General features: G+C 36.0%; 1 pseudogene; it reads right to left on the bottom strand.

Moving 5' to 3' along the window:
* Positions 1-25,754: 25,754 nt before the first annotated feature.
* LOC101445366 (ubiquitin-conjugating enzyme E2 variant 2 pseudogene) lies at positions 25,755-26,811 on the bottom strand (annotated as a pseudogene).
* Between the last annotated feature and the right edge of the window lie 45,278 nt (positions 26,812-72,089).

Raw genomic sequence — 72,089 nt, 5'->3', positions numbered from 1 at the left:
GAATGAAGCTACCAGAACCGTGGTCCATGTCAAGGAAATGATGGGAGATGGCGAGGCACCCAGAAATTCATAAAGTAGGAAGCTGCTATTATCTTGAGATCTAAAATGGAGGAAAAGTGTTAAAAGAACTAGGACCTGGGGCCATGGAAGAAAGCCCCATGGTACGAGCTATAGCTGGAGATGAACCACAAAATTTTACAATTTTATAGAAGCAGGAAGAATCAGAGAGACAGGAATATCCAAACACTTTCTTTAACCACTAGTGTCTTCTAATGGGACACAAAGGGAAGTCTATTGTGTTATGTGGACTCTGAAGTTCACCTTCCAGGGGCACAGAGCAAGGCAGAGGAGGAGTGGGAATGGATCCAGATGGCCAATGGAGAATAATGAGCACAGTCTTCTTTATTTAAAAAAAAAAAAAATATATATATATATATATATATGTATATTTGAATCATGTTGTATTATTTCAGACGCTCTCTACTGTAATTAAAATCATTTAAATAAGTAGGAAAAATTGACCATTGAGATAGGGAAGTAATTGTGGAATCCAAAATCAGGAATAAGAAATACTAATAAATCCCAGGCAACTACTAGAACCAAGAGATAGAGAGCTTTTTGTCCCTACTCCATTCTTTGATTGCTCTTCTCTGTTACTCTCTGAATATCTGATTCACCCTCCTTTCTCCACAAACCCTCTTTTGTGCATCATCAGCACAGTACACCCTAGCTTACATATTATGGAAAGATAATCACACAATATGTCTCAATCTCAACTCCAAATTGCTAGAGAAATGGTTCTGATTAATTCATCTTGGTCCATGAATCATCTTCTCCAAATATCTCTTGCTAGAGTTCCAGAGCCACATTATTCAATATGACTGATAATCCATCTTTTTTACCAGGTTAATTGGAGAAAATTCAAGAAGACGACATGTCATGAATTGGGCAGATCTTCTACCTACACAGTAAGCACTTAAATTTTTATTGTGGGCTTCATAAAAGAGACAGAATTAGTATGTGTCTAAAACCATGGTAAGATCCCTCTAGGGAAATAAGTGATGTAAATGACTTGAAATTCATAAACATGTTTTTATATAATTAGATTACATATACACATACTAACTGGTACGTAAATATATGATGAATGGTGAATCAGGTCATAACATAGAGACTGGTTGAGATTGGAGAATTGGTAAAAATGATCCTGAGTTTATTTTCATTTTTATTTCAAAACTGCAAATATATCACATGAGGGATTTATACACAGGATGCATGGTGGTGGTGAACAACATCCTCCAGTGGCACAGTTGCTTTTCTCAAAGTTGCATTGGCCACAACAGCACAGATCTGCAGGCTTTCTCCATTTTACATGACTTCATATATTGTTTGTTTTGGGGGGAGCGTAGGAAGAGTCTATCTCATTACTATAAAGAGGAGAGTCTTGCTGATCCACTATTACATACTTCTGCATTTTATTTCTTGGTGCACCATTTGGCATATATAAATGATAAGGTACAGAAAAAAGTTCTCCCCCTTATTGCCTATAATGTCAATGCCCCCATCTTTCCTGACCCTAGACATTTGTTTTATTCCTCTACTGCTAACGTTTGGTCTTCAAGACTCAGTAAAATTACCAATCTTTCAGGAAACCTTTCTTGTCCTTTTCCCTATTCTCCCATCAAAACCTTTCAATATATAACAGATCATGACACATGACAGTATATATATATTTTAAAGATTTATTTATTTACTTTTTAAATTTATCCCCTCCCCCCAGATTGTTCTCTCATCTGTCTGCTCATTGGCTGCTCACCTTCTCTAGGAGGCACTAGGAAATGAACCTGGGACTTTCCACATGAGAGGGCAGAACCCAATGGCCTGAGCCACAACAGTTCCCTGTTCCCTGTGGGCTGAGGGGTCTGCTGGCTTGTGATGTCTAGCCTGGCATCTGCTTGTCTTCTTTTAGGAGGCACCAGAACAGGAACCCAGGGCCTCCCATGTTGTAGATGGGTGCCCAACTGCTTGAACCACAGCTGCATCCCATCACAGTATATTTTAATTATCAGTTTTCTTCTCTGGAGGTAGAGGTGTTGGATATTGAGTCAAAAGATAGGCCAGATATAGGCCATGAAAAAAGGAACAAAAGAAGAACAAATTCAGTTCATGGGATTGTCAAGTATTCCATGAGAAGATTAAACAACTCAGAAATATAATCAGGAAAATCTATGAAAACCTTCCTGCTGTAAAGATTATGACAACTGGATTTCAATGATTTTTTTCTGCAAGACAAAAGGGATAATGCATTCATGTTGGAAGAAACCATACATAAAAACCCATGAAGACTTGGAATTCCTGGTATACAGAGGATATAAGCTTTTTTGTGCTGGAAGAGTTTTTTTTCATTATTAAATAGTCAATCAATAAGCACAACAACAACAAATATGGGGGCAGCCTTCAGACATGTTTGTTGGACTTCCAGCCAAGAAATTTTCAAGTTTCATTTTAATCACATCAGCTATTCTGTAATGCTCATTATACTTTAATTTAAACTATTTGTTAAACAAAATCTTTTAAGACATCTGATGCCATCTTTAAGTAAAAGACTTAAAGAATCTCTGATTTGTGCACATGCCATTAGACTACTAATTTCTTTTTATATAGTATACCACTTGATAATAAGAAAGATTGTACTCAATCTTTAATATACATACATTGGAATTTGTATTCTAGAGTAATTTCTGCAAAAAGAATACAGATCTCCAATAAATATTAAGAACTATAACTGGTTTTTGAAAAGATTATTTTTTAGGGTCAAAAGGATAATTCCATCAGAGTTAGCCTCAGTTTTTTCCCCTCATTTTAGGAATTATGACGATCACTGAAGACTGCCCTGAATTAAGAACAAAGTCTTGTTGACAAAAGTTTAATCATTTTAATTCACTGTAGTACAAACATCTCAAGCTGAAAAATATATTAAAAGCTCAACAATTCATTAATTCTAATTATCTGAATATTTCTGAATAAAATTTAATAATTCATCCTGTATGAAAATTTCTGGATTATATATTAATAAAACACTAATTATACTATATTTAAATAATTTTTGCAAGTTAAAATAAAAAGGCAAACCAAAAGGAAAATTTCTGACACTGTTTTTTTTAATTTGCCAAACGGTAGACCTCAGATCAGTTCAAACAATAATACTGTGATTACTTTGCAGTGATTCTGCTCAATATGTCAATGAGCAAATTGAGTAAGTTCAATAGTCTTCAAACTATCCTGTCTACAATATATTTTATTGTCACAAAAGCCTCCATGGCCATGATTACATGTGATTTCATAAAAAATACAGACCTAGTGTTTTGACAAATAAATGTGGTCATTACAAATGCCCAGGACTAAAAAACTGGAACTGTAGGCAATTTTTAGTTAAAACAAGTATCATAAAAGAGAGCACCAGCATAGGAGAGATTGACCACTGAAGGATTAAAACCTGATCAAAATGTTCAGGTTGTATTGCATGTTGGACATTATTGTGCGGTGATGGGAAGTTGGGAGTTTGTTGAGCGTGGACTCCAGCATTAGCCCAGTCTCTGTTTCATTCTTGGCTCGCAACAATGGAAATCCTACTTAACCTGAGTGTTTCTCAGTATGTCCCTTTGCAAATGTATTTATGGAAGGTCCCTGTCTCATAGTCTTGCTTGTAAATACATTACATATGGGATATGCTTAACACAGAGATAGGGACATAAGAAGACAAAGGAAATGTTAACTATACTAATAATTAGTTTTTTATTTGATTTCTATAATTTCATATAGGTGCCACAAATGGCAAATGATGGATAATTTGAGCTTAAAATCTATGGTTCTTAGGCACATGTCACTGACTAGATAATGAGAAAACTGGTATAGAGTTGTGAGTGGATACTTAACAATCTTAAGGTGTCTATGATTTAGGACAGATAGTTTGTCATTTTTTAAAGGAGATGAATTAGACTTTGGATCTTTCTATCAGGAACTGCTCTTGAAGCTTATCAAGATAAGTAGTTCTGCAAGGAATTAAAGTTAGAGCCTGAATTATAGTGATTTTGCCACCAATACTATATTTTCTGAAAACTTTTCACTGCTCAGGACGTATAATTAAATTCTCATTATATGTTCTTTTCCCCTACGAGTTGTAAAAGTGTACTACAGAAGAGGTATAGGATCAATAAATAGTAATACCATATCATTCCCACATCAGGGACTGTGTAGAATGCACAGGTTGTTATGGAAGTTAAAATCATGATTTTACATATTTGTGTATTAACTGACAAATTGAATTTTATTGCATTTGTATAATAACTATATCAAAATATTTTTAAAACTTTTAATCTTCTCCAAATATTACTTTTATGAAATTAATTTTTTTAAACAACTTCAATTGTCTTTTCATTAGACCATCATAATAACTGAGTTAATACCCAATTACAGCCTAAATGGCAGTGTTTACAACACTTCCCCTTCCAACTAAGAAATTATATACAAGACAATACAACACAACAGAGGAAATGACAGGAACTAGTGCTGCCTTCAATGTCCTAGGGAGACAGGGATATTACTTATTATATATGCTTGCTAGTCAATGGCATGAAACATAAAACATACCCAACAAAGTACCTGGAACATAGTAAGACTAAATAAATGTTAAATATATTAGTATCTTTTCCTACTTGATGTCTCTAATTTTATAAAATTAGAATGGTTATATTTATATTCCAATAGTGCCAATAAATTCACTGCAACATCAAACATTCTCCAAGCTGGCAGTGAACTAAGCCAAACACAATCCAGCTATAGTTTCAATGTAGATGCTACGCCACATATAATGTCTTTATTAGTGCAAATTAGCATGGTATCAAGTATATGTTATGCATCCATCTCCACAACTCTAGCCTCTGCAGATTTGTAGGACCAGGATCCCAATGGTTATAGATCCTCCACTAGCATATAGAAAGAATACCATGAACTATAAGTTAAAAACTGCAAATTCAGGATCTCCTTATCCCTGTCCTCTACTATCCAGTCAAGTTTCCTCATACTCTTAATAAACACCACTGCTAGTCTCAGTGGCTTAAATGGTGATGTGACCCTTAACCTCATACCAAGTCATTCTCAGGCCAGAATTACTGCAACTGTTCTTTCACTGTTAAACTGGGCAACTGAGTATCAAGAAATGTCCACGTGGATCAGATGGGAGCCAAACCTTTTCTCCCTGCCCTCAACATGTAATGGCATCCCTCCCTCTAATTGATCATCAAAATCAGTTAACCCTCCCACGATGATTCCATACTTTCCTATCTGCTTGTCCCTTGGTATGAGTCAATCAAAGTGTCCAGAAGGCATCTGTATCTTTTGGTGAAATGGGGCAACTTCAGATGCTTTGCGTTAAGAACTCTTTTGTGTCTTCACTTGCCTTGTAATGTCTTCACCATTGGTGCTAAGAGTTTTCCACAGGAGAAGCTGCTCTAACCCATGTCTGAGCTCTAGATTAAATATACTTGGAATAAACCTAAACTCAGGGAAAAGTCAAGTCCCATTGGATCCGTAGCTCAAAGCAGGGCCTCCAAACTGAGCTGAGCCTAAATCATCTGATTCCAGTCACCCCAGAGTCATGCTGTGTGAATTACTAAAACTGGCTTTAAAGCCATAGAATTTTAGGATGGCTCATGCACAGAGAAAGCTCACAAATACAGAAAAGGGTATGTGGAAGTGGGGAGATGCTGTGACAGAAACCTACTGTATGTGGCAATGTTTTTTTTAACTGTGTGGTGAGCAAAATAATGAAGGCTAGAAAAGGACAGTGAAATAGTTGTATTAATATGTTTGTGAAAATGGTGCAGCAAAATATTTCAGAAAACTGTAACCTGCAGTTTTTTGTAAGATAAAAACTAACCTAGAGTACTTTGAACTTAGGTAAAAGTAATTTATAGAGGGAAATGGATGTGGCTCAACAAATTGGGCTCCTGTCTACTTTATAGGAGGTCCAGGGTTTGATCCCCAGGGCCTCCTGGTGAGGGCAAGCTGGTCCACGGGGCAAGCTGGCCCACGCAGAGTGCCAGTCCACTTGGGAATGTGGCCCTGTGCAAGAGTGTCGTCCTGCAGGAGAATGTCACCTTGCCTGGGGGTGCAGGCCAACACAGAGAGCTGGTGCAGCAAGATGACGCAACAAGAGACACAAAGGAAAGAAAATAAGAAGACGTAGCAGAACAAGGGAGCTGAGGTGGCACAAGAGAGTAATCTCCTCTCTCCCACTCCAGAAGGTCCCAGGACCTGTTCTTGGAACAACCTAATGAGAATACAATCAGAAACAGAAGAACACACAGAGAGCAGACAATGAGGGAAGTTGGGGGGCAGGGGGAGAGAAATAAATAAAAAAGAAAGAAATCTTTTTAAAAAAGTAACTTATAGACAGAAGGAAGGTTGGAAGAGTGTATGTACTCACACACAGCTAGATTCAAAGGCATGTGGAAGAGCTGCTCACATGAGCAGAGTCAAATGGTACTTAACCATCCCCAAGATTCATTGGCAATAACTAATAATGTGCCTGAAAACCACTGAATTTGGGGTAGTTTGTTTTACAGCTAAAGTTAAATCCTACTTCAGAAAATATGACAGTTGCTAAATTTTTCCTTGTTTCCCTGTGAGTAATGTTTCATTTCTAAAATCATGATAATCTAAAGATATAACAAATATTGAGGAATAAATGAAAAATCATGAAAAAATATAGGCAAAAAAATCAATGAGGGTTGAAATATAAGGAAAAGGATAGGTTGAATAAAATGTAGCAAGGAGTATGAAGGTGATTTCGAGAGGAGAGAAAGAAGTATGGACTGTGGGGCAAAGAAGTATTGCAGAAAGAGAAAGTGGTGGTAAAAGAAGGTGACAAGAAAAGTGAAGGAGAATAATAACTGACATTTATGAACAGTCTATGTATTTGGGGTAGAATAAAGTAATGTAATCCTATTCTGAAATATCTCAGAAGAATTATATTGAAACAAAGATTGGTGTAAGAGAATTTTTAGAGCACTTAGATTTTTTTGTAGAATGCTATGCCTGATCCTGAGAAAGGCAGAAATAATTCTTTAATTTTTGTCTTTAGTTTTAAAATATAAGTTTGCAAGATCATGCCAAATATTAAATTAACACAAATAACAGTATAGTCAGTCATAGGCATAATAAATATATATTGTCCCCAATGTTTTCCTTTTATTCACAAATAGGTTTTTCCTAATGAGGTAACCTCTATCATCCATGTAATTACTACCAGGTTTGAAAAATAAATAAATAAATCACAACTCAATTTTCCTGTTCTCTGTCAGAAGTCACTCCCTTTATTCCCCCTTTTTCCTTCCTGCCTCCCTCTTTCTCTCTCAAATGAAATAAACCCGAGGGTGGATGTATTTTGTAAGTATTTAGATAAAACATAGGCACAAAGCCTCTATTGTTCATTTTTTTAAAGGTCGTTTAAACGATCAGTTAACAAATATCTTGGTTTCTGTGAACAGTGATGATTTCCAGTGAAGTTTAAAAATAAATAAATAACAAAGAAACTTTAAAACATGCATTGGCCTATTGCTTTAGGGATTGGTGTAATCATAGCAAAAATGCTTTGTTGGCTGATTTCATACAAGGGACCGGGCTCTTTTCTCCAAGCACAGTCATAAAATTGCTTTGCCATTTTTTTCAATTACCAATAAAACCTGTCAAAAAGCCATGCTCAAAAGTGAGTCGTTAGCTGAAGTCAGCTCTTTTATTTATATTTAGTGGACCCACAGTGCTTCTTGCATTTAGTATTGCAACCAAGATGTTAAGCATCCAAACAATTATCTATTACCCTAATGCCACATATTGCTTTAAATATTTGTACTTCCCAGCCTCCAATGTAATCCATTTAGACATATTTTAGAAAGAAAAAAAAAATACTAATTGTTTCTAATCCCAGATACTATTGCAGGGGAAATATCTGTATTGCAACAAATTACCATAATACTGGCATATATAATAGCATATAATACAGGCATATGTCAGTCCGAAACATTGTGATTATTAAGATACTTAAAAGACTTTTGGGTTGCTTCAGTGGACTGAAATAGGGCATGTGCTGCTGTAATCAATAACATAAAAGTTTCCTAATAACATATATGATCACATAGTGTTGGGGCAAAAAAGTCACTCACGACTTGCAGCAATTTTCAGCACCAGATAATGATGTGAAAACAGGGTAGAATAGTGCCTAAAAGAAACAATGACTCTGTTGAGGAAGACAAAAACTGGTGACATGCCATTTACAGGATTAAAGGAGACAAAAGAGGAGGTGGCACAGAGCCTAGATGATTTTCACCCTGAAAGAACAATTCGTGAAATGCATTGATCCTTGCCCTTGTCTATTCAGCATATCTCCCAATTGTACTGTGATAGCAAAGCATTTCTTCTGCTTCCCTATGAATTTCATGTAATCATATACTCCTAGATGAGGAAAGAGACTTGACACCAAACAATTTAATCTCCATGTAGTCATGGAGGTGAAATAATATGTGTTTTTACACAGTCTGTTTCACTCAAAGTTAATGATTACATGAAGGCAGGAAAATCCATGAGGCCAAAAATATGTAACATAAAATACTATTTAAAGGCAAGGCAGATGTCCATTGCTGTGCCTAATTTTATCTACATATATAGTCCATGCAAAGCCATTTTTGCATGTCATCCATATATTCAGTGAACACACGGTAATTTAGTATAAAATGTGTAGGCCTTGGAACAACACACAGCAAAATACCAATCATCAACCATTATCAGGCTCTGCAATTGTTCTCCATCAGTGAAATGAAGCTAATAATGCATATTTTGTAGGATTGTTGGATGGAAAAAGGACAATGGTGTGAAAATTCTTTGTGTACTCTCTGTAAAAAATGTTACTCTATGTTTGTTGGTTCCTTTTCACTCTTTTTAGTACCTTTATAGAAAATAATGCTGTGAAGTACCTAGCTACAATGTCTGACTGTAAGGTCAGAGTGAAGATGCCATTGATTTAAAACCTGATTCTGGACTTGTTATGAAGTTTAGAACTATTTTTGAATAGGGAAATACATTCATAGATGTGTTAAGGGCAACTAAATAAACCAGGGTGAAATTGTGGATAGGTATATAATGTCCAAGAATGGTGACGCTATACACGTAAGAGAGGAAAGTAGTTTGGAGTTCATTGGGTAATCAAGGAAAAAGTGAGTGAGGCAAACAATGAAATGGACATAAACAACTGAACAGGCATCATGTTTCTAAGATGTGGTTCACAGGAAATCACACTATCAACTATTACATGGACTGGTGATAATTATACCTTATATTGAATTTTCATTGTCACCCTGTTGATAAATTCTTAGGGTGATGTTTGTTTATTTATGCAGTTCTCATTATTTTACTAATGGAATAAAATTTGAATGTATCTTCATATGGTATAAAGATTACAAGAAGAATATGTTGAGTAATTAAGATCAAAAGATCTTAAAAGAATATTACAATGATTAAAGAAAAGAATAAGATCAATGCCAATATTCCCAACTCAGATCTAACTGCTGACTTGATATATCATTCTAACATGGGTCCAAACAAAGTAAAAGCAAGAACCCTTTTGGTCTCAATCCTTTATATTTGTTTCTCTCCTAGTCATGTCCATTTGTAAATTATACAAATATCCAACCACGTACATGTGTCAAAAATTTAGGGCTAATCATTAATTTCTCCGTTTTCCTCACATTGCCTTGACTTCAATGTCAAAAGCTCCGAATTCTACCACCAAAACGCATCCTCTTCTAAACATTTCTTTTTATTTTGACTGTAACTATCCTAGTACAAAACAACTTCTTTAAAGCAGATCTTATAAAATAGCTTCCTCCTAACCCCTAAGTCACTCATTTTCTACATTCATGATGAAGGTACTCATTTGAAAATAAAAAATTAGATATCATTACAGCCCTCCTTGTCTGAGTGAATCATCCTTTCTTTCTGTTCTGCAAACATGTCAAATTTATTCCTATCCTAAGTCATTTATCCATGCTGTTTCTTCTTCCTCTAATCCTATTCTCCCAGAATGTGGTGTAAGGACCTATTTCTCAGCATTTAATTCTCAACTCAAATATCACTGGCTCAGAGAAGAATCTCTTATGACACAGTTTCTGAAGAGTCTTCCCAGTTATATCTTATCACAATATTCGGTTTTATTATGTGTAGAGCATGTATGAATATCTTAGCTTTATGCCTATTCTCCTTTACGTGTAAGCTTTTGGAAAACAAGGTATTTGACTCTTGTTTACCATAGTCTAGAAGTTATCTTGTTACTCTTGTGGACACTGGTAGAGGACATAAGACTTCTGGGTCAAACACAAAGAACTTTCTTAATTATGGCACAGTTAGAATTATGAGCTCCATCATGAGTTAGTTTCCCTGGTCCCCAAGTCCCAAAGGTGCTGGGCAGAGGGCACAGGTGAATGCTACACATGCAGTAGTTTTGCATCACATATGAGGAACTCTGTGCTTGGGAAATTCACCACTTTAGTAGTGAGCCACAAGCAAGCCAACTTTTTGTATGCTGTAAACACAACCCTGAGGCAGGGCTGAGCAAAGAGTAGACAAGGCCTTTGTTCTTGGTATTCCCAGCAAGAACATGTTTACTCAGGGCCCATGGCAGATTCTCCTGCTCAAACATCAATTCCTTAGTCTTAAAAGTTCTTTAATGAACCTGAATTTTAACATGATTATATCATTCCATCAACCACTTTCATTAATCTGATCTGCAGAGACTGTGACCAAATCATTTAATGTATCTCATACAGCATTTAATTAAGGCTACTATCAACAGGCCTCCAAAATGAGCAAAATGAGGACAGTAAAATGAGGCCAACCTGCAGTAATGACAACCAAGCCATCCTTCTCCACTCCCAAAAGTAGTACTCAGCAAGCTGTGTCTCTTACCCATTAAGACCCTTGCAAGGGAGTTCAGGATGACCTGCTAATCTTTGGAGGCATGGCCAAAACATACAAACTCCCATCCCTGATGGAGAAACACACTGTGGCACATTCTCACCCATGTAAAAATATAACCTCATGGGACACAAGTTATACCAGTTTGGAATTTGTCGTTTAAAGTTGATTTGGATCTCCAAACACTGGTTTCATTAAACACATGGGCATTATGAAAAAGTATCTGCAACCTCAGTAGTCATGCATAGCATAACCCAAGGCCACACAGGTATTTAGAGAAGGATATGAATTTGTATCAATCAGGCTGAAATACAGTTGTGTCATTGGATTGAGAAAAGTGGACATGATGGCTGATGGGTATGGGGAAAGGCAGGAAGAGATGAGAGGTGGAGGCGTCTTTGGGACATGGAGCTGCCCTGGATGGTGCTTCAGGGGCAATCACCGGACACTGTAAATCCTCACAGGGCCCACTGGATGGAATGGGGGAGAGTGTGGGCCATGGTGTGGACCGTTGACCATGGGGTGCGGGGGTGTCCAGAGATGTACTTGCCAAATGCAATGGATGTGTCATGATGATGGGAGGGAGTGTTGCTGGGGCGGGGAGAGGTGGGTGGGGGTGGTAGGGTTCAATGGGACCTCATATATATATATTTTTAATGTAATATTATTACAAAGTCAATAAAAAATAAATAAAAATAAAAATAAAAAAAATAAATAAAATAAATAAAATAAAAAAATAAAAAAAATAAAAAGAAATACAGTTGTGTCAGTCTGTACTCCTATAAACATACCATTAAAGTCCACATTTGGGATTTACTGGTGAGGGCATCAGGTTCAGTATCATAGAATCAGGCCTGGACAGGTTCACAAGAGATTTTCTATTTTCACAGCACATGGATGGAGATGGTAAACCCAGAAGGTCCAATTGGCAACTGCTTGACTCTGGCAGAAGGTGTTATTGCTTATCCACCACTCTTCACCTTCTGGGCTTTAATGCACTCCTTTCCCAGGCATTGAAAAATTAGTGTGGACCATCCAAGGAACTGTAGGTTCCCCTTTTTCCAATCATTCCCCTACATATTCTTACCCACATTTTCATCCAGATAATCAGATGCATGAGAAACGAGAGCATTTTTTATAAAATTTATAAATTTTAATTATATTTCTCACCTTGGTCCATGTGGGATTTAGCACTGGAAGATGTGGCAAGCAGTCTACTCCACCAAGTAGTCATTGTCTTTATAATCCAGAACCAGTCAATCCAACCTGAGAATCCAAGTGATGGACACAAAAACACAACCCCATTTGGCCAAGTTGTCACCCAGGAGGGTGCATCTACCAGGCTAGCCTGAAGTTGCTGTTAGGGGACAGGGAGGCCAGGGTGTAATCCTACATTTTCAAAGTAAGTCTTTATATACCTTGCTTATTTTGACTTGGTAATTAACTATGAGGCAGCCAAGAGGACATGGGAACACCCACATTCAGTAATAAAATTGCTTTATTATGATCTGTGGACTAGGAAGAAGTGAAAGAGGTTGCCATAAATCTTTTTGCATTGATTTGTGAGAGGCTGCTCACCAATGAAAGATGTATAAGGATGGCAGGGAACAGGGGATGCCCATCAGATCCTTTAACAATGGGCCCATTGCTGAGCGACTTCTGGGATATGGACACACATTTGTCAGACAGCAAATGATGTATAAAGCTGAAAACTGGACATTTTCTTTTTAAGTGCCACAAGGTGGGGTGTAGGTGTGCTGATTGGATTAGAAGAGGACTAATCCCCTTGTAACACTGGAACCTGAGAAAGTATCCATAGTGGTGAGGCACCAGTGAAAACCCTGAGATGGGCTTAAAGGTCGGATGGAGTCAATTTGCCAAGAGCTGGCAGGGGCAACCTCCTGGCTATGTGGCCTCTTTCATCACCGAACAATCTGGAACAGTGTTTGACAGAAGTCACAGTGTAGGGTACAGAAGTGACTGCTATTTCAGAAAGTGTCATGTATTTTGATCCCAGTCAATAATGTTGGATTTGGTGCTATACCTGGTGAGATAACCAATTCAAGCAGCAGTAATGGTAATCAGGGAAGTACCTGCTTGATCAGCAGCTTGATGCCAGTCAGTCTCATGTGAGAATGTTTTTTTATTGTGGCATCTACATGTGTGCACCAACTGTGATTAATAGCCACAACAGCTTTTCTCAGTCCATGGTCCCGTAGAGGGGTGTCTTTAATTTAGCGGTCTGTAGTCTTTCAAGTAACAACTCTGACTGCAACGTTATTGGCAAGACCTCAAAAGTCAGTAACAAAATAGCATTCCTGGTCTTTAGGAATACTGTCTGAAAAGCAAGGGTGATGAATTTTTAATCAGTTCCTTGTACTAATTGGCTCTTATTACAGTAGATTTTCTGGAAGTGCACTTGGGGCTAGCCAACTGCTGTTGCCCAATAGACTCCATCAGCTTTTAATGCCCTAAAATGTTAAAAAACAATTGCCAATGGTGTTTTTACATATTTTTTCTTTAATGAGGAATAACATGCATGTAAAAAAGGCAAACATAAAGGCTTCATTTAAATCCTTTTAAATCAAATTTTTAATAACGTATATGTGTTGTTGGAATAGTATTCATTTTTTTCAGCCCTGTGTAATTTGTGGTAGCTCAGATTGTCAAGCTTCTAAAATGCAAGCAACATTTAAAGACCTCGCTGTAAATCAAATTTGATTCCTGTTGAACCAGAAATTTTTTTTTTTTCAGGAGTAGCATAGAAATAAGGTTTACCCCAAAGAGATAACTGCCACTAGATGCTTCTAGGAGCAGCATTTCCATTTGATAAGTGAGGCCTGTTGGGCCTTTTCCTTGTTGGCTGTGAATTTCCTGTTGACTCAGGCAACTGGGGTAAGTGGTACAGCCAGACTTGAATTTGGTCTGTGATCCAGCAGCACAGGATCTCACATCACCATCACACTACATCAGATAGATGGACCCACAGTACAGCAAAGGAGATGCCAGAGGTATCCGTGGCTTCCACAAAACTATAAAAAGAAATATTACACCATCTCGAAGATGCTTTCCTGATAGAAGGATGGAATGACCTATGGGAGGTAGAACTGATAAGCCAGCTAGGAGAAGTGATTTTAATAGAAGGGACACCATTCTTTAAGAAAGAGTAAGCACTTTGAATCAAAAACCTTTATCTTAGGGTTCGCTCTTTTTGTACAGTTCTATATTGTGATTAATTTTTTTTGGTTTTATATATAGCATATATATATATTCTTATATACACACATATGTATATACATATGTAATATATATATACCTTAATGTAAACTATGGACTACAGTTAACTGTATAATTATAATAATATTCTCTTCAATGGTAGCAAAATACCACACTAATGCAAAATGTTAATAACAGGGAAAACTGTGTGTAATGTGGAACATGGAACTCTATACTGTCTGAGTGATTTTTCTGTTAACTACAACTGGTCTAACTTAAACAAATAATAAAAACTTTATTATGTGTGATCTCACCAATTAGAACACATGGGTCTACAAACTCAAGTTGAAAGCTGGAGTTTTCCTTTCTTATCCTGATCCCTTTACCTTGGAGAATTTATGCTATTTCTCCTCCCCCCCCCCCCCATATTTCTTGATTTTAGGAATTTAAACGTTCTTGTTCCAAAGGGAACCACTTCTGCATGGGAATACAGGTACTCAGGCCTAGATTCCTTGTGTCAAGGAAGCAGCACACAAAAGAAGAGTCAATAACCTGGCAGAAGCACTTGATCATGAACTTGAGGAGAATGTAGGACTGCTGTTACCCAGTGGGGATAGCGGTAAATATATTTAATACCTGACTGTTCTTTGAGGCACCCCCTCTTCCTAATTTTGATAGGAAAGGGGCAAGTATCACAACCCAATCCTCCTAAGGGCTTAGTGACCATGGACTCAGTACTTTTGGGGATGGTGGTTTGGTCTGTAAACAAAAGAAGCCATTGAGCTCAACAGAGGTGCCAGCTGAGAGTAAGGAGAACGTAGAAATAGAAGTTCAAAAGGAAGACAATGAGTATTAGTTGTGGTCCCAAGAGCAGCTGCAGCAATAGCCCTGCAGATCTTTCTGCAGTAACTTTTCTTTCCTAACTTTCTCCCTCCTGGAAGAACAACTCCTATAACCTGTTAGGGATGGAGATTTGAAGGCCCAAAGGGTGGACTCAGGTGGGCACTATGCTTTGCCACCCAGATTTCCGCTAAGTAATGAAGGTCTTATTTCTTCAGGTGCTGATCCTTACATGGTCTCTGTGCCTGCCTGGCTCCTTGTTCCTACATGGTCCAATTCTGAAGAACCAGCCCAGCTCCCACACATCATGTGGGGCCAGCCAAGGCATTAATTTTGCCTGCATAACATAGGGCACAGAAACTTGTACTTCTGCTTAGTTATGTTTCCTTGCTTTCCTTTCCACAGATTTTTACTCAAGAATATATCCTAAAATTGTATACTTCAAATTTACCTCTCAGTTTCTACGTTTGAAGAACCCATGCTGTGACAACTGTGTATCTGTTAATTTTGTGCAACCCTACGAGAAATGCATACTAAAAGTTGCTTTCATTGTTGCAGAAGACCTAGCAGTTTTATTTTATTGATGATTAAATATGCTTTTAACATAAGCCATTATATTTCATAAAAATAATGCCATTTTGAGTAACATTAATTGGAGTATAGTATTCACAGTGAAAAGACCAAGGACTCATTCATCTCACAGTGACTATCTTAAAAAAACAACAGCAACTATAAAATAAAACCTAGTAATTAAACACCAGGAATAAAAATTGATTGGTTAAATAATAAGTAGATTACAGCGAGCAAGACTGAACAATTAGAATACATTTTTATAATAATAGTTAAAATAATAATTCATAAGCATGTTTTGTATTGATAGTTTTGGAAAAGAATCTGCAAGGTTGAATCTTAGTGAAAAATCACAAAGCATTGGACTTTAGCTTAATATATGAAATTAATCTACTTAAGAAAGAAAGTGAGGGAATGCATGTTCTATACAAATATGTGCCTGAAAAATTGATTATATTTGCACATTATTGCTAAAATACAACCAGTTGATGATCCAATACATTGAAAATTTGCAATCAAATTAAAAGGAATGCATTGAAGACTATTTGGCACGTGGAGCTTCCAAAATCCAAAATGTGATATTGAAATATTAAAAAAAAAATACATTTTATTGATCTTTCAAACATCACTTGAAGGGAGATACCTTTATTGTTTCTAAAATAAATTACAAAATTCTGCAAAACTTAAAATTGGATTTTAAAAATATAAGTTAAATATTTAAGAGATATCTTACCTTGGCAAAATCAATCAGGCTCTAAGGAATATTTAATAATTAAAATACTTTCTTAAGGAAAATATATCAAATTATTACCAATTATCACTTTCCCCAGACTTTGGTTTAGCATGAAGATTATAGGTTTAATCAATATATTCAAAGTCGTTTTAAAAACTCTGAAAGTTGCATTTTTACTGAAATTGCCTTTTGCTTCACTATGGTCAGAGTGGACCAATCTAAATGCATTATGCTAATGTTAAATCATGTGTGAGTAAGAGAGACAGAGAGAGAGAATATGAACATCCAAAATAAAACATTGTGAGAAATAAATAAAATGGGGTCCCATGCCCACTGGATTTACCTTGAATCTTTTTTTGGAGGTTTTGCATTTATAAAAATAACCTTTACATTTATATTTAGCAATAAGATGTGTGCTGTTTCCCTATTCCCTAAGATCTTATATAAATAAAGACACTATTAAATAGTGTGTGTGACAGTTAATTTCAGGTGTGTGACAGTTAATCATTATGATCAGTTGTTTGGTCAGGCACTGGCCTGATTGTTACTGTGAGAAAATTCCATAGATAGATTTGCATCTATAGTCAGTTGATTGTCATCTAAGGTTGATTGCATCTACAGTCAACAAAGGAGATTGACCCCAAACAATGAGCATAGTCTTTTCTTCCAATCAGTTGGAATTCTTAAAAGTTAGAACATAGGATTTCAAAAGTCAGAAAGAAAAAACTGTCTGTACTTTAGCCAACCAGTTTCCCCTGGGAAATTCAACTTCACCTTTATTGGAATTCCCAGCTTGTAGGCTGTTCTGCAGAGTTCAGGTTTACCATACCTCACAGTCACATAAGCCAATTCTTGCAATAAATTCCCTCATATTTATCTATGTATCCTGTTGGATCTGTGTGATGGTTAGGTTATTGTGTCAACTCGGCCAGGTAATCGTGCCCAGTTGTTTGGTCAAGCATGCACTGGGCTAACTGGAATACAAGGGCACTTATGGACTTTAATCACCATTGACTTTACTGCAGTGGTAAAAAATAGATAGCTACATCAATCAGGGAGATTGCCATCAGCAGTGAGTGACACTTAACCCAATCAGTTAAATACCTTAAAAGGGGAAGTGATTCCAGCATTGAGAGAGAACTTCTCAGCTGGTCTTTGAACAGCCGACATCTCCCAGAACTCATCAAGAACCTTAATTGGACTTTCATTGCAGCCCCTCCTTGCAGCCTGCCTGGGGATCCTGGACTTGTGCATCCCCACGGCTGCGTGAGAGACTCTTACAGAATCGCATACTATTGACAGATATCTCTTGTTGATTCTGTTTCCCTAGAAAACACTAATACAATCTGTTTTTTTTTTTTTTGCAAAACTCTAATATAGAGTGCATCCATAGTAAAAAGATGGAAGCAGATATGTAGACCAATGTTTGATGACTGTCTGAAAAGTATGTAGTCTCCATATATGAGTTAATCATACATTTTACTAACAGAGAGAAAGTGAATTGTCTTAGTTTTCCAGATTCTAAAACAATTACCGTACAATGGATTGACTTAAACAATGAGAGTTTATTGACTTGGGGTCTTGTGTCTAAGAGAAATCAGTTCCCAAATGAATCATCAGTAAGGCTATGCTTTCTCCCTGAAGACTCTGTTGCTCTCAGGATGGCTGCCAGTGACCCTTGGGTCCTTTACTTTTCCATCACCTGACAGTGCGCAGGGCTGTGTCATCTCATTGCTTTTCTGTGTTCCATTGACTTCCAACTTCTGACTTCTACTCCTCTTTTTCTCTCCTTATATCTGAATTTCATTCTACTTATAAAGGATTTCAATAATCCAGATTAAATGCCAGTCTAATTCAGGTGGCCACAAAATAACTAAAAACATCTTCAAAAGGTCCTATTTATCATTGTTCAAACCCACAGGAATGGACTAAGATTAAGAACATGCTTTATTCTGGGGTATATAATTCAATCTACCACATATACCTTAAAATTTAGTAAGACTTTATTGTATATGCAGAAGTCAGTTGATTCTCTGAGAAAACCTTAGTTGATTTTTGCTGAACAATTGTGTCCAAGGCCAAAGCAGGCTTACAATTTGCAAATAAGTGTAATATAGCCATGAACGACATTTGATATTTTCCTTTATAATAAGTAGTAACATGAAAAAGAAACCTCAGATATAGATGCTGGGATTTCTTTCCTTTGTGAATTAAGTAAACAGTTTTCAAATATTGGGAGAATATTGCCTTATTGTTCAAGAAATTCATGAAGGAAGCGGACTTGGCCCAATGGATAGGGCATCAACCTACCACATGGGAGGCCTGCGGTTCAAACCCTGGGCCTCCTTGACCTGTGTGGAGCTGACCCATGTGCAGTGCTGATGCATGCAAGGAGTGCCTTGCCATGCTGCATGTCCCCCGCTTAGGGGAACCCCACGTGCAAGGAGTGCATCCTGTAAAGAGAGCTGTCCAGCAAGAAAGAAAGTGCAGCCTGCTCAAGAATGGTGCAGCACACATGGAAAGCTGACACAGCAAGATGACAAAACAAAAAGAAACACAGATTCCCAGTGCCGCTGATAAGGATAGAAGCGGCCACAGAAGAACACACAGAGAATGGACATAGAAGAGCAGACAACTGGGGGTAGGGGAAGAAGGGGAGAGAAATAAATAAATAAATAAATCTTAAAAAAAAGAAAAAAATTCATGATATAACTAATAAAGATACAATACATTTTTAAGTTTAATCTAAATCAGCAACATTTTCTCCATCACTTTTTAAGGGTAGATAACTAGTAAAACAATAAACCAAGCACTAATTTAGAGTGTTTTTCAATTTCTGGGTGTAAATATTAGTGTTGTGGTTTATTTTCAGCTAACCATTTGACATTCCTGAACATGGAGTTGAGTAGAGATATACCTCAGCACAGCATTTTATAGTAGTTCTACCATAAAGTTACAATAGATGCAAATTCTCCCAAGAGTACAAATGATTTAAAATGTAGCATAATACGTAGGAAATAATGAATATCTATAAGCTTATTAATGTAATTATTTTACTGCACTTTCATATTATTTAAATTTTTTTAATGATTCTCTTTATCAACCAGTTCACAAAAAATGTCCTGGAAATTTAACAAGCAGATCTTGTATTCCACTACAATCCAGCTACAGAATACTTGTGGATAGAAAGAAGACAAATACATGTGTATAATGAACAATTGTAAGAGTACTGTGTTCTGAGGAAATGAAAGATCATAAGAGGATGAAATAGTTGTCTTTGAATATTTGAAAGAATAATGTGGAAGAGGAACTGTCATTATTATGAGTTTAGAAATCTGTTATACAATTGCTTATACAATTTAAAAGTGGTAACCTTCAAATTAATATAAGAATCAATGAAGAAAATTTCTTTTCAAAAACGTGCTATGGAGAGAGACAACCAGTAAGATGGTGGCAGAATAAGGAGCTCCTAGATTCAGCTTGTGCTACAAGCCAGGTAGTAATCACCCAGAGCTATACAGAGCATCTCTTTGGGGAGTTCAGGAGACCAGAAGAACATCCTGCAATGTGCTTGAAAGAATGGAATGAGGAGACTGCCCATCCACAGAAAAGATTCATGAGTAGAGCACTCAGTGCCATGCAGGCCAGTGCCAATCCTCCACTGGTGGTATAAGACACCTCAGGAGCTATCCAGTGACTGGAATTAGAAACTTAATTTCCCAAAAAATGGGGGGAAAAAGACAGTTGGGCACCAACCTCAGCTACTGATTAGTAAATTCAGCTGGCTAAAGTATAATCCTAAGAAAAACTAAAGTATGAAACTGTCCAAATCAGAAAGAGGCTGGTAGCTGCCATTTTTACTCCATCCCCAGGATGAGGGGAAGCAGGGCAGACTGAAACTCACAGTGATGGTAGGGACCAGTTTCTTTCTACCCAGATTCAAATGTAGCCCTAGGCTAGGCTCCAGACCCACCTCTGGCAGGGAGAAGCCAGTGGGATCTGCACCAGCCTCTCTGGGTAACTGTAGGCACACTTGGCTGGCACAGACTGAATAGTCAGAAGTGTACCAGAGCAACTGTGGTCATTTTGGACCCACACAACATAGATTGTTGCTCATACCTGCAACTCCATTCCTGCCCCAGACAAGGGAGGAAGGATATAGCTTCATCCGTTTCTCCAGGCAACTACATTCTAGGCCTGTACAACTTGGATTATTACACACAGTTGTGTCTCTGTCCCTAACCCTGGCAAAGGAGAAAGGTGGGAGAAGCTTCATTGGTTCCTGGGGCAACATGGGCAGCTTGAGCCTCTACAGCTTACAGCACCAACTACATCCTAGGTGACTACTACACAACCAGCAAGGGAGAAAGGGCAAGAAATCCCTAAAGTAAAGAGAGAAACTATACCCAGAATAAATACATCTAGTAAACCAGATGCCAAGACACCAACAAAAACTACAATCCATACCAAGAAACAAGATGACACAACCCAGTTAAAGGAACAAAATAAGCCTCCAGATGATAAAGGAATTGAGACAACTAATCATAGATGTTCAAACAAATCTTAATAAATTCAATGAGATTGCTAAAGAGATTAAGGATATTAGGAATACATTGAATGAGCGCAAAGAATAATTTAAAAGCATCAGAGAAAAATAGCAGATCTTACAGAAATGAAAGTCACAAATAAATGAAATTACAAATACCCTGGAGTAATATAACAGTAGATTTGAGGAAGCAGAAGAAAGGATTGATGAGCTGAAGACATGACCTCCAAAAGCAAACATACAAAAGAAAAGATGAAGAAAAGAATGGAAAGAGATGGAAAAGTTCTCAGGATAGTAAATGACAGCAAAAGATATGCAAACATATGTGTTATGGGTGGCCCAGAAGGAGAAGAGAAGGGAAAAGGGGCAGAAGGAATATGTGAAGAAATAATGGTAGAAAATTTCCAAACCCTATTGAAGGACATAGATATCTGTGTTCAAGAAGCATAATGTACTCCCATCTGAATAAATCCAAATAGACCAACTCTGAGCTACATACTAATCAGAATGTCAAATGCCAAAGACAAAGAGAGAATTCTGAGGGCAGTAAGAGAAATGTGATGCATAATATATGAGGGATACCCAATAAGTTTAAGTGCTGATTTCTCATCAGAAACCATGCAGGCAAGAAGACAGTGGTATGATATATTTAAGGTATTGCAAGAGAAAAGCTTCCAGTCAAAAATCTCATATCTAGCAAAACTGTCTTTCAAAAATGAGGGTGAGTTTAGAATATTCACAGATAAACAGAAATTGAGAGTTTATTACAAAGAGACCATCCTTTCAGGAAATGCTAAAGGATGTACTACAGTCTGAAAAGACAGGAGAGAGAGTTTGGAAGAGAGTCTAGTAATGATGATTATATCAGTAAAAGTAACTAAAAGTTTCAAAAGCATGGTGAAAATAAAATATAACAGATAAAAAGCAAAGGTCAAATGAGAGAAATAAGAACTGCCTTTACAATAACAACATTGAATGTTAACAGATTAAGCTCCCCAATCAAAAGATACAGACTAGTGGAATGGATGAAAAATATGAGCCATCTCTATGCTGTCTGCTAGAGACTCACCTTAGACCAAAGGATAACGAGATAACAATAGATTGAAAGTGAAAGATTGGAAAGATAACCCACGCATGTTAAAAAAAAGCAAAACAAAGCCAGAATGATAGCTATACTTATGTCAGATGAAATAGACTTTAAAAACACTAGTAATGCTCACTCTGAGGAAGAAGTCAGGAAAAAAATTCCATTTACAATAGTGACTAAAAGAATCAGATATTTGGAAATAAACTTAACCAAGGATGTAAAGCACTTGTATTGAGATAATACAATGCATTGTTAAAAGAAATTTATAAAGACCTAAATAATTGGAAGAGCATACCATGCTCATGAATTGGAAAACTGGATATCATTGGAATGTCAATTCTATACCAAATAGATATACAAATTCAATCAAAATAAAAATTCACTAGCACTTTTTAAAATAAATGGAAAACATAATCATCAAATTTGTTTGGAAGGGTAAGGGGTCCCAAATATCCAGAAACATTTTGAAAATGAAAAACAAAATCGGAAGACTCTCACTCCAGACTTTAAATCATATTACCTAACTACAGTGGTAAAAACATCATGGTACTAGCACAAAGACAGACAGACACATAGACCAATGGAACCAAACTGATGGTTCAGAAAGAGACCCCCACATCTATGGTCAAATGATTTTTGAAAAGCCTGTCAAACCCGCCCAGCTCAGGTAAGAAGACTTCTTTCAACAAATGGTGCTGGGAGAACTGGATATCAGTAGCCAGAAGAAAGAAAAAGGAACACCTATCTTACATCTTATTAAAAATTTGACTTGAAATGAATCAAATACCTAAATGCAAAAGCAAGAATCACACAGCTTCTAGAAGAAAATGTAGGAAAACATCTTCAAGACCTCGTGATAGGTGGTGGATTCCAAAAGGAGATAAAAGGAGGGCTGAGGTGGACAACTGATGTTGAATGTATATAAAAGTTTTAATTAACTTTACTGTAAAAGTGAGAAAATGTATAGAGTTGATAGTAACACATTATAGTGAGTAACAGTTGGTTTATAAATGGGAATGAGGCTGGAAAGGATAGTCTAGGGATGTAAATGTCAATTGAAAGAAAGCTAGGAAATAATCTAGGGACTGAATAACACAGTAAACCCAGAGATGGATGAAAATTGTGACAGATGCAAGAGTGTCCTTTGTGAACTAGAGCAGAGATACATCACTATTTCATGTTGGTGGGAATGTGCAGAAGCATGAGAAAAAAATACAACTGGAGTGACCTATGGACTCTGGCTAACAACAATCCTGTAATAATTGTGGATCGATGTCAAGGATGTACTGTGTCAATATGGGGGAGTAAGGAAAAAATGTGCCAAATATATGCTATAGAGCATGGTTTATGGTAATAGTCTGATGATATTATCTCACAATGTGTTACAAATGTTCCGCTATAGTGTGGTGTATTGATGGAGGGCTCTTGTATGGGAATTCTACACATGAGCATGATTGTTTTATAAGTTCACAACTTTTGTAAGAAAAATATATTTTTAAAAATAATAATAGAGTGAATTGGGGGGGGGGGATACACCAAATATAAGATATGGGCTATAGTTAGTAGTAAGATTTTGATGATATTCTTTCATAAATTATAATAAATGTCTCACAACAATGAAAGGTGTTAGTGGTAGGTTGATATAAGGAACCCTTACATGATGGTAGCATGTTTGCTTTATAAACTCACCATTTTTACGATCCCCTTATTGTTTATGTATGTTCACATAAAAATGATACCAAATAATAATAGTCGTAGTAGGGTAGATTGAGGGAAAATACACATATAAGATACTTTGAATAGCAGTAATATTTTGAGGATGCTCTTTCATCATTTGTTAAAAATGTTCCACAGCAATGCAAAAGGATTGGTAGAGTGAGGTATAAGAGCTCTGCATGATGTTATATATGTTTGTTTTGTAAGTTCACAACTTTTACTATACACTTATAGTTTATGTTTATGTATGAGTGATATACTTCAATAATTTTTAAATAAAAAAAAGTACTATGGAGAACTTCTGATTTCAGGTGGGAAACGTTTACAGCTTGGAAGTACTTATGGCAAGAGAAAGCTGAACATATGAATCATCCATATTTCTTGGATGTGCCAAGGACTGAGGTCACAAGGCAAACCATCGCCCCCACATCCTAAGGGACAGATTAATACAGAGAATCACAGTGAGATCTGGAGCAGAAGCAACTGGAATCATAAACTAGTAGAATACTTCTATGGTATTTTTCACACATTATTGATAAATGTGGATGAGAAAGAGTCAGAAACCCAAGGCAGCCTTCGACTTTTAATCCATAGTACCCTGCAAATTTTGTGGGGATTTCCACAGTATCTCTACTGTGTTCTCACGTATATGATCCAAGAATGATCCCCATATGGTCCTGTCAGGGTGACGGGAACAGGAATCATTATAAAATATGCCCAAACCATGGGCCATAAAAAGTCTGCCTAGAAAGGGAAAGGACTTTACCAGAGCCTTTTCCCATCTTGCGGCAGGGCCGTCTTGCACTCCAACACCATCTAGCCTTCGTGTCTCACCTAAGGGGGCTAGTTTACAGAAAAAAAACTTTCACTATTGATTATCATTAAAGACTACAATTCAGAAGATAATAAAGAGAAAAATAGAAGAATATTGGCATTAGTGCTATACCTCTAACGACATATAATTGCAATAAATAAAATTCTAGCTCAAGACAAAGATAGGCAGTGCCTCAAAAATGAATAAGATCTAGGTGTTAATTGGATAGAATATAAGAGAATCAAATGCTTTGCATTTCCAGAGGAGTTTCCCTGAGCATTTAGGAAGATAATACATGGAATCAAGAACAAACTGTTTAATAAAGATAATGTTAATAATAATACTAGCAATAAAATTACAAATGTACATTTATGAAGAATGAAGAGAAACAAAAAGGAATGCAGTAAATGGACACTGAGAATTGTATTGTCTAGAAAACAACTGGCCCAGTTTTGAGTGAGGGTTCTCCCATACCAGAGGGAAGGGGATGTACCAAGAAAATCCAATCTGAAAAGGCCACATACTGTATGATTCCAATTATATGATTGTCTCAAAAGACAGAACTATAAGTCTGGTAAGACAAAGGTTTGTAGGCATTTGAGGTAGGCAGTAGGAAACAGTTTAAACAGGTGAAAGACAAGGAATTTTTAATTTTTTAAAAAATTAATTAATTTATTTTTAATGTTATATTAAAAAAATATGAGGTTCCCATATACCCCCCACCCCCCTCACTCCACTCCTCCCACAACCACAACCTTCTCCTTCGTCATGGGACATTCATTGCACTTGGTGAATACATCTCTGAGCACTACTGCATGGGACATGGTCAATGGTCCACATTACAGTTTACACTCTCCCCCAGTCCACCTAGTGGGCCATGGAAGGACATACAATGTCTAGTAACTGTCCCTGCAGTACCACCCAGGACACCTCCAAGTCCTGAAAATGCCCCCACATCACATCTCCCCTTCCCATTCCCACCCTTAGCAGCTACCATGTCCACTTTCTCCATCTCAGTGTCACATTTACTTCCACTACTAATAACACTAGTTCCAGAATACAGCATCAGTAAGCCCACTCTTCTTTTTTTCACTTTCCACATTTTATTTACATTTTAAGACTAACTTTTATCTCAAAATCACATATCCATATATACCTATTTCCTTTTTGTTGGTTTCACTTAAACTTAAATTCATGGTTTGTTGAACAAAGACTGTAAACAAATATTTACCATGTCTGTTACATGTAACACACAAACGGCTTTTAACAGAAATTCATCGACACCCCCAACTTTTTTTTATTATAAATACAGGTATCAAAACAATCCTGAACATATTTTTGATACTACTAGTAGTCAGCACCCACACTGCTTCAAAAATTAATACAATTTGCAACATTCATTGTACCTGCTACTTTAAACAATTTAAACTGCAGCTCTTTCCCTAAGCAAGTGGATAAAGCATGCCATTTATGTTTTTTTTCCTTCTTGAAATTAGTTTTCAGACACACATATTCTTCCACAGCAATCTGACACTTCTTGTCATTTCATCTTGCAAACCTGAATTCTACTTTGAGTACTCGAGGTTTATGCTTAAATGACAGTGCCGTGGTAAGAAAAAAGAATTGTGTTGCATTTTTCTTCCTGTTACCTGAAAACATAATGGGTGTACATATATTAAATATATTCTTATAAATGTCCAGGTCATGTTTACCAGCTGGAATTCTTTTACTTAATGTGTGGGTATTTTGCGTTGTGATACTTAATCGAGACGTTAACATGAATAGAAGGTTGATTTAAGACAAGTTTGAAATCCACTAAAATTAATTATTGTATGTTTGTCCTTCTGGTGGCTGTGGAAGCTTCATATTTTCTTTGGACATCATTAGATGCCTTAGCTCTTGAAGTACAACTTTAATGCTATATGAATTTTGCCACTTTGCTAACACCAGTATGCTCCGTGCATCCACCATTCCACTGGAATTATTTATTCCATTCATATTAATTTTTGTTACAAATCTAACTGATGGAGGAGCTTCTGGGTATTTAGGTCCACATTCTACTTTCAGGCTATATATTCAGTTTCGTAATTTGTCGTTGGTGGTCCAATAATCATGCCTGTCCACCTTGTGTCATATCTTCATCATCTTCAAGGCCCCAGCTAACAGTACCATCGCCTACTCCTTTTTGTCCTTCTTCAAGTTCTTCCAGAAAATGAAAATTACGAGGAACTTTAACTCCTGTGGAGACCGCCATCTTCTCCTGCAGCCCAATGCAGCCCAGTAAGTCCACTCTTATCCATATTCTATTCCTCCATTCTGTGGACCCTGAGATGGTTATAAGACAAGGAATTTTTATGAAACAATTCTTTATGATGTATCACTAGCCATTTTTCAAAACCCCCAGAAATATATAGCACATAGAGTAATAAATACAAATAGTAAACCTCATTTCAGAAGTTGAGGGATTGCAGGGTGGAATTCAGAATGTGACAAAACAATTCAGTGGTATTTCAGATGTGAATGTATAATTTTGGAACTGAGTGGCACCCATAAGTTTAAAGGCAAAAGAAACTGCACATAAACCCAGCATTATGATTGGTAAAGTTTTTTGTTCATATGGGTGTATGGGTTAATAATTCTGATACAAGTATACCAGAATTGAACAATTAAAAATGAATGGGTGATGATAGAAGCCATGTTTCTCACTGCTGGAGTGAGAATTTACACATAAGTGAGGGGTGGAGATTAGAATCATCCATGTGGTAATGGCCCAGTGTTGGATACATCAGTGAATTCATGATTACCTTTACATAGATAAACATGATTACAAATAGAAATATTAATAAATGTTCATATATGTGACTCATTAAGCCAACACAAGTATTTCATTGCTTTGTCAGCTGAGAGGACCTAGAAAGAGTGATACCCCAGTAGCAATGAGCACACCTAGAGCCAAATTTTGATTCTTATTCCCATTTTTTCAATAAAAGGTGCAAGGGCTCCTTAGAGAAATGGCTGATTCTAGGACACAACCAAGAAATACCCAAGTCAAACCTGGTGTATCTTGTAGTGCCAGAGAGGAAGCAAATACTAAAGTGTGCACACACACACATACATACACACACACACATACACATTATGATTGGGATAAGTCAAAGAACAATTTAGCCAAATGAAGCACACCAAAGCTGGAGCAATTTGAGCATCAAATTAAATTTTAAGATGCTAGGTATTAGGGAAATGAAGATCAAAAGTACAAGGAGAAACCATTTCACATCTGTATTAGTCAGCCAAAGGGGTGTGCTGATGCAAAATACCAAACTTCTGTTGTCTTTTTTTTTTTTTTGTCTATCTGATTGTGTCATCATCTTTTTGGGACATTGTTTTGCTGTGCTGGGGCCTGCGCCTCACCTTGCAGGTCTGGGATGCCATTTTCCTTTTTTTTTTTACCAGGAGATCCTGGGGGTCAAACCTGCATTCTCCATATGGTAAACAGGAACTCAATTGCTTAAGCCACAGCTGCTTCCCTCTGTTGGCTTTTATAAAGGATATTTATTTAGGGTAGTAGCTTACAGTCACTAGACCATAAAGAATAAGTTTCTTCCCTCACCAAAGTCTGTTGCCATGTGTTGGAACAAGATGGCTGCTGGTCTCTGCAAGGGTTCAGCCTTCCTCTTCCTCTTAAGTTTCCATGGTCACAGCTTCTTCTGATCTCAGCTATAGGTTGTCATAAAGATCATCTCTCTTCCTGGGGTTCAACCTTTTCTGGGCTCAGCTGCTCTGCTCTTTCCACAAGACCATCTGTAAACTATCAGGTGAACAGCTTGGCTGGGGCTGCAACATCAAAACTAAACTCTCTTCTCTACCTTGTCATTTATTTTCTGTGTGAGTATCTGCCCACCAAGGGGACAGTGACTCAATGTCCTATTGATGTGGATGAATCAAAGCCCTAATCTTAATTTAATCAAGTAAAAATGAAACCTCTGAATTTAATACAAGTAAAAGGTATCACAGTTTAAAACATAATCAAAACTTCTTTTTGGAATTCATCAATAATATCAAACTGCCACAACACCTTATAAAATGTCCATTATTGAAGAAACAGAAAGCTACAAGTGCTGGAAAGGATGCAGAGAAACAGGAACCCTCCCTCACTATTGATGGGAATGTAGAATGTGCAGCCTCCATGGAAGACAGTTTGGCAGTATCTCAAGAAGCTGAATATAGAACTGCCATATGATACAGCAATTCCATTACTAGGGATATATTCAGAAGAACTGAAAGCTCATGTATTAGTCAGCCAAAGGGGTGCTGATGTAAAATACCAGAAATTGGCTGGTTTTTATAAAGGGTATTTATTTGGGTTAGGAGCTTACAGATACCAGTCCATAAAGAATAAGTTACTTCCCTCACCAAAGTCTATTTTCTTGTGTTGGAGCAAGATGGCTGCCAAAATCTGCAAGGGTTCAGGCTTCCTCAGTTCCTCTAGTCCAGGGCCTTGCTTCTCTTTCCTCTGTGAGCTTACTTTCTGGGGTTCCAGCTTAAGGCTTCCACATCAAACTCCAACATAAAACTCCAACATCAAAAACCCCCAACTCTATCCTTTGCCATGACATTTATCTGTGAGTCCCCATCCCTTGGTGGGTGGGGACTCAATGTCCTAATGATGTGGCCCAATCAAAGCCCCAATCATAACTCAATCAAGCCCAGGTATAAACCAGTTATAAACATAATCCAGTATCTAGTTTTGGAATTCATAATCATATCAAACTGCTACACTACACCCTCTGAATTCCAAAAAGACATTACTCGCTTCAAAAAAAACCTTAAATAAGTAACAAAGCGAGTACTAAATCATATCACAATCATCTGAAAGAAGTTGTTTTTCTTAGGGCAAAGTCCTGTCTGCTATAGATCTCTGAAACTTACAAAACAATTTATCTGTTTCCAATACACAAATGAATAAACATTTTCATTACAACAAGGAGAAATTGGGAGGGAAACATGAGTCATGGGTCCTCTACAGTTCAGGAAACCCACAGGGCATTCTCCATTTGATTTTAGTCTGAGAGTCATTCTTAAGATGATGGTTTCTTCTCCTTGATGCCTTATGGGAACCCACTCTTTCCACATGCTTGCTCAATGGCCATTTTCTTGGTTCCACCCTTATCAAGCATCTGGGTGTTAACCAAGCTCCAGACCTCTCCCTCCAACAGTATTGGGGTGATTGCCACACATTACCCAAACTTTGGGTTAGAGTCTTAACCCCTGTAGTACAGTGATGTGAAGACAACATCTCCCCTAACCTTTAGCATACAGACTCAACCATCTCAGAGCAATGAGTTGACCACCTGGCCTTCCCTAACCTTCAAGGGATAGGCCCGCCCCTCTCAGACCTGTGGGGTGCTGACATTAACCAACCTAATCATTGGAGAATGGGCTCTACCCTCTCTGTATCCTGGTGCAGCAAAACTCTTCCATAACATCAGACAGGAACATCCAACCTCTTCAACTGCTGGGGCAAACTCACCCTTTCTGTACACATTGGTGAGGTTCTCTCTTGGCTCAAGATGATGTCTTAATTCCAAAGCTCAGCTGCCATGACTTTCCTCTTGAAGTCATTTCACCTTCACTCTCTCCTTTCCATGTCTCTTTTATTCCAGGCTGATAGTGGTTTTGTTCATAAAGCTCTCTCAAAAAACTTGTTGGTTTAGCATGCAAGAAGCAGTGATCCAAGCCATCAAACAGTAGGACTTTCCACAAGTCTTTCCTAGATGACAGCATCTTCAATCTTGATTTGCAAGTTCCAAATTCAGTTAAGTCCCCAAATGGGGCACTATCATCTGGGAACTTGATTTCCAGAGGCTTGGAATTTCTAGAGTCAGTTTCTGTTTTCTTTGTGCTCAGCAGTTCAGTCCTCAGTGTATCTCTCTTGTCTAGCATTTTGCTATAAGCGGCAAGGAGAAGCCAAACCACATTCTCTGGTTTTCCTTTGGAAATTTCTTCACCTAAATGCCCAGGCTTGCCATTTGCAAATTCGTCCTTCCTTAAAACACCAGGAGTTAATCTTGCTAAGTTCTCTACAACTTTAAAACATAGATTACTTCCCTCCAGTTTCCAATAATAGTTTCATCACTTACTTCTAAGGCATCATAAAAAGTCTCTTTAGCATCCATATTGCTATTAAAAGTCTCTTCAAAGCAATCTACACTTTTTCCATCAAGCATCTCACAATTTCTCTAAAAAATATCCCTTGCCCATTTATAAAACCATTCCAACATTTTGGTAATTGCAAAAGCACTTCCCCATTCCTCGGTACCAAATTCTATATTAGTCAGTCAAAAAGGTGCTGATGCAAATAACCAGAAATTTGTTGGTTTTTATAAAGGGTATTTATTTGGGGTAGGAGCTTACAGATACCAGGCCATAAAGCATAAGTTACTTCCCTTACCAAAGTCTATTTTCATGTGCTGGAGCAAGATGGCTAACAACGTCTGTCAGGGTTCAGGCTTCCTGGGTTCCTCTAGTCCAGGGCCTTGCTTCTTTTTCCTGTGTGAGCTTACTTCCTGGGGCTCCAGCTTAAGGCTTCAGCATCAAACTCCATCATCAAAACTCCAACATCAAAACCCCCAACTCTGTCTTTTGCCATGCCCTAATGATGTGGCCCAATCAAAGTCCCAGTCATAACTCAATCATGCCCAGGTATAGACCAGATTACAAACATATCCAATATCTATTTTTGGAATTCATACCCATATCACATCGATGTTTGTAGCAGCATTATTCACATTTGCTAAAATACAGAAGTAGTTCAAATGTTCATCAACATATGAATAGATAAACAAAATGTTGTATAGACACACAATTGAATGCTATTCAGCTGCAAGAAGAAAAGAAATTGGGATGCATATGATGATATAGCTAGAGGATATTATGTTAAGTGAAATAAGCCCAGACACAAAAGGAGAAATATTGTATGGTCTCACATATATGAACTAAATATTGTGAGTAAACTCACAGAGGTAAACTTTAGAGTATAGGTTACTAGGAAAAAATGGTGGCTTGAGAATGGGAGATGTTGTTTAATGTATGTAGCTCTATTAATAAGATTAATTGTAAAAGCATGGAAATGAATAAAACTAGGAGTAACACATTATCATGACTATAACTAACACTGCTGATTACAAATGTGATTGTGGCTGAGGGAAAATACACCAAAATGTAAGATATGAGCTAAATTTTACTGTAAGTATAAATATTTTGATGATGCTCTTTCATAATTTGTAACCAATGATTCACAACAATGCAAAGTGTTGGTGGTGGCAAGCTATACGGGAGCCTTCTTTGATGATATGTAAGTTGGTTTTGTAATATCACAAATTTTACTAAGTAGTTATTGTTTATGTATGTTCGTGTATGTATGATAGACTTCAGTAAAATTTTATTTAAAAAACTCTTTTGTGTTTTCTGCTCAATGGAAGTGGAAAGTTTTTTATGAATATTTTCATTTATGCATTTACTCTCAACTAACCCATTAGCGTTTCACTTTATTCAAAGACTATTGGCCTATTAAAAATTGGTTCTAAAATTTAAAGTTTCTTACAAAGTACTGTACTGTGTTTTTTAGTTCTCAAATACTGAAAATGTTGAAATTAAGCCTGAGTGGTGGTAGGTTGGACGTTTTCTTGAAATGAATGCAAAATCCTACTATCATATAAAGTGCTTTGTATTAAATTACAAAGTAAGGTCTGCCTTTCATATCTCTGAGGCTCAGCATAGTTTATTTGAATCAGAGTCTGAAATGCTGACCAAGCCTCTCTCTTTGCCTTCTAGGAACTCACAATAGAGAAAAATAAAGCATTTAAACAAATTTCATTAAAACTTTAAGTCCCATGATGGGGCAAGCTGAGGTTACTATAAAAGCAGAAAACGGAGAACCTAGTCCAACTTCAGGGGTTCAGAGAAGCATTCTAGAGGAGATGATTCTTGATTTGACTCTTGAAGTAATGGTCAGGCAGAAAGGAAGGAAAGGACGTTCCAGAAGAGTAGAGAGAATAGTGAAAGACCACTGCAGCAACTAGAAGCCAATTCTGTTAAGTGGACTAGTAAATCTTTGGATGCTTCTCAAGGAGTTTGTAGGAATCAGGATATGTGGGGCTCTCTCTCCAAACCATGTTAAATAATTTGCATTTTCCCTCTATATTCAAATCGATCTCTTTAAATGTGTGTTAGCCCTTCCTATTCTCTAGCATGAAATTCTTATATTTCCAAAGTTGTCATAAAAATAAGTGTTTTCCCTGTTCTGATTTTATGCAATTATTGAGCATCAAAATTTTAGAGTAGAGTTTGGCTAACATCTGGATATCATTGCAAATTGCCTTCAGGGATATATTTTCAGAATGGCTGCTATGAAGAATAGAATATAACTTTTCTCATTTGACAGCACACACGAGATTGTTTTTGTTCTGTTTTGCTTATCAAATAGAAAAAAATTCAGGACTCTAGACTTAGGCAGCTGTCACTCATTACTGTTCAAACATGATCTCAACCACTTTGTCTCAGAACAATGGAAGGTGGAAAATTGTTTTCCATATACATCATAATCCTTTAAAATTCTTAAAGCAACATAGTAGATTCCTGCATAGATATTTTGAAAATCTTTCAGTCATTGATTTCTACTCATATGTACAGGATGCTGAAGACAATAAAAAACTTCTTGAGCAGTAACTAAAATACCAGTTGCTGATTTTATAATCCAGAGAAGTTTACACAGAGAATTGGTCTTCATCACACATGCTTGCTCTCCCAGCACTCCCTCAGTGTTGGATACATAGCTCTTCCTCTGTTTGTAATTTCTTAATTAAGTTAATAGAGACAAACACTGTGATTGTGCATCTCATGGTGTGAAGAAAATATCACCCACCAAGTCACACAACCCCTACCGAGGTGATTACATTAACAGAACTGTAATTAAATGAGCACCAATTGTTGGTTTCAGAAGCTCCCTCTTAGATAGTATTTCATAAAGTGATTAAAGTCAAAGACCCTCTTAAGCAGAGACTTTACACTACCTTTGTACTGAATAATGTCTACAATAAAAGTTATTTTGGGGGAGAGCAGGCAGAGCTCAGGGGTTGATTTCTGCTTCTCATGCCTTAGGTCGTAGATCCAATCTCTGATACTTTCTCCAAAAATAAATTATTTTGTTCACTTTTATTTATTTAATTATAATAGCTATAAAAACCCTATTAGAATGCATCTACTATTCAGAAATAAACTGTGTTCACTGAAGTCAAAGTGAGGGCAAGTTTATATCATCTGACAACAATACTTAATATTATGAGCTGCGTAAAATTTTCTGATGCATTGAAGTTTTTGATAATAAATATATTTTTTCCAAAATGACTGTCCTTCATTGTTTTGCAACACTTTTTTCATGATAACACTTTTTCATAACAGTTCAATGAGTCTAGTTAATAGGTGAGTTTACAGAGTTGTATGTACTGGAGTTCACAGAGTTTATGAAATTGAGTAAGTCAGACTTTTTTCAGTAAAGAGAGCCGGTATGTTGACTGAGAACACAGATCATTGTCAGCAATATCTGGCTTCAAATCTTGGCTATGGCACAATTTACCACTTAGGGGCCCACAGAGAAGCTCCCCTTTAGCCACTGCATGGATGAGCATTTATGACCAGCCCTAGTACATGTCCCAAGTGGGTACCCCGCATCCATGGAGGCCGATTTGGTTCATCATAACAGTGCTGGCCCAAGTCATTCCTCATTGCGATTAGTCAGTGGGAACGAAGAGCCCCCCTTTTGTAGATTCTGCATCTGTATGTCCCGTGCCTCTCAGGGCTTCTCCAGATTGGCAGTCATGCTATTAGTTCAGAGCACAGTGGGTTTGCCACTTACCAGACAGGCAAATGTCAGGAAATCAAGTAATCCATCTGAACTTTGGTTTCTGCATGTGCAAAATTGGGTGAAAATGATCCAAAAAAGTCAAGTCATAAAAGAGGCTTTCCCTGCAGGACCTTTATTTGGCAGATGATGAAAGGAAACAGGAATGAGAAGAAAGGAGAGTGAAACAGACTATGAGGAAGAGCCAATGGAAGTTGTCATCTGTAGTGGGAGCTCAATTCCACAAGACATCTGGGAAATGTACAGAGAGCCTCCTGGAATTGTCCATCTGAAGAGTGGGCATCAGGAAATTTATCCTCATCTAGCCCTGGTTGAGTCTCTGGCCACCAGTACCCCCAAAATTCTTGAGGCAGAAAGGTAAACGCCCATTGGTGTAAGCTCAGGGAGAAACCATCCATGTGCATCTGAGGTGTCATGAAACTGCCCTCTCCAGCTGCAGTTGAAGGCCATGTGGGTGCTAAGGAGAGCCACTATATGTTCCTACTTTATGGGATTATTTTGAAGACTAAATTTAAAAAATATATGCAAAGCACTTAGAAGAGTTCTGTAGCAAGTATGCAATAAATGGTTGTTCTTATTAGTGCCATTTTTATTGTCATTATTATGGTGGTCATTTTTATTATTCTGATGTGAATTACATACTTTAGGATAGATCATCTAATCGTTCTCTCATGTACATTGAAAATAAAAGGCCTTTAATCTGCTAGTTTACAACCAATTTTACTCAGACTGCAGGATGTGAAGGAATGGATATAGTTTATATTACCTTCTTATTTCTTTTATATTGATCATAAAAAATTGTATGTAGAATTGAAACCTAATAATTCTACTTTAATTCCCACTTCTAATTGGCTGTGGTAATCACCTGCATTAAATTAGTCTCATTAAGCTTGAAGAGCATCATATATTCTGCTTGCCAAAACTCCAAGAAGCCCTCTTATTCTTAGTCCTAAAGAAAGTTCCTCTCTCTCTTTCATCTCTCTCATACTTGCTTTGTATGATCATCTATAGTTCTCAATTCTAGTATCATTGCATAAGTACTGGTTTTTTGCCTTTTCTCCTTTGGTTTTTGACCTTCTGCTACATCAATTTTTCCCCTCTTTTACCTCACATCTAGTACAGTCTGAGATATATGTCCTTTTCCTTTAGCTTCTTCCCCAGTTACTTTCATTCAGCCATGTTCTGCATATTGGGTTAGGTACAGGGCTTAGTCTAGAAAAAATGGAAAACTCAATCTCTGCTTACTAATTTCCCTTTCCTATTTTATTTTTTAACATTAGTGGGTTAATTTCTAACCATGATTTTCATTTTTTATTCTACCATTCTTTTGACATCTTCCAAGTATTTCATATCAATAGATCAAAAGGGAAAATATTTATATATGAATCTCTTTAAAATAATCATAAAAGTCATGGGCTACTAGGAATATATCTTTGTAAAACAGAACAAAAACTTTCAGGCCATGATTACAAAGTTTATGAGTGTTTCAGAGTCAATGTGCAATGTTTTACCTTGTACATATATGATCTGGTGTTCTTGTTTCTTTTTTTATGTTTCATTTCAATTTTTTTGCATTGTAGTTTTTAAAATCATTTTTATTGACTTTAGCTTTAAAAAAACAAAATTCAAAATTCTCAAATCTTAACTGTGTAACTTGGTGAATTTCTATGTATTTCATATCTGTGTTACTCCCATCCAGAACAAGATAAGGAAAAATTCCCTTATAAACTTTTGTGATTGTTTCTTAAATGTGGCTATAATAAAATGAATAACTTATTGTACAACTGTAAAAATACTATAGATAGTCAAATCTTAATGAATGCAATGCAGTCTTAGTCATTTTAAAATCACCAGAATGTATGCTACAGATTAATAATAGCTCATATTCACTTCCATTTCATTTTAATCTGATTTCAACCATTAGCGGTTTTAACAGAGACAGAAAACTTCAGAATCAGCAAATGATTATGATTTCCAAATCATTATATTGATGCCTTTTTTTTTTAACTTTCTAGTATATTGTAGAGTAGCCCAAATGTTAATACTGTAACCCTCTGAAGTAATCTCAGCTCTTGTTTGTACTTATTACTGTGAGGGTTTTTCTTGCCAAGTCCCAGTCCTTGCTTCTACTTACTATTCTGCTGGTAATCACTCCACCTTCCTTTGTTTGAATCCGTAACAACCCTAAACTACATAGACTCTGGAAGACAGATTTTAGATCTTCCATAGATCTGGAAGACAGATAGGCCATCTGATTTTCTGGTTTGTGCTTAGCAATAAACTCATTCAGTCTTTGAAACTCCGGTGTTTCAGGAATTGTTCATTTGTGGACACTGAAAGAGAACCCCCCGGCCTTTGCTGGGAAACAGGCATCTACACATCTTGTGGAATGTTTTACTTCCATTTCAGGATCTAGGAGGGTGGAAAATCCTCTTTAAAAAATCCCCTTTCATTGAAAATACACAATGTTAAGTTTTAGATATACTAATTTCAAGTCCTTTGTAGTGCACATTTATTCATAAATATATGTTATTTATTTAAGATAGGATTGTTTGTATTTATTGATTATAAAATATTTATATATCAGTTTTTTTTTCCTGTAGAATGCTTTGGAAATTATTACAGTTATTGCATAATTTGCATAACCATGCTAACTTTCACAAAAAATGACTTGCCTCAAGTTTCTATATAATTACTTGGCCCAGTGTTAGGGCGTCCATCTACCACATGGGAAATTGTGGAGACAGTGGCCATGGTGGTTGCTGAGGACAGGGAGAGGGAAGAAGTGATGTGATGTGGGGGCATTTTCAGGACTTGGAGTTGTCCTAAATGATATTGCAGGGACAGATGCTGGACATTATATATCCTGCCATAACCCTCTGAATGGACTGGGGGAGAGTGTAAACTGCAACGTAAACTATTATCCATGTGGTGTAACAGTGCTCCAAAATGTATTCACCAAATGCAATGAATGTGCCACAATAATGAAAGAGGTTGTTGATGTGGGAAGAGAGGGGTGAGGGGGGGTGGGAGGTATATGGAAACCTTTTATATATTTTTTAATGTAACATTTAAAAATAAATAAATAAAGAGATCATATAAAAGAAAAAAGAAAAAAAAAAGAATGTGTCCCATGAACAGTAAGGTAAATAATGGAAGCTTTAACAGGAAAGAAACTTAGATCTAGTGGAAGATGATAATGACTCTAAAGGTTGTTGCATCATCTTAAGAATTTATTCTTACTTCACCTTAGAGAAAAAATATTCAGTACATACAAACACACCCTTTTCTTCCTTTTTGATGGAAATGAAGATAAATCATAATTATAGAGTTAGCCTTTATTGAAAAATTGATCTCACATGCAATGAATATATTCTTGAGTCTCTGGGAAAAATGAAAATAAAGTTGAAAAACACTGGTCACTTTCAGGCTAAAACAAAACAACAACAAATAAACAAGTGAATTCTTAATCTGGACCCAGACTAGATTTTTGTCTTCTCTAATCTCAGTCTAACAAATGTGTCTAACTTCCCAAACAACGTAAATATATTTTTCAGTGTATCCTGTTGTCTTCTTTACACATGATTACCTCTCATGTGTTACTCCTATGGCCAAATGCTTTTCTTGTCTTTTTTTTATTCTTGGTCTGCCTGAATGTAAGATCCAGATTAAAGGTTAAATGATCTGGGAAACCATCTTTCGACAACCCAGTCTGTTGCCTTTGTCTAAGTACCCTATGTCATAAACTGCCTGCTTCTATTGAACATGTATAATGTTTAATAAAATAATCTATTTAACTGGCTGTCACTCCTAAGAGAAGAGAGGGAGATATAGTGTCCTGTACCTGTGCATATTCCCAGGTGTTTTTAGAAAGCAGCATTTTGGCTGAATAAAAGAACAAATGGATATTTCCCTGAGTATTAGTAAATTAAGGCACTGAGTTTGAAATTTTGGCAGAATTTTCTAATAGAATGTCTGTTTTCTTCTCAATTTTCCATATAATTTTGAACAAAAAGTGTATCTAACCATGAAATTGTTAATGACAAAAAAATTCCCTTCAACTAAAGTGGGTCATAATAAAACTCAGTATTTTATTGCAGATGATATTAAGGATGAAAGAAGCAGATTGGAGTTGTAGCATTTCTTGAATAACGTTCACTTATGGATTTGTTTTCTAAGTATTTGAATTGATACAAAATGTCCCAAATGATGGGAGATTAGGCACTCTACATTAGCTAATCCTTTGTGAAGTAGCAACACACCCAAATGTCACTGCTTTCAAATAGAAGGCCTGAGCCATTTGGTGAAACACAGCAAAAGGAAAGCTGCTTTGATATGGTAATGATGCAATGCGTTATGCATGAAGAGTTGTTTGCCCTGGACACTGATATCAACTCGAACAGAGAAACTGATTATTACACTTTGTTTCATTTAATTTCCATGCTTTACTTGAAAAATGACTATGAATGAAGAGAATGCTAATCTGTGTTTTTGGAAAATGAAACCTTCAGGAGAACAATAAATAGACCTTTTCCTCTTCTTACACCTACTTCAGGTTTCTAAAGGCTATCTTGCTCTTCATACAAGCAAGTGTTTCCATTCCTGGCCTCATCTTTTGCTCCCACACACTAGCCAACTTTGTTGAATTAATGAGTGTTACTGAACAAATGCAAGTTTTTTGCCCAATGCACTTCAAATGACCAACTCCTGAGACCTTGGGTTTCAAACAGAGAGAGTTTATTGCTAGTGCATTACAAGAACAGAGGGCCTATTGGTCTAAAATCTGGCTCCCTGAATTGCAGAAATTCTAATAGTTTTATAGTAACCAAGGGCAGGCAGGTTTATATTAATGAATAATTGGGGTGGTGTCGCAGTTTGGCTTTATTTATGAATTCTAAAAATAAATACTGCATTATGTTTGTAAGCTGGTCTGTTCCTCTGGGTGTAGTAGAGTGCATTAACTACAGAGGTTTCACTTTTACTTGATTAAATTATAATTAGGGCTTTGATTGGGCCACATCAATAGAGAAAATGACAGGGCAGAAGCCCCAGAAAGAAAAAGAGCCTGATGGTTTAAAGCTGAACTTGTGGAGAGACCAGAGCAGCTGAGCCCTGAGAGGAAGAAGTCCGGGGGAGAAATTTAGAAGGATGAGGAAGGTTGAACCCTCAGAGAGACTGGCAGCCATCTTGCTCCAATATGTGGCAATAGACTTTGGTGAGGAAAGTAACTTAGTCTTTATGGCCTTGTGCCTATAAGTTTCTACCCTAAATAAATACCCTTTATAAAAGCCAACAGATTTCTGGTACTTTGCATCAGCACCTCTTTGGCTGACTAATACAGGTGGGTTAGTTCTGGGCTGACTCAGGTTCCTTCACTAATAAACATTAAGAAGCTATCTCATGACCATAAGTCTTCAAAATTTGTAAAACAATATGGGGAGATACAAAACAAGGCCCAGTCACAAGGTTTTTTAACAATTAAAAGATAAAGTTTCTATGGTTTTACAATCAATATCAGAGATTAAGGCATCTGGATTTTAGTTCAGCAAGTTTCAGCAATTTCAAGTCTTTACTTTTGACTATTCTACATTATCCTAGAAAGTAAAAAGGCATCCATATAATGATTTAGTAATCATAATGAATTGTTAATTTTTAACACTTGGTTACATGAGTTCAACACTATATTGTCAAACAATTTCCAATAATAGTTACAATTTATTTAATGCCTTCTATATAAGTTGTTGTGTGTGCATTCTTTAAAAATAAGAGTGAATCTACAAAAACTGGGACTCATAGAGTTTGTATAATTTCCTATTGTCACATGCACACAAATGGTGGAGAAAGGGGAAAACTAATAATTATTTTATTCCAATGATCATATTCTTTGGAGTACATTGTATGGATGGGCTAAATTTTAATAGAGAAACAAGACAATTGCAAAATCTCAGTGACATCCCATGAAATACGTTTATTTCTTGCTCATGTTCTGTGCTCTATGTGAGTTAACAAAGGGGCTCTGCAACTCCACAGAAACAAGAAGAGAATAGAGTGAAAAGCATGTGCTTGTTCACTTTATATTGATCAAAGCAAATCCCATGGCCGCCACTAACACCGGCAGATGCTGGAAATATCAATTCTTCTATGAACCTGGATAAAGAGAGCTGTGAGTATTTGGTAAAAGGCCCTGCTGACTCTGTACCACATTATCTCCCAAATACACTGAGAAATCTTGTTGCCTTGGCAGCATGGGCAGTTCAATGGCTTTTGGCCTCGTGGAGCACGTTCAAAATATACTGTTTTACATAAAACATATTTAATAGGATAAATGTATGTCTCTAGAGCTTAATAGTGTAAATATCTAATTTTATTCTCAATATATATATATAGACTGTACTCAAACTTTGCAAGTAATTAGCCATAAAATTTTCAAACATAATTTAACTTCTCTAGGACTTAGTTTCTTGGTTTCTAAAAATAGGCAAATGAAGCACATTATTTGAAATTTTATGAGTATATCATAACATATAAATAAACCATATGAATATAAGAATCTCAACATAATCAGGCATTTCTCCTTTTTCATGGGTCTGTTGATTCTGCCAACTTTAGTTTATAAATCATAATTTTAATATATAATCAGAATATGTATATATTCTCTATCTCTATCACCTACCAATTACTTATCTAAGAACCTATCCTCTAATATATTTGACATAAATAAAAAATATAGTAAGAAGTAGTATAAGTATATTAGATGTGTGAGTATAAGATGGACACTATTTTCTATTGTTAAATATAGAAGATGAGAATTTAATCTTTGAATTGATTGCTTCCTACACCTTTTTCCAAATTTCATAAGTTTATTAAAAAATTTAATTACTTAGTAGTCATAAAAATTATTTTGCTGTTAATCTGATTTAAAATACTATGGTTGGCATAGCACTTCTGATATGGTAGAGTAAACACCTAAGAACTTGGCATTTTTACAGTTAGAAAATTACTATAACTCTGGAAAATATACAAAAGCAACTATCTGAAGTTTCTGGGGATTGAATAAAACCAGAGATCAGGAAAGAATTTGAAGCAGAAGAACTCTCCGTCATAGTATGAATCTCTAATTTACATGGCTTTGTCCATAGAACACATGCAGTCATGGCAAAGATTGTTAAATCTCTGGTATGAAGAACCCATCTTTCTTACTAGAAAGGCCAGAAAAATAGACCTGAAGCACAAGGACCTCAGGAGAGTTAAGGGGAAGTCTTTAAAGAAGAAAGGCAGAGAGAGGAAAACTCATATTTGGTATATGAATTTTGACCAAGTCTCTGGATGACTCTTGCACCACACATGCCTGAGATAGATTGAAAATGGTCTAACAGTAAAGCTGTGCTACAAGTATGCCAGCTGGCTATTTGGATCATACTTAGATTATTGCCTGCCAGAACAAGGCATAATCACTCTCTGGAGGAAATCAACGAATCCAGGGTACCCACAAAATAATGTTCGCAATATCCAGAAACAATCTAAAATTGTTGGATGTAACAAAGACAAAACAAACAGAGGAAATCTGACCTGTACTCAAAGGGGAGGAAAATAGCAATCAAAAGTGGCTAACACAAAGAGAACATGAATATTGGAATTACAAGACAGTAAGTTTTTTAAAAAATGGAAAAACTCTCAGCACACACAGAGGAAACTTAGTAAATAATACAATTTTAAAAAATAAGACTAAAGAAAATGATAGCACTATTGCATCTTGCACTATCTTAGACACATTTTGATATTAATCTTGAAATTTTCTAATGGAACATTTTACTGAGTTAGTTCTATTGAGGTTACTTAAAAGACTGAACATTATAATACATTGTTATTCTTTATAATACATTTTAAGGCTAATTTTTCTGGACATCCTTGCTGAATAATTGCATTTTAAAAAATACAAATGGGAAGTACAAACATAAGTTACTTTAAAATTTTAGGTTTTTCTATGCATTGATTTTATAATTATATTTAATTTCCTCATATGCAAAAAAAAGATAATAAAAATTCTTCTTAAGGCAAAGTCAAACCATGGGGTTCTAAACAAATCAGGTAATAATATCCGGTATTTGATAAAAAAAGAAATTTTGTAGACAGGGGACTTAGCTCAATCAAATCAGCTATATATGTGAAACCAGAAACAAACATCAGGAAATCAACATCTGTCATATCAAAAAACATTTGCTTTAAAAAAATTTGTTCATAGAACATTAAAGAAAACAGGCTTTAAAAAGTCTCCTGGAGAGTATTATGGAGTTATAAGCTAATAAGCAGAGGACACTGTATTTACACAACAAATATGAATCCTTCCACAATCTATATTTATTGAGGAGTACCTTTCGTCCTGAAGTGCTTCACAAATTGATTTACAAACTCTGGGTATAGCAATCATTTTTATTTCTGAAATGTACTTTATTTGTTATGCATGCCTGTGATGCATTTTATGAATTTCGGAATATAGCAGAGTAATCCCCAAATATCACTTTGAGTTTGAAATATTATTTTATGGTTTCAGGAAAACAAAATGACAAGTTGCTTACTTTGGTTTCCGTGACCAATCTGCCATAAGTGAAGCTCTAACTGAAATGTATATTTCAATTCGCAGGCAGTTACACACACACACACACACACACACACACAAATATCAACAAGGGGCTAATGAATGGGTGATGTATTAGTTAGCAAGAAATTTAATGGATTACTACCATCTATTGAAAATACATTTAGGTGCTATATGGGAGAAATAAAAAGTACAGCCTCTGACCTTAAAAATCATACAAGTTAATTGACACAGACAAAACATATCCACACCTAGATTTGAGTATTTTCCTTAAGTAAAATACGAATATATGTGGACATATGACTCAAGCTCACGTCACAAGTGCAGTAAAAATAGAATAATCAGAAGTGACAGCTAATTCCTGATGGAAGTAATTTAAGACAGGTTTTTGTTGTACGAAGGTTAAAATACTCAACGCTTATCGATAGATTAACAGTACACAGTTTTAGTGTACTTTATATCTCATTCTTGAAACAGATTTATTAATAGAAACAGTGCTATGTCCCAAAGTTGCTTTGCTATTACATGCGGATTTTAAGTAATGAGACTGAGTATAGCCAAATTCATACTTGAATATTAAATTGTGGGGATAATAAGGTAATGTAAATATTACTGACTTTTAAGTTTATTTAAATCAGCCAATAATTAGCCAAAACATCTAAACTTGAAAGCGGAGTGATATGACAATATTCATAATAATAATCAGGTAGATAATTCATTGAGAAATTACCAGGTGTCCATTCAGTGTTCTTATCCTTATGGATTATTGATGTAATTCCCATTACCATGGTAATAAGAAGATGGTGTTATTGACCATTTGAAGATATTGCAACTTTATGAGGCTTGGATATTTGTCACAGGTCACAAGAATAAGTAGAGAGATAAAACCTAAATGCAACATATGACTTGATGGAGGGATGGCCAGCTAGCTAGATGAAAGTTATAGATGGATAGAGAGAAAGAAAAAGAGAGAGAGATGGGTAGAGATATAGGGAGTTAGAAAGCTAGGTACTTAGAGTGACAGAGATATAGATATACATAAAATATCTCTCTTCATTGGAATTGAGTTTTTCTTAACTTTTCATCTGTCAGTAAAATCACGGAAAATTTACCCACATTTTGAGACTATTAACCTTCAGTAGAGAAAAAGATATAAATAGTTATAGCTTCTTATTTAATTATTTTAAAAATTCCATGTTTTATTTTTTGTTCTTTAATAATGGATAGCTTCAAACTAGCCAAAAAGATAAGTATAAAAGTAGACTTTGTAATTCTAAACTGTTTTAGAACTCTTCATAACTGAGGACATCTTGTGATGAATATGCATATCTTTAATGTTTTCATATTTTGTGATAAATGCCCTTCAATCTGAAAAGATTATGTGCTTGAGCAATGGACTCAAACGTAATTGCAATTATTGTGTTGGCAAAATCAGCTAAAACAGAATTCACTTAAGTAGAACTATCTTTAAAAATTATGAAATAGTTGGAAGTTTCATTGAACGTCTTAATTACCGATTTTGCTAATGGATAAAGAAGATAAAAGTGGTTCCCTGACTCCTGAAGGACATTTATCCATATAATTTTACTTCCAAGTGCATAAAGTTTTCAGTTCTTCAGAACATTATTTTTTTATTCATCAGTTTTCAACTTTGGATGTTGTAGTAGTTTGATATTAATTGATGAATTCCAAAAAGAAATAGTGCATTATGTTTGTAAACTGATCTTTTCCTATAGGCATATTAGATTATATTAGATTCACAGTTTACTTGATTAAGTAATTATGTAAACCTCTTGTGTCAGTAGGGCATCAAGTCCCCATCTACCAAGGACAGGTGAAAGGCATGGCAAAGGACAGAGTTAAGGGTTTTTGATGTTAGATTTTTGCTGTTAGAGTTTGATGCTGAAGTAGGAACCCCAAGGAGAGAGACAGAGCCATTCGCCTAGAGTCTACAGCTGACTTTCTGGAGATAGGCAAAGCCTAGAGAGCTTCCTAGTCTACAACTGACTTTGTGGAGAAAACAGAGGAGCTGAGCCCAGAGGGACCCGGGAAGCCTGAACTCTTGCAGACATCAGCAGTCATCTTGCTCCAACAGGTGAAAATAGACTTTGGTGAGGGAAGTAACTTATGCTTTATGGTCTTGTATCTATAAGCTCCTATCCCAAATAAATACCCTTTATTAAAACCTACGTACCCCTTTGGCTGGCTAATACAGATGTGTTGGGTAAAAACTATGAAATTGTAAGAAGTGTGTGTTAAAATTGTGCCAAAAAGTGTATTTCATTATATATATATGTGTTTATTCTGATTAATTAAGAAATTTTTATATATATTTTGAAAGCAGCATCAGTCTTAAAATAGCTCTTATTTATATTTTTTATTTATACATTTACTGTCACCCAACCCACCAAAAGTGGCTGCACTTTGTGCAGAATGTGAGATACTGGGCCAGAATATCCTGGCCAGCAATTCCTTGTTCGAAGCTGCCTGGAGAAGTGGACCTTCATCCCTGAGTTCTCTGCCAGATGCTGAAGCTCAATTACAGGCCTGAACTGGTTCCCAGATAAATACGAAGATATTTACCAAATATCTAAATCCACATGTGGCAAATAAGAATTGCAGAAAAAGGGACATCCTCAAAAGTCAGAAAAATTGAGAGTCATTGCTTATTTAAGGGTCAAAATTCACAGATGCGGCATCAGAACAGTCATGCCAGCTCTTTGGAGCCAGAGACCATTTTGAGGTGATCATTGTTTATGTTCATCGGTTAAAGAATTTGACTATCATCCCTGTGTCTGCTGTAGACAAAAATACTACAATATTCATTCTGTTGTCTGCCTCTATCTATATTGAATAGTAAAAGAAAAAAAGCAAAACTATTGAACATAGTATCCATTTGTTAAACTAGATTAAATAGTAACGTCTAAATCACGTGGGTTTGTTCCATTTCACAATAGCCTTTAACATAACATCTTATTTGTTCATTACAGGAATGATACAACATATGGCAGGGATCATTTGCTTTCTTTTATAGAAGAGACTCTGAGGTAAATGGAGAGTGGGAGCTGAGTACTTGGTGTTTTGTGTCTGAGCTCCTGATTTTTTTCTTAAAATCATTGGTTCTTAACTAGTGAAATACATCACATTCCTTAAGGTATTGCAAATTATAAAGCCTGAGACCTATCCCAGACAACTCCAAGGGAATTAAAAAACCTTCAAACTATAAGCTTGTATTTTGTTAAAAGTCTTCAATTGATTCTGACGTACACATTTAACAACAACAAAAAAAAAAATTAAAAAATTAAAAAAACCACTTTGGTAAAATGTTTATTTCTAAGCTGATGAATAAAAGTAAATAAGGAATTAAATATTAAACTGATGCAGTAATCATGATCCCATTCTTCATGAATAATTCAAGCATTCTTCTGAGGAATGTCATTTGTTCAGTTACTGATAAATATATCTTACCTCTTTGGATAGATTACAGTATAGAGGTAGTGAACTAATAATAAGCATACAAAGTGACATATTTCAGTATTGTATTTAAAGAGCTCCTACATTTCTTTGAAACTCTTTTATATATCCACAAAATGGGTACAAACACACATATGCAACAGATAGAGAAATGCAAACATGCACGTTTATTATATACATACGTATACAAATACATCTCCTTTCCTTATATGATTTAATATGTATATACTGTATTTCAAATTTCATAGTGGAAAACTAATAAATTTATTTTCAAAATGGTAGCTTGCCCCAAAGTAAAATTAATTTATCTTATTCAGGATTAGATATTTCCTCTCAAAAAAAAGAGACAAGTTATGTTCATTCACATAGCTAGACAAAATTTATCTCAGATGTAACTCAGTAAGTCCAAAAGCTTTTTTAGGTCCATAAAAATTACTAGTTCCCTCAACTTCCTGACAGGTTTATATAATGAATGGCAATTAAAAGGGCTATTGAATGAGTCTGATGGATAATAGAAAATGTTAGGTTGTCTAGAAGAGGGAATTAAGGACAAATGGATTTGCAGAGAAATAAAAAAGTAAGGAAAGGAGAGTGGATAGTTAGAGAGAAGGCAAGTAGCAGAAAGGAGCCAAGAAATAGGAGACAGTACATAAATTTAAACAGAAATTGCTTGGTCTGTCCTCTCAATATTGAAGACAAAACTTATAATAACGTAAATTTTAACTGAGTCTGTCTTGTTAGAAACTAAATGAGTTGTGTTTCCTCCCTGTGTTTTTATACCATGCCATAGTTTAGCAAGCAATCATCTTTGTTAAAATCTTTAGATAAACATCTCCATGAAAAATTCAGGCAAAGTAAGTAATGTTTATGTAAGAAGATTTAATATATTTAATTCTTACTAAATATATTTTTTTAACTTGGGTCATTCAATGTAAATTTTTGTATGTGGGGTTGCTTGCCTCTAGCTCTTCAAGGCAGCAATTTGGAGAGGAAGGCCGGAAGGAAATCCTGGTATGTGATCTTTAGGAAGTTCTGTGTTTCCATAGCTAGAAATAGAGAAACAGTTTCCAGCATGGGATGTATACAGAAAAGAAAAAGTTGCTGATGCAAATAATTGGCTTGCTTCTTTGGGAATAAGCAAAAAAGCTATTTTACATTATAATCTTCCAAAGTACTTTTCTGTAAGTTATCTTTGAAAACGAAATCACAGGAATTCCTAAAACTCTTCTGTGGGGTCATTTCTACAAAGACAGGACAGGGCAAGCCTAAAATAGGAATTTCAATCATGACATCAAGGAAATATTGCCTTAATTTATCCCACAGACAGAACAGATGAGAGTTGAGCTTTCCTTCAAATAATTTTCATGAACCTGAGACTTGAGTGCTTCATCAATTTGAAAAAGTGAAGAGACACTTCTAAAACCAATTTGCTACATCAAAAGCCAGGGTTTGCCCGAAATACTTGATGTATATCATGCAGAAGAGTGATGTAGGTTTTTCTCTCCAGAAGTTTTTAGTTCATTGTATTCAAAACTTTAAATAAATTCTTCACATGTATTGGGACCTCCTGACTCCTTAATTTTCAAAGGTACAAAACTGTCTTTTCCCAGTTATTCTCAAACCAGGAAAGCATAGGCCTTCCGAATCATAAATCTTCCCAAGTAAATTTCCTTTTCACAACCAAAGACCTTCCATGTGAAACAGAGTGGGGGAAAGTGTTTAGAATTAAAACCTTAATTTCAGAGCTGTACCAAAATTATTGTTTTTTCAAAACTTAGCCAATTAGGTAAAGAAGTAGAGAATTTCTCGTTATTCACATGTTGGTGATGACACAGCTCATCCTGGAAATAAATCAGTTTTTATGCTTTTTCTATCCTATTTATTTTTACCAGTAATCTTGATTGTGAATCTAAAATTGAAAGATATGGAATAATCCATACTTTTGGATCTGAGTATCTTACAATTAAAAAATAAACTACCCTTGGTTTATATGATGATTAGACTAATGTGTCAGCTCGGCCAGGTATTGGTACCCAGTTGTTTGGCCAAACAATAACTGGCTTAATTGTAATACAAGGACATTTCTTGGACTTTAATCATCAGTAAGTTGATTGCATAGATGACTGGTTACATCTTCAATCAACTGGGGAGATTGCCTTCAGCAACGAATGACGTCTCATCCAATCAGTTGAAGGCCTTAGAAGGGGAAGTGATTTCATCATCAGGGAGAGAATTACCATCTCTACTTCAAACGGCATCTTCTGGGGAAATCATCAAGGAACTTCATCTGAGCCCCTGGTTTGTAGCTTTCCCTATGGAATTTGGACTTGTGCATCCCCACTGTCACATGAGACAATTTTATAAAATATCATACTATTTACAGATATCTCCTGTCAGTTCTGTATCCCTAGAGAACACTGACTAATACAGTTTGTCTCATAACTCATTCAGGTTTGTGTTTAATTTCCAGAAAATGACCAAGGGAAAATGAACTAAAGGGATGCTGGTTTAAATATTTCAATAATCTCCATTAGAGAGATAATGAAGATGAAGAGCAGAATGAAACCTGGGGTAAATACAAAGTCATGGTTAAATCCCAGCTTTCACTATTTATATTTTATTAACTTGAGCACGTTACATAGATCATTTCTCTGATAAGAACAATTACATTAGGCATATATTTGAAGTTCTTAGTAACACTTATAAATTTCATTCATATAACTCTTCGACTCTGTTAAACCCACTTATAATGTGATATTAATAAGATCACTTTGAAGTTAAAGACAATGTAACTATAAATTAGCATAGTGCTTGAAATATAACTTGTGAATTATTGGCTAATTATATGCCTTTATCAACTATACTGTGATATGCAGGGTTTTTATTTTCTGATATTATCCAACTTAACTTTGTATTTGTGAGAATATTAAGATATGATAATGGATTGTTTAAAAAAACTCACATTATCTTGCTCCATTTCTACCTCTTTGAAATGTGACTTTTACCCCACTATCTCCTGTACTATTTTTTAATCTTTCAATATTCTTACTCATCAACATTTCAGTTTCAAGAGAGATTACAGTTCCTGAAAACTTTCAGTACCTACTGAGACACTTTACCAGTTTGGACTTTGTGGCTAAGTAATTGCTTGCTTACTCCTTAAATACTAATTTAGTTTAATTTAAGATAATTTTGTTTTATTTTATTTTCCAACAATGTGTCTCTGAGTGTTATGGGGCTCTAGCCTCAAAGGGTTTCCATTTTTCATTTATACTCATTCTTAAAGAAATTGAATCCATGCGCTGGACTTCATCACAGTGTGAGTAGAGATGAATAAAAATAGACCAGTAAATATCAAATTATACAAAAAAAGTTGAAATTGCATTGATATTGCACATCAGGATTATCTAACTTCAAGTGTTTGCTAGACTGAGATTAGAATCTAAGCATTAAATAATTAAGCTAGTCACAATATCAAAGATAGAATGGCTGCAATAATAAAAGTGAGGTTTGTTACATGGCATCTAGGAATTTTTACTATATCCTAGCATTTTGCAGGATTTGCATTTTGAATATTGAATTTAGATCAGAAATTAACTTTCATGTTGTTATACAAAGTACTTGGTTTACTTTCAAGAGTGAAGCTAACTTTGTACTCCTGCTTCTATAATTATTTGAGATTTTATAAAATGGTCTCATGCAACCATGGGGATACGCAAGTCCAAATTCTGTAGAGCAGGCTACAAGGCCAGCAATATACCGTCACTGTCCTGCCTCAGGTGTTTAACAGCTCTCTAGCCCTATGTCATAATATTGCCTGCAGAGACTTTGGTCTTTTCTCCCTCCCACAAGACATCACACTGCTCCATCTTATTGATGATAACATGCTGATTGGACACATTGGGAAAGAATTAGCAATTACTCTAGAACTTATTTGTAAGGCATGGGCATGAGAGAGGATAGGAGATAAAGCCAATAAAAACACAGGGGCCTTCCACCTCAATGAATTTCTAGGTGTCCAGTAGTGTAGGGCAGGTCAAGATATTCCTTCTAAAATGAAGGATAAGCTCTTGCATCTGACCGCTTCTTATGACTAAACAAGAGGCATAACACTTAGTTGGCCTCGTCATATTTTGAGGATACCATATTCATCATTTGGGTGTGCTACTCTGGCCCATTTACTGAGTGACCAGAAAAGCTGCTAGTTTTGTGTGGGGACAGGGACAAGAGGAGACTCTGTGACAGGTCCAGTCTGCTTGCAAACTGCACTGCCACTTGGGCCATATGACCCAGCATATCCAATGCTGCTGGAAGTGTCAATGGCAAATAGAAATGCCATCTGGAACCTTTGGCAGGCCCCTATAGAAGAATCACAATGTAGACCCTTAGGGTTTTGGAGCAAAACCCTGCCACCCTCTGCAGATAACTACTGTCATTTTGAGAAACAGCTTTTGGCCCACTACTAGGACTTAGTAGAGACTGAGCACTTAACCATGGGCCACCAAATTACCATGACACCTGAGTTGCCTATCACAAGCTGGGTATTGTCTAACCAACCAACCTATAAGTTGGGCAAACACAGCAGCACTCCATAATAAAGTGAAACTTTAATATACAAGATAGGAGGTGGAATTGAGTAGGTTCTGAAGGTACAAGTAAGTTATATGAGGAAGTGGCCCAAAAGTCCATGGTCACCACTCCTGCCACATTACCTTCTCTTTCCCATCCCACAGCTATAGCCTCTTGGGGAGTTCCTTACAATCAATTGACTGAGGAAGAAAAACTCGGGCCTGGTTTACAGATGGGTTCTGCACAATATGCAGGTACCACCCAAAAGTGGAAGCTGCAGTATTGCAGGCCATTTCTAGGAAGTCCCTGAAGAACAGCAGGGAGGGCAAATCCTCCCGGTGGGAAGAACTTCGAGCAGTGTACCTGGTTGTTCATTTTGCTTGGAAGGAGAAATGACTAGAGTTGCATTTGTACGTTGATTCATGGGCTGCAGCCAATTGTTTGGCTGAATGGTCAGGGACTTGGAAGGAACATGGTTGGAAAACTGGTGACAAAGATCTTGGGAAGAGGTATGTGGATAGAACTTTCAGAGTGGTTAAAAAAACATGAAAATATTTGTATCCCACATGAATGCTCACCAGATAGTGACTTCAGCAGAAGAAAATTTTTAATGATCAAGTAGATAAGATGGCCCATTCTGTGGATAGCAATCAGCCTCTTTCCCAGCTACTTTTGTCATTGCCTTGTTGACTCATGAACAAAGTAACCATGGTGGTAGGAATGGAGGTTATGCAAGAGCTCAGCAACATGGACTTTCCCTCACTAAAGCTGACCTGGCTACAGCCACTGCTGAGTATACAATCTGCCAGCAGCAGAGACCCACATTCAGTCTTCAGTATGGCACCATTCCCATAGGTGATCAGTCTGCTACCTAATGGCAGGTTGATTACACTGGACCACTTCTACCATGGAAGGGACAGCGATTTTTCCCAAATGGAATAGACACTACGGATATGGCTTTGCCTTCCTTGCACTTAATGAATCTTCCAAAACTACCATCTGTGGACTTACTGAATGTCTTATCCACTGCCATGGTATTCCATAACCACATTGCTTCTGGTCAAGGAAATCACTTCACAGTAAAGGATGTGCTGGAATGGGCACATGCTCATGGAATTCACTGGTCCTATGCAGTTCACTGTCATCCTGAAGCAGCTGAACTGATAGAATGCTGAAATGGCCTTTTAAAGATTTAGTTATAGTGCCACTAGGTGGCAATACCTAGCAGGTTGGGCAATGTTCTATGGAGGTTCTGTATGCTCAAAATCTGCATCCACTCTATGGCGCTGTTCTCCTATAACCTGGATTCACAGGTCCAGGAAACAAGGGGTGAATATGGGTGTGGTACCACCTAGTATTACCCCAAGGACCCACTAGGAAGATTTTTGTTTCCTGTTCCTGTAACCTTAAGCTCTGCTGGTCTACAGGTCTTAGTTCCAAAAGGAGGAATGTTTCCACTAGGGAACACAACTATTCCATTGAACTGGAAGTTAAGACTACCACCTGGCCATTTCGGTCTCCTCATGCCTCTGAATCAACAGGCAAATTAGAAAATTACAGTACTGATTGGGGTGTTTGATCTTAACTATCAAGGGAAAAATAGAACTACACCTACACAGACGTAAAGAAGAGTTTGCCTGGAACACAGGAGGTGATCCCCTAAGGCATCTCTGAGTATTACCATGCTCTGTGATTAAGTCAATGGAAAATTGCAACAACCCAATCCAGAAGGGCTAACAATGCCTCAGAATTTTCAGAAATGAAGGTTTGGGTCACCCCACCAGCCAAAGAACCACAGCCAGCAGCTATGCTTGCTGAGGGTAAAGGGAACATGGAATGGGTAGTAGAAGAAGGTAGTGACAAATATGAGCTTTGATCATGTGACAGTTATAGAAACGAGGACTGTAATGGCCATGAATATTTCTTCCCTGTTTTGTATGTTTAACTACGTACATAAAATGAATATCTTTTTTTCTTCCCTATCCTTTCCCTTTGTTATACGACATAAACTGTGTTAGTTTCATGTTGTATTATTTAAGGATGTCAAGGATAAGGGTGAATATTACCCAAGGACTTGTACCCTATTCTGGAGGGATTTAGTGTGTTTCCAGTTGTATGCAGGACAATTGAGTATTGTTCGGTAGAAAAAAATACATACACATATGTATACACATGTCTGTTATTATTTTTATTTAGAGATTAAATATGGTTTAAGGTAATGTGTATGGCTCCCAAGTTGACAAGAGGTGGACTGTGATGTTAGGCTAATGTGTCAACTTGGCCAGGTAATGGCACCCAGGTGTTTGGTCAAGCAAACACAGGACTTATTGTTTTTCAAGGGCATTTCATGGAGTTTAATCCTCAGTGAGTTGATTGCATAAATGGCTGGTTACATATACAACCAACTAAGGAAATTTCCATTAGCAATTCCATTAGCTATGGTATTAGAGATAGGGTAGCCATTACTTTTTTGAAAGTAAGATTTTGACTGGTAGGGACATAAGGGGTGTTTCTGGGCCTGCTTATGTTTGATTTCATGACCAGGTTTGGGTTACTCAGACCCATTCACTCACTTAAAAACAAAAACCAAAAAAAACAAGTAGTATGCAAATATGCTTCTTTAAAAAGCAAAAATTCAAAATCTATGTTTATGAGACAAGCAGGATTGAAAAATAAACATATAGTTCATGTAACTTTGAATGTTTAAGAAGACGAGAAATTTGTATGGGAGAAAAAGTCCATAATGACTGTAGCAGCTTGATATTGTTTATGAATTCCAAAAATAGATACTGGATTATGTTTGTAAATTGGTCTGTGTGAAGTTTCACTTTTACATAGTGAAATATATAATTAGTGCTTTGATTGAGTCACTTCAGTAGGGCATTGAGTCCCCATGCACCAAGAGGTGGGGACTATATAAAAGAAATGGCAAAGGACAGAGTTGGGAGTTTTGGGCTGGAGCCTGGAAAGTAAACACACAGGAGTATGCAGAGCAGCTGAACATGGAGAGAGACAGAGCCATTGACCTGATGGTTTACAGCTGGCCTTGTGGAGAGACCAGAGAAGCGGAGCCCAGAGAGGCAAGCCATGGAAGAGAGGAACCCAGGAAGCCTGAACCCTTGCAGATGTAGGCAGTCATCTTGCCCCAACACATGGCAATAAACTTTGGTGAGGGAAGTAACTTATGTTTTATGGTCTGGTAACTGTAAGCTTCTATCCTAAATAAATACCCTTTATGAAAAAGAACAGATTTCTGGTATTTTGCATTAGCACCCCTTTGGATGACTAATTCAATGACTCTTCTTTCTATCATCTCAATAGTTTATTTTAGGTCACCTGGACATTTTCAGTCTTCAGTGTACATTATAAAGTCTGAGACTTTTCGGTTATAAAAAATGAACTGTACAAAATTACATTCCAGAATCTTTAGAATGAAACATTTATGGTGAATAGTTGTTGCGCATGCACTAGTTCAGAGTTTTGAAAGTCATTTTCTGGAATTCTTGGCATGGAGCAGTTCCATTTTAATATACTATGCATTGGCATTTTGGGGGTTAGTTAATTTTTAATAAATCATCCTTTTTAAATATTTACAAATAGTGTGATGATCTTCCAAAATCATCAAAATCATCATATGGAATAACCCTTCCTGATGAGAGAAAATTAACTAGTGGCTTTTGCAGGTTTAGAAGAAGCAAATGAATTTAATGCATGATTTTTGTTTGTCAAAACAAACCATCCAACAAACACACACATATTCAGAAAATAAAAGTGGAAGGCATGCATACTGGTGTCAGAATACTAGATAGATGCAGGGGTAGTGGGATATACATTGTGGTAGACTTGGAAAGGTGCTGCCACACCTCTCAGCAGGCAGCAGGCAGCAGTCACCGCCTTCCAGAACTGTCTCAGGGCAGAGTCTCCTTATCAAATCATGCCCTTCCAGGAGGCCCTCATCCCACCCCTGATGGCAGACAGGTGTAAAGTTACAATCACTTTGACCCAAGGAAGGACAAATCTGATATCCCAGACATACATGCTCCTGACCTCCTCCTGGCTATGACACACTAGTTTTGACCAATTTATGGGACTGAAATCACTGTTTAACTTTCCCTATGACTCAACCTTGTCTCTTTCCCATTCTTTCCCATTCTTTCCCATTCTTTCCTATTCTTTCCATAGATTTTTTTTTTTTAATTTTTATTTATTTATTTAATTTCCCCCCCTCCCCTGGTTGTCTGTTCTTGGTGTCTATTTGTTGCGTCTTGTTTCTTTGTCTGCTTTTGTTTCTTTGTCCGCTTCTGTTGTCATCAGCGGCATGGGAAGTGTGGGCGGCGCCATTCCTGGGCAGGCTGCACTTTCTTTTTCACGAGATTTTAACCTCTAATAAATAATCTGAATATCAAACTTCATCTCAGCCTCTGATTCTGGAACACACAACTTGTGACATTTCAACCCTATACCACTTTAATGTAAATCTATCCATCTATCTATCTATCTGTCTATCATCTGTCTATCTAGCCATATATTTTTACTGACTTAATACTAGTATCTCAAATAGTACATTAATCTATGAGGACAAATATGCATTTATATGTCTTATTTTTAGGTATGAACAGCAGTAAGGAATAAGAATTTAAACCCTGGGCCCTGTTTAAAGTAAGACACATAAAAAGGTTTGGTTTTATTTTCCCCTATGAATCATTTATGCATATTTATGTAGTAGTGAATATAACCTGTCTTAAATGCACTGTGTAAATCATTTGAGCTTGTTGCAGTTTCTTGTGATGGTATCTTAGATAACAGTCAAGAGCCAAATGTCAGAATGTATTACGTGTAATCTTGATAAGCATGAACCAAAGAGGAAATAGTTTAATGCTTTACACACACACAAAGTGGCTTAGGAATGAAAGATAAACAAGAGAAGCTTTACTGTATTTAATTTTTGGAGACAGTTCAACATTAATAAAAATGAGATTTTTTTTGGTACCATAGAGGAAAATTGCATTATAAAGTACTATAAATTAAAAAAAAAAAAACTAAATGATCTTGATATTTGTCTGGAAAAGCCACTTACACTACTAGAGGGAAGCATGAAATACTTCAGCTAGATAGTATCTAGGATTGACATTACAGTTAAATCTTATAGACCAAAGGAGACAGTTGGATAGAGGTGAGCCAATCCCATGTGCCTGCAAGGACACAAGATAAAATAAAGCTAGCACTTGCAAAGGGAGTTACAGTAATGAGTTATTAAAAGGCAAAACATGTCAGACAAATAATATAAATTAAATATAAAAATTAAATATAACACCAGCTCTAATGGGGTCTTTAAAGTTTTGTCTCTTTTTGAATGACAAGTAAAATAAGCCATGGGTTAAGTAACGTGCCTGCCTCCTCTCCTTCCCTAAGCGTATTTGGAAAAGATTTAATGAGGAAGCAAAAAGGAAATGAAAATCTACCTAAGGCCTTTTGCATATATAACACAAATTGATCAAAAATTGAAAAAAAAAATAGAATTTAGGACTGAGAATTTATCTTGATAGAAAAAAGAGAATTTAAACTTATTCAGATGACATAGAGGTATTCTCAGAGGGGAAAAAAAGGAAAGAGAAGAAAACAATTGCAGAAGCTTTACTGGCGTAAACTATTTTGCAGAGAAAAATACATGCAGATTTATGTTAGAGCCGGGCAAGAATTATTTGGGCACATAGTTTAAGATTAATATACAATGCCTCTCCATTTTTTATGAAGTTGATAAAAAGCACATCATTTTGCTGAAAAAACAGCACGCAAGTTTTAATTTTGATGATTATGGTGGTGAAAATTTTTTTCCTTCATATGAACAAAATAATTCATATCTTTAATGGAAAATATGAAAATATGGATAAGCAAAATAGGGGAAAATCATTCAATCTCTGTACAATATTTTTAGCGTTTTGAATATCAGCAATATTCAAAGTATCTTACAGTGAAAGCTGATTCCATAAGAAGGCAAGTGAAATTTTTAAAAAATAAACATTTTTAGTCAAAGTTGAGGAAATGCTGCTTATTAAATCTTTTTTTGGAGTCTCATAAAACGCATTAGTATATTTAATCTCTGAGTAGGTGGCATTGGATTGGGAAAAGTGGACATAATGGACAAAGGGTATGGGGAAAGGCAGGAAGAGATGAGAGGTGGAGGCGTCTTCGGGACATGGAGCTGCCCTGGATGGTGCTTCAGAGGTAATCACCGGACATTGTAAATCCTCACAGGGCCTACATGATGGAATAGAGGAGAGTATGGGCCATGATGTGAACCAATGTATATGAGGTGCAGAGGTGTCCAAAGATGTACTTACCAAATCCAATGGATGTGTCATGATGATGGGAACGAGTGTTGTTGGGGGGGGGGGGGGAGAGGGGGGGTGGGGGGGTGGGGTTGAATGGGACCTCACATATATATTTTTAATGTAATATTATTACAAAGTCAATAAAAAATAAAAAAATTAAAAAAAAAAAAAATCTCTGAGTAGTGGTTTGTATGAAACTTATTTAACCTTCTATAACTTAATGTTTACCCAGTGGAGCACAGGACACATCCAAATCCCCAAAAACAAAGCATAAATATATTTTAGGAAGATTTGATGCATAAATTAGCAGTCTCTTCTTTTTTTAAATAAAACAATGCTATCTAATCATACTCTATACACTTTTTAATGTGATTTTTAAATTTAAGATTTATAATATTTTCACTAAATTTATTTCTATACCACTATTTTAATACTGAAAAACTCTATTTGGATAGCCATATTTTAACTTATCCACTTCAGTCATTTGCTAATAAAAGCAGTATTGGTTTATCATTGTCATAAATGCACCTTTGACCACAGTCATTCCATTCTAGTTATCTTCTTAAACTGCTTGAGTTGCACCCAGCCTTGAGTTCCTCACACTCCTCAGTTTGTTGCCATCGCCCTTTTGCTCCAGGGAAAGCCCTTTGGGCTCCTATTTTCCCCTAAGGCCTCAGGGAACAATGTTTCCTTTCACCTCTCCCACTTCCACCAGAGCAGAGCTTCTTAACTTTTTGTATTCCCTGGACCCTTTGACCAGGCAGGTGAAAACCAAAGACCCCTTACTCAGGCCACGCTATACTGTGTATGCGTATTATTTAGTAAATATATCACACCTGCACCCACATGTCCCCACAAGAATGATGTTTATTTGAGTTTCAGTTCAAGCTCACGGACCCCTTGTTAAGAACCCTGCACTAGGGGCAGCCGTTCAAAGGTGTCCTTTCACTTGGAGGATGATGCCTAAATTTTTTTTTTAAATTTATGTAAACTATGTCGTTTATTTATTTATTTATCTATTTATTTATTTATTCTCAGTAATGTGTTCTTTTGATCCCTATAGGACGCTAAGGGAATACGACTTTCCTGTTTCTCACTGTAGCCAGTTACTGTACCTTACGCATTTTATTACCCACTCCATGGGACAGGCACTCTGCTCGACTCCCAATCCCCAAGCACCCAGCATATGCCCCTGGTGGAATCCTAACAAAATTTTCTCCAGCTATATTTTGAGTAGCATTGTAATGACTTTCTTAGGAAAAAGTCAAAGACTTGCAATGACTGCTCTAAGGGTATGTGCATAGTTAGAGCTTTTATATGCATTATTGAATGATGTGCCTGCAAGTGTGTATCGATTGAAAGTCCTCTAACGATATGTGAACTCCGCACACTCCTTTCTGTTTACATTAAATATTGCACTAAATATTACACTAAATTTTGAAAAACTGATTTACACTAAATATTGTCAGTTTTGAAAATGAGATATTATGACTTAATTTAAAGTTCATTAATTATGTGTGATGTTGAAAAATTTTGTTTGATTATTGACCATTTTTATTTCTTGTTTCGTGAATTTCCTATCTGTGTTTTGCTTTTTTTTTTTAATCTGTTGGGAGTTTAATCTTTTATTGGTTTATTTGTATAAAGTATATATTTGTTAAGGATCTTAATTCTTTGACTTACATGTAGTGAATATATTCCCAATTTGTGATTTGGCTTTCAAGTTTGTATATAGATATATGTGTGTTTTACTATTTTATCTAATTAAATGATCAATTTGTTCCTTAAGATTTATACCTTTGATATTTTGCATCTAAACCTTTTTTTTTTAATCCCTGGGGGCCATGATAAATTGAATTATAAACCTCAGTTTAGAAAAATCAGTATTCCTGAGGGTTTGAAGCCATTGTAAATAAGATCTCTTGAGGATGTTATTTTTAGTTAAGATGTGGCTCTCCTAATGAGATAGGTCTTAATTCAGATTACAGAAGCTTTTTATAAAGACAAGAAATTCAGGCATATTGGGAGAAAGCCACAGGTGAGGATTTCAAAGTGGGATGTTCAGCGGCTGCAATTACTTGTGTTGAAAAAAAACGTAATGAGCCTGGACAATTCTCTTGGCTGTGCCCTGGAAATTGTCAGCCAACAAAGAGCCAGTGACAATGACCCTTTCTGTCAAGCTAGATGAAGCAAATTTTGTAACTGAATCCTGGAAAATACACAAAAAATACTCACATCTATTCAATGCTGAGCAATTGGCAAAAATATTTGGCCATATGTGGCAAAGGTAATTGTTTTTATTTTTGCCTGGTGTGAATTCATCTGCTCCTTCCAAAAATTAGTGAGCTTATTTGCTCTTGCATACCTCACACTGTTCTTATCCCATCTTCGTATGCACTGGGATGACCATTTTTATCACTTTCCCTTAAATAATGCCCACATTCACTTTAAATATCAAATTTTATTAACCACATCCCTAAGAAGATTTGTCCCTGATCTGCTCTTTAAAATGTTTGTAATTTCTTGAGGAGGTGCCCCCTCTTGCACAGTGCCCTCCTTACAGTCTGCTCCATGTGATGAGCAGGTGGCCTCTCCTTGTCCTTGGCTGATTGTCTTTATGTTAGTATGTGCGCGGGTGATGGCAGGAGCGTTTTCTACCACATTCCTTTAAGAAGAAAGAACGCCTGTCTGGGGGTGGATGTGTTTTAGTTTGCTAAATGCTGCCAGTGCAATATCTCAGAAATGGATTGGCTTTTATCATAGGGATTTCGTAGGGTAAAAGCTTACAATTCTGAGGTTATGAAAAAATGTTCAAATCAAGGCGTCATCAGAGATACTGTCTCACCAAATAGCAGCTGAGGGCAATCAGGCACATGGCAGGGTATAACGGCAGCCTGCTCATCTCTCCCCTCTCCTCTAGGTCTGTCTCTTTCAGCTTTGAGCTGCTCTAGTGATGCCAGCCTCTGGCCTTTCTCTCAGCATCCTGAGTTTCTCTCTCTTTTTGCAGGTTCAGGCAATCCTGGAGTCCCCTCTCACCTGGGAGTGTAAAATGGAAGCTCTGTTTCTTTGTGCTACATTTGTATGACTCCAGTAAAAAAAGAGTAGGGCTCACTCTGGACCGCACAAAGGCACTTAACTGAAGCAATCTGATCCAAAGATCCCTTGACTGGATCTAGCCACAAGGTCCCACATATAGTATATTCACACACCCAGGAATGGGTTAGCTGAAGAACATAATATTCTGGGGTCCACAAAAGACTCAAACCAGCATGGGGGCAAACTTAAAACTAATTCCTCATTGGGGAGATAGGTTTGTAGTATGAGGCTTGATTATCCACCCATAGTAGCATTTAACATGAGGTCTCAACAGCTTCAAGTTTCCATGTTCAGGGCCTGAGGAGGAGATAGGGAAACCTCCAAGACAAGGGTAGGCCTCGGCCAAGGGGAAGACTGTTGGGCAGAATTATCAGAATCAGAATGAAAAGCAAAGAGAAAACTTTCCAAGGATCCCTGAAAATCCACATTATAAGCTCTTACCGGCATTCCAATATCATCTTGCAAAATGCAAGAAGCTGATAAGTAAGATTAAATATATGGAGCCAAAATCAGGGAAAAAAGCAACTGAGCTGTGGGTGGAGTGAAAGCCAGCTTGGAAGAATTGTTAAGCTGCTGTGAAGTTGCACAAGAGAATGTTATGCAGCTCCTAGGATTACTTTGTAGAGAAACAGAATTTTTTTGAAGGAGTGGACATATAATACAAAACAGCAGCGGTGGATGGGGTGCTGTTTAACTATCCTATACTTCTTAATTCCTGATCTGGAAATGCAACTCAGGAAGTTGTTTAAAAAATTCTTTTTAAAAGCTTTTCTAGGCATTGCTCCTTTCTTTTTAAACTTTTCTTATAAAAATTAAGATGTATTAAAAATAGTAGAATACACAGATTTTATGATTAATTTAGTTATGAAAAGTCTAAAATATTTATTTAGATAGAATTAAGGGGGAAATATAACTTAGGGCCCCAGAATTTTACTCTTTGAAGATAGGACAGACTTGGTGAGTTGAAGAAACTGTACCTAAGTAGCCCAGTTATGTGGCAAGAGTAAAAAGGGAATATGGTTAATTTATATTAAGCATTTAGAACCATGTCAGGCATATAGTAAATGTTGCCTGAGTTAATTATTATTTCCCTAATGACTAGGTTGATACCTGTCATTCTCACATTCTCATGTAATCATTTATGAGCATTTATTTTTGTTCATTTTTTTTAAACTGTCAAAAATTCCAGGATTGAAGAACATGAGCTTATAGAGTGATTATACTCAATATATGAAAAGAAGGTGCAAAAACACAAGCGTATGTGTTTGGTATGGTTGTTCTCTGGTTTGATTATCTATTACTGAGTTGATAGGCATTTGACTGTGTCCACATTTGGCTCTAATGGCTGAAGTTGCTCTAAATATTCAATGAAAGGTTTCGTGATAAGCACATGTTTTCATTTCTTCTGTATAAATACCTAGAAATGGGATTGCTGGTTTTATGGTAAATATATGTTTAAATTAATAATTAACTGCTTATTTGTTTTATGAAGCTATATTTTGCAGTCTGATGAGTAATATGAGTTTCAGTTGCTCATCACCTCCCACCAGCACTTTGTATTGTCTCTTGATTTTGTTTTGTTTTAGTTTATGTAGTGATATCTCAGTGTACTTTAATTTGCTTTGCCCTAATGACTAATTACATGGAGCATTTGTTTTTTGTGATTATTTTTCTCCTATATATCTTCTTTAGTGAAGTGCATTTCCAAATATTTTGCCCAATTTTAACTGGGTTATCTTTTTATTGAATTATAAGAATTCTTTTTATGTTCTCGACACAGGTCCCTGTGTTTTACACATGTTTTCTCCATGCCTGTGGTACTAGTATTTTCATTTTACTGACATTTTCTTTCAAAGAGCTTAACTTTTTAATTATTATGAAGTCAATTTATCAAACTGATTTATGAATCATGAAATTTATGCCCTAAGGTATTGCTGTTTAACCCAAGTCACAAAGAATATCTTCCAGATTTTCTTGAGTATTTTAGAGTTTTAGATTTTGTGTTTAGACTATGATCCATTTATTTTGAGTAAATATTTATTTTGAAAAAAAAGTTTATGTATCAAGATCGTTTTTTTTTCTTCCATTGAATTATCTCAGCAACTTTTTCAAAAATCAACTGGATGATTATATCTGATTCTATTTCTGACTTCCATGCACAGATCTATATAGAAGACTGAAAACAGTATTTTATTTCTTCTAGCTACAAGACCAAACTGCCTGAAAATTAGTCAAATAATTTAATTGTGTGACTCCAGAGTTATGTTGTAAGTCATTGTTTTAGTTTGCCAAATTGCTGGAAATGTGGTGGCTTTTATAAAGGGTTTTTGTTTGGGGTAAAAGCTCTCAATTCCAAGGCCCTGAAAAGTTCAGCTCAAGGCATCAAAGTCAGCTACTGTTGATTCTGGCATTGTTGCCAAATGGTGAAACAAGATGGCCACCAATCTCCACGGAGGTCTCTGCCTTCCCCTCCAGAATCTACCATCTCTTGGAGCTCAGCTGTGAGCAACCAGGCATAGGGATGGTTTCTTTCTGGGCCTTCTATATCAGTCTCCTCTGTCCCTCTCTCTTCCCAAGTTCAGCTGTTAGCTGTCAGGCCTATCTCAGGGCTGGTCTCCTCATGAGCTGCTCCGTGGGCCCAGCCTCTTAGGCGTTTTGTGCTTAAGCAATCTGCACTCTCACATTGCAGATTCAAAATAGGCCAGCTCCTTTCTTCCTGTCTGTGTGAGTCTCTGTGTCTACTGTTATGTCACACCCAGCAAGAGGGCGGGGACTCAACATGGATCACACCCCACTTCCAAAATCTAGTCAAATGGGTCTCATACCCACCAAAATGGATGAGTTTACAAACATGATCTTTCTCTTTTTGAGATTCATAAAATAATCTCAAACTGCCACAGTTATCAAATATTTTATATGCAAGTTCAAGAAGGAATATGACCCTGAAACTATACTTTATAAAGTGTATAATTTTCTACAGTTAAGAACTTATTCTTTGTCACAGAGAGGAAAAGCAGAAACATTGATTCTGGTTATTGTTTTGACTCAAAAATATCATAATAGGCAACAAACAACATAAATAGATAGGCATATTTCCAAAAAAAGGAAGTGGCACAGTTGATTGCAAATTCTTCAGTCTATCCGGACTATGATTCTGTCAGAATCATAATTAAGTCATTAAATAAAAATCTGTCAGAAAAGGAAGATTTTTACTCAATTCGCCTTTCACTCTAAAACATAAGTACTGTATGTCTAATAGTACTTATGATACAGAAGTTATTAAGGTTTTCTGAGTTACAAACAAATCTCAATGTAGCTTGAAAATTTGCCAGAGAAAGAGCATGTGATTATTTTTCTTAAAGAATTTTCAAAATCTGATATCTGGCAATAGGCAAACATCCATGAAAATGCTTTCTCTTCTTTCTAGTGGAAGCACAGTTCCAAAATAGTAAGTCAAATTGGAAGGGAAATGCATTGCATGTAATGAATGTTCTTTTGTGTAAGAGGGGGGATTCTAATTATCTTAGACTAATTCTAATGCATATCTGTTCAATTAGCCCGAGAATATGTGAATTATAGTGTTAACATACTTGAGGATAAAAGATAAAAAATGAATAGGCTCATTGTTGAAAAGCCAAATGAAATACCTTTTTTTGTGATAATGCAGGTGGTATAATACTGCATACAATCAAATGTTCACGATACAATATTTTGGAGCAAAATTGAATTCTGCCACATATGGTAGTTCACTGTATTATGATTCTTTACTCCCCGTGGTGTAGATAAACCACATTTCCAGATGGCAGAAGTAAATATGGACTCCCCATGATAAAAAAAATCCAAAAACACTAGGTAATTTTAGTTTTGGCTTACTACATAATTGCTTAACAGTAAACAAAGATGAAAACAAAGAGACATCTTGGGAAGTTTGTTGAATGCTTTACTTATTTTATTATTTCCTGATTCAAATATTATGCAAATTTAATATTTGGAAAATGGAAATATTTGGCATTTTTGGAAACATCAGAGATATGAAAGACAAAAATAAACTGAACTTTAATCATACAATATAAAATGTGCTGTAAATATATGTACAGGCCTGTGCTTGAGTATTTATACAGTTATCATAAATTTGGGACATAGTAAAGACAGGGTTTTAAACTATGTAATGTTTAGTTAATATCATAAGACATAGTGTTTGAAATGTAATTTCCAAACTAACCCAATAAAGGTGGTAAATATTTTCTCCACATTACAGATGACAAAACCCCGGTAATTAACTTACACCATGTCACAAGGATTGTTGGTGTAGTGGGAGTCTCTCTATAGCTAGTTCTCTTCATAACTGTGCTACTAGAATTTAAATTAAGTTGTATGACTAACTCAGATGATATCAGAATTGCTGAAATAAGTCCCAGAGAGGTTGTAGAAGCATAAATTCTCTGTAACCAGTAAAGTTAAACAATTCAAGAGAGTTTAAATCTTTTTTTAGATCAACCAGCCAATTTTATATTTGCTTTAGAGAGAAAATTTTTGCTTATTATTTATTTATTTACCTTATACTATTCCATCAGATTTTTCTTAAACATTTTAGGGACTAATTATATAATAAATACATCCTATTTTTTTCCTGTTAAGATTACTTAAAGTATTTTGTCCCGTTATGACCTATAAATATTAATTTTAGCCTTGGTATGTTTTTCACATGAAAATGTTTTATTATTTTTTTAATTTGGAAAAGTTACCAATGATTCTTTTTTTTTCATCTTTTCTTATCTTCTTAACTTTATTTTGTACTTTGAATAATTGAAAATATAAATAATTAAAAACTAAAAAGAAAACACCAGAGATCCTTTTTTATTTCTCCCTTTGCTTTTATGTTTAAGAAGCTCCTTCATGCTTTTAGACCTTTTAAGAATTTTCTGAATTGTTTCACTTCCATAATTATTACTTACCTCAAAAATTATTTAGCTCTGAAACAAATCCAATATTTACATATACATTTCTAAATAGACCATCAGCTGCTTTTACATGATTAAATGAACAATAGCTTATACCACTAATTGCTACTACTGAATTTATATTATTTCACATATAGAGATGACTTTTTCCTAAGCAATCTATCCCATTCTATTGTTTGCTTATTTCATCTGACAAAAATAAGCAGTTATATGTTTTAATACATTATTGGATAAGAACCACATACTCTTCCTTTTCCACATTTTCTTACTATTAACATTCTAATATACAGGCAAATATCATCTTATTTTGCTTTTCATTACTGTGTTTCACAGATAATTGTGATTTTTTACAAATTGAAGGTTTGTGGTAACCCTGTATCAAGCAAATATATCGGCACTGTTTTCCAGCAGCATGTCTTCACTTTATTGCCTCTGTGTAGCATTTTAATTAAGATATATGCATAGTTTTTTAGGCATAATGTTATTACACCCTTAATAACTTTTATATGCTCTTGAAAACCAAAGAATTTGTGTTACTAGCTTTATTGCAGTATTTGCTTTATTGCGATGGTCTGGACCTCCAAGGTCCCTGAAGTATGCCTGCAGCACTCATTCTTCTATGAATTAGAGATAACTGCAACAACAACAACCACACACACACACACATACACACACAAGACAATCAGTGCCTCAGTAGTTTTGGGACAATATAGTCTAGTCTGTCATATGTTTATTTAGCATCCCAGAATCAGACTGGAGGAGATAAAAAAAAACATATTTTAAATAATGCTTGAAAAGCACCCAAATTAAATGAAAACTAATAACTACAGATACAAGAAGATCACTAAACATGAGGAAGGAGTCATACTGTGGCATATCAAAATTAAACTGCTGGCTCTGCTTCCAGATGATTTTTTCCTATTCCTCTTGCTAAGTACAGTTAAAAATTCTGGAAATTATAAATAAATAAACATGAAAACACTACGTTGGAAAGTAGAAAGCAGAATGACTAGAGAAATTTACAGCCAAGGAATAGAGGAATAGCAGGGAAGTTAGTCTGCTGGGTTTTCAATTTGCCTCATATATCCTAAATTTGTAGCTGAAGAAGCCAACACCACAGAAATGCCAATGAGCACAGAGATATATGCAAAAACAAAAAGCAGCAAAAAACAAAAAACAATGAACGCCAACTCTCCCTAGCCAAAGGATCAGGAAGGGAAAACATTTAGACAACCTCCCTGCTCCAACCAATACCTTGGAAAAAATTGTGACCCCACCTTTATGCCCGCCAGAAAAGGCTGAGTGAGTTGCCTATGCTTCCACTATCACCCAGTTGCAATGAGGCACACCTCATTGTTATGGTGTTCTACCAAGTCAGAATGAGGAGCTGGAAATTTCATCCCTGCCCAGTGTTTACAAGACTTCCCATCCCCACACAGTGTCACTGAAATCCACATGAGGAGTCTCTACTTCCACATCTACCCAGCACCAAAGAAGTACCTCCTCACTCTACTCCCCTGTGTGGATTCAGAGGAGGACAAGAGGAAAACTGGTACTTCACCACTGCCCAGAGGTAACTATGCCTTCACCTCCTATGACATCAGTGGAAGTCACATGGGGATCCATTATGAGATGACCTTCTCCATCCCAGCCAGTAGAGGCCTCAGTAGAGAACATGGAATTCTATCTCCATCTGAGAGCAATGAGGAAGCATCCTCTTTACCCACTAGCATGGGCAAATCTTGCAAGAGAAGATTTTTATAAGCCCAAGAGTTTCATAATATAATACATAAATTTCCCAGTCTAAAATTTAAAAGTCGCTTATCATACCAACGAAAACCTCATTTGAATGATAAGGAGAAGAAAATCAACAGAGACCATCAAGAAGATGACAGAGACATATTTATCTGACAAGGATTTTACGACATCTTACAGTATGCTTATATGCTATGAAGTGTGTTATGTTATGTTACATTATATGATATGCTTATATGAAGCATATGATACTTCATAAAACAATTTCAAACAAACTTGAACAAAATGCAAAATAGGGGACCTTAACAAAAACTAGAAGACATAAAGAAGAACCAACTGGAAATTTTAAAACTGAAAAATACAATAACAACAAACAAAATACAAACAAAAACTACCCAGTGGATGGGCTCATCAACAGAATGGAGACACAGAGGAAAGAACCAATAAATAGAAATGGAAAAATAGAAATTATATGACTTGAAAATCAGACAGAAATAGGCTGAAAGAAAAAATAAAACATAACATCAGGGACAATAAAGATCTAACTTTCAGGTCATGAATTTGCAGATCAAAAGAACAAAGAAGGTGTGGCTAAAAAAGTGTTTGAGAAAACAATGACTGGGATTTCCTAAATTTAGTGAAAGACATAAAACTATGGGTTCAGGAAGCTGAATAAAACTCAAACAGGATAAACCAAAGAAATCCATAACAAGAGAGATCATAATTAAAAGTCTGAAAGCTACAAGAAAAAAAAAATTCAAATGTTAGTGAACTTGTCATTAAAAAGATGGAAGCCAGAGAGAAGTGGCTTATTTTTCAAATGGTAATGAAAAGAAGAGAACATGAAGTCATTCTCAGATGATGGATAATCGAGACGACTTATTGCCAGCAACCCTATCATAAAAGAATGGTTAAAAGGACTTTTATAAAAAAGAAAGATATAATAAAGGAAGGAATATTGAGCCACTCTAAAGGAAGACAGTACAATAGAAAAAGTAAAATTCTGCATAAATATAATATACTTTCTTCTCTTGATTTTCCTAAGTATGCTTGATATCTGAAGCAAAAGTTATAACACCATTTAATGTAATTCTCAGTAAATTAAGAGGAAATATTTGAGAAAATATTATTATAAATAGGAGAGATAGTGAAATTTAAAGTGGTGTAATGTTTCTACATTTCACTGATAAAATGCTGACAGCAATAGACTGTGATAAATATGCATATATTATTATAATATCTATAGCAATCACTAAAATATTTTACAAAGAGACACACTCTAAATCTATTGATAAATCAAAATGGAATTCTAAAATTATATTAAAATAGTCTATAGGAAGGCACAGAAAAAGTAAAACAGAGAGATAAGAAAAGAGCATACAAGTAGAACACAGAAAACAACAAATAAAAGAACAGACAACCCCTCTGCTATTATTGGTAACATTGGATTTAAATATTCAAAGCCAGTGGTTTATAAGATGGAGATTGGTAGAATGGATTTTATAAAATTACCCAATATATATTATCTGCAAGAAGCACATTTCCAATATTAAAATACAGGTAGGTTAAGCAACAGCATTGAAAGACTATACCATGTGTACATTAATTTAATGAGTAGTAGTAGCTACATTAATCTCAAATAAAGTAAACTTTAGAACAAATAAAATGACCAGAGACAAAGACAGGTATTGCATAATGATAGTCAATACAGTGAGATGAAAAAGCAATTCTAAATATGCACATACCAAACAACCGAGTTATGAAACATGTAAATAAAATCTTACAGAATTGAAAGAAGATATATATATATATATCTTATAAGATGACAGAAAATATATATATCCACAATTATAATTTGAAACTTCTATTGCCTTTTTTCAAAGATTGTTAAATGAGGCAGTTGTTAGAATATTGATAAAAATCATCAAGAAAAGGAAAATCTCAACAACATTGCCAACTGACAGGATCTAATTCAAATCTATATAACAGTTTACCTAAAAGCAGAAGAATAAATATCCATTTCAAGTGTCCAAGGAACATTTACCAAAAAAAGCCTGTATCCTGTGCTGTAAAACTAACACACACAAAATAATTGAATTGCAGAGTATACTTTATAACCATTATGGAATCAAACTAGAAATCAGTAATAGAAAGGTGACAGAAAAATCTCCTGGAAACTAAACAATACATTACTCCTAATTCATAGATCAAAGAAAGAGAATGTATCAATAAAAATACGTGTTAAATGGAAGAAAAATGAGAATGTAAAATATCATAATTTATGGGATCCAGTTAAAACAGTTCTAGAAGAGAAATTTATGGCAATAAATGCATGCATTAAAAAAACAAAGTCTCAAATCAATACTCTAAGCTCTGACCTCTTAAAACTAGGAAAAGGAATGCAAAATAAACCCAAAGCAAGAAGAATAAATGTGAAAAAAGAGATGAGTGAAACAGAAAACAGAAAACAATATGGAAAATAGATAAAACAAACCTGTTTATTTGAAAAGATTTATAAAATTGTTAAACTCCTTGCAAGACTGGAAAGGAAAATAAGAGAGAAGACACAAATTACTAATATCAGAAATGAAACTGGGAATATTTTATGCAGACATGAAAAGTTTAATAATAAAATACCACGAATAAAGTATAGAAATAAATAGGACACTGTTTTAGTTTGCTAAATGCTGCCAAAGCAATATACCAGCAATGAGTAGGCTTTTATGATGGGATTTATTAGGCTAAAAGCTTACAGTTCTGAGGCTGTGAAAGTGTTCAAATCCAGGAATCATCAGAAATGCTTTCTCAAGTAGCTGTAGCTGTGGGCAGTCAGGCACATGGCGGCCTCTACTTTTCTCTCCCCTCTCCTCCGGGCCTTGTTGCTTTCAGCTTCTGATTAAATGACTTAATTCTCTGGTCTGCCACTACTGGAGACTCTCTCCTGCACGTAAGCTCATGTCTGACTCAGTGCCAAGTGCATTCTTTGGTCTCATGGTAGCCTTCCCTTCAGGAGTTGGGTTGGAACAACCACTAATGGGAATGTAAAATGGTCCTGCTGCTCTGGAAAATAACTTGGCAGTTTCTTTTAATTTTAGCCATGCAGTTTCCTTACAGCCCACTAATAAATACTTTGGGCATTTTCCCCAGACATATGAGAACATATCTACACAAAGCCCTGAACATGAATCTGTATAGAATATTAATTTGTAATAATCACATTATTTTGTGAAGACAACCAAAATTTCATGCAATTGATGATTGGTTGAACAAACTGTTAAAATTCAAACCATGTAATAATACTCAGCAATCAAGAATAACAAACTATTTTTTTTTTAAGATTTATTTTATTTATTCCCCCCCACCCCCCTTGTCTGTTCTCTGTGTCCATTTGCTGCGTGTTCTTCTGTCAGCTTCTGTTGTCGTCAGAGCACAGGAATCTGTGTCTCTTTTTGTTGCGTCATCTTGCTGTGTCAGTTCTCTGTGTGTGTGGCACCATTCCTGGGCAGGCTGAAATTTTTTTCACACTGGGCGGCTCTCCTTATGGGGCACACTTCTTGCGCGTGGGGCTCCCCTACGTGGGGGACACCCCTGCGTGGCAGGGCACTCCTTGCACGCATCAGCACTGCGCATGGGCCAGCTCCACACGGGTCAAGGAGGCCCAGGGTTTGAACCGCGGACCTCCCATGTGGTAGACGGACGCCCCAACCACTGGACCAAGTCTGCTTCCCAAGAATAACAAATTCCAATAACTTGGAGCCAAAGGTCACTGGCTGCATAGTTACAATTATGTAGTATTCTCAAAATGACAAAACTCTGGAGATGGAGAACAGATTAGTTAGTGATTTTCAGGGATAAAGGGTGGTGGAGGAAGGGCATGGATTTAAATAGTTGGAAATAATGGGTAGTGGGTAAGTGGAACTTAACAATTCCAAGTTTCTTCGACTAACAGAGTTTTTCAGACTTATTGGAAAACAAGAGAAAATGTATCCCATATTCTGACAACATGCCAACAATTATATATTTATATATAGACTACAGTTTTTTGGAAGGATGCTTAGAGTGTTTGTATCAAGAACTGCTAGTAAGTTAATATATTAAGGTTTTTGCAATAGGAGTTTAAAATAATTGTGCAAAGCTATTACTTAATTTCCCTGCTTCTCTATTCCCTATCCCCAAAACTGCAATACCAAAACCAGATCTAGTTTGATGTTTTCTATCCTAATTTGGTTAGATTAATGATTTAAATGAAAAGTATTGATATATTTACAATATTCAGGTTATCTCATGGATAAATTATATTGTTCATTTGTTGAAGTCTTCTAATCTTCTAAGATTCCTTCATATTGTCCTCACATATTCACAGCAGATGGTTCTGTCTCAATCTTAATTTTACTGGGGATACTTATTATTACATATAATTATGTTCTTTACCATGTTAAAGGAATCTACTTTTAAAGTGGATTATTAAGAATTTATACATTTTATTTAAATACTTTTTCCACATCTTCAATAAATGTGTTATTACTTTGTCCATTAGTTTCAATTAAACTTGTTTTTCTGCTGTAGCAGGAAACGTAACTCTCACTGGTTGCTATCAGTTTCACTCAGAAGGGCATTCCTGGCCTCTGGGTGTTTTAATATTGAATGTATTTTCACAAATTTCTTCATGTTGAGGGGATGGAAGAATCCTTTCCAACATTTTCATGCCACTGATCATAGCTAGAGAATTAAATCCAGGCTAAGGTGGCTGATTGATGAATCATGGTTTTCCCCTAAACACACCCCCATAAGAAATTGCATGCTTTAAGAATTTTCTGCAAAGAAAATATTCATGTAATTC

Source organism: Dasypus novemcinctus, chromosome 16 (assembly GCF_030445035.2).
Source record: "Dasypus novemcinctus isolate mDasNov1 chromosome 16, mDasNov1.1.hap2, whole genome shotgun sequence".
In the NCBI taxonomy this organism is placed as follows: domain Eukaryota; kingdom Metazoa; phylum Chordata; class Mammalia; order Cingulata; family Dasypodidae; genus Dasypus; species Dasypus novemcinctus.
Note: the sequence above shows the minus strand (reverse complement) of the source record. Positions and strands in the feature narration are given on the sequence as shown.